The sequence below is a fragment of the Nicotiana sylvestris genome, chromosome 8 (genome assembly GCF_000393655.2).
Source record: "Nicotiana sylvestris chromosome 8, ASM39365v2, whole genome shotgun sequence".
NCBI classification, from domain to species: Eukaryota; Viridiplantae; Streptophyta; class Magnoliopsida; order Solanales; family Solanaceae; genus Nicotiana; species Nicotiana sylvestris.
The window spans coordinates 16,184,751-16,249,341 of NC_091064.1; the positions used below are offsets into that span (position 1 = coordinate 16,184,751).

The 64,591-nt window shown below is 37.4% G+C and overlaps 3 protein-coding genes and 1 long non-coding RNA gene across 4 annotated transcripts; 2 read left to right on the top strand and 2 right to left on the bottom strand.

Annotated features, from left to right (window-relative positions):
• Window positions 1–1,753: 1,753 nt before the first annotated feature.
• LOC104228438 (uncharacterized) lies at window positions 1,754–3,141 on the bottom strand. The gene is made up of 2 exons (XR_711336.2): window positions 2,726–3,141; window positions 1,754–1,919 (listed from the first exon to the last, which is right to left on the bottom strand). It is a non-coding gene; the product is annotated as an uncharacterized lncRNA (long non-coding RNA).
• Window positions 3,142–23,014: 19,873 nt separating this feature from the next.
• LOC104241862 (uncharacterized) lies at window positions 23,015–23,503 on the bottom strand. Its single transcript, XM_009796820.2, has one exon. The coding sequence runs from the start codon at window positions 23,501–23,503 to the stop codon at window positions 23,015–23,017; it is 489 nt and encodes a 162-aa protein (XP_009795122.2).
• Window positions 23,504–28,215: 4,712 nt separating this feature from the next.
• On the top strand, window positions 28,216–37,428 carry LOC104241861 (epoxide hydrolase 2-like). The gene is made up of 4 exons (XM_009796819.2): window positions 28,216–28,555; window positions 29,378–29,545; window positions 35,916–36,151; window positions 37,024–37,428. The coding sequence occupies exons 1-4, from the start codon at window positions 28,268–28,270 to the stop codon at window positions 37,280–37,282; spliced, it is 951 nt and encodes a 316-aa protein (XP_009795121.1). The 5' UTR covers window positions 28,216–28,267; the 3' UTR covers window positions 37,283–37,428.
• A 1,813-nt stretch (window positions 37,429–39,241) lies between these two features.
• Window positions 39,242–40,819, top strand: LOC138874726 (COP1-interactive protein 1-like). Its single transcript, XM_070153504.1, has 2 exons — window positions 39,242–39,919; window positions 40,040–40,819. Exons 1-2 carry the CDS (start codon window positions 39,242–39,244, stop codon window positions 40,817–40,819), a joined length of 1,458 nt encoding a protein of 485 aa, XP_070009605.1.
• The last annotated feature ends 23,772 nt before the right edge of the window (window positions 40,820–64,591 follow it).

Below are 64,591 nucleotides of genomic sequence, written 5' to 3' on the forward strand. Positions count from 1 at the left end.
GTCCACTTATATATGATATTATGGGATCGTGTGGCACGCCGTCCACTTATATATGATATTATGGGATCGTGTGGCATGCCGTCCACTTATATATGATATTATGGGATCGTGTGGCACGCCGTCCACTTATATATGATATTATGGGATCGTGTGGCACGCCGTCCACTTATATATGATATTATGGGATCGTGTGGTACGCCGTCCACTTATTAGAGTGATTATTGGTTATTGGCCTCCGTTGCCGGTGACATATTGCGCACTGTGATAAAGATAAATTGGGATCGTGTGGCACGCCGTCCACTTATATATGATATTATGGGATTGTGTGGCACGCCGTCCACTATATATATATATATATATATATATATATCATGGGGACCAGAGTTTCTTCTGTTTATTTCCGATATTTCATTTTTATCTGTTACTCCCCGATAGCATGTCCCCTCCTAGCTTTACTTTGTATTATCTTGTTATTGTTTTCTTGCACTTGTATATATATCTGTACAGGTTAATTGTGGTAGGTCATGTCTATCCTCGTCACAACTTCGCCGGGGTTAGGCCAGGCACTCACCAGCACATAGGGTCGGTTGTGCTGATGCTACACTCTGTGCATTTTTGTGCACAGACCAGGGAGTAGCTTACGGACCACAGCAGTAGGACTTCTGGGAGCTATCTTCAATCCAGGGACTCTCGAGGTAGCCTAGCTGGAATTCGCAGGCCGAAGTCCCTTTCCATGTTTTTCGTTTGTTCATCTTGTATCAGACAAACATGATGTATTTCCTTTCAGACATTGTTTGTAGTATTCTGTAGTAGTCCGTGAGCTAGTGACACAGACCTTGGGTAGTGATGTGTATTAAACTTCCGCACCTTTGGTTTGCAGTTGCTTTAGATTTAAAGTCTTCCGCTTAAATTTTGTCTCATTCATTATATTGTTTGAAAGAAAGCAGGAAAGGTGTTTTAAATATTTGGCTTGCCTAGCTCCGATAGTAGGCGCCATCACGACACCCGATGGTGGGAAATCCGGGTCGTGACACGTGGTTCTAGCACGGTCGCTTTATTGACTACATTTGGCTTGAATTAAACTTGGATAAACTGTGATTTATTTGATTTTTATGCTTTTCTTATGTCCGTTTTTATTTATTTTAAAAAAAAATAAAGAAAAGATTTGAATAATAATCTACAACTTAACTAATGAGAGAAAATATTGTTATGAGTACTAATTTAAAAGATGAGACTAATGAGAGAAAATTATTAATTGACATTGCTTAAAACTAGTAAGATGTGGGTTTGTCTTGATATTGAATGAGGTAGCTCACTATTGGGTTGATGGAGTCAAATGGGCTCATGTCCAAGACAAAATCCAAAAGCCCATATGCTTTTGGACTTTAAATCTGCAGTTATGGCCTTTTAAAGCTATGTTACAGATTTGGCCCTATCTTGCTATTTGCAATCCGTAGCCAACTATTTACAAAAATAAGTTTACAGATTGTCTTTTTAATCTACAACTTAACTACCTTACTAAATAAGTATTTTTAAGAGATAAAAAAAAGATTATTGGGACTTTAAAATATAATAATAATAATAATAATAATAATAATAATAATAATAATAATAATAATAATAACTTAGCTTGGTGACAACAAAGGGACAAACATGGCTACAAGGATTCAAATTTTAATATATATGCTCCTTTCAGACAACCAAATGCCAGTGAAATTATATCTAATACTTTGCAAAAATACAAATAATTAAAGATGCTTAACACAATTTAATTAACTAACATATCGTTATAACATTATCAAACATTCAAGAGCATATAAAAATGAATTACAATAGAAGGATGAAGCTACTAATATTTCCCAGCGTCATTATCTTTCATTCCAACTCGATTTTATGAGTTTACATGGTCCGAAAATTACCTGGACAACAGAAAGAAGAACAAATACAGCAGAGTCAGCTCTTTCCAAAATCAACAGCAATACAATTAAACGGGCAGCAGCAACAGCAAAAGGCAACGACAACCGGCAGATTCAAACCCAAGAAAATAAACTAGAAATACCCCAGCAAAATAGTACAATTATGTAACTCCAAAAAAATCTTTCAAGACTACTCTATTTTTCTTAAACAAGTTTTTCACTTAAGAATCAACTCACAAAAGCTGCTAAGGGATATTATAGCTACTGATTTTTTTCTCTTTTTTGTGTGTAGAGATCTCTTAGTAAGATGGAGTGTCCTCCTTTTTCTTTTCCTCAGAAACAACCAGCTATTTCAAGATTAAAAATCAATCTTTCTGACAGATTTTTTCACAAAATCTGCTCTTAAATTCAAAAGCAAGACTTTTTTGGTTCAATCTTGTCCAACAGAGAGTACTTCGAATAAAATCTGCCCTTCACTATTCAAACATAGGCTTTTATTCAAAAATTGTCCAAAAGTCTATATTTTCTTACCAAACAAATGACTTTTGAGTTTTGTACTCACAAAGTCTTGAAGCAGTTCAAAAAAATATATATATAAACAAACAACTATCCTATACTCTCAAGTAATTCTTCACTACCTCACTTTCATCAATACAAAATTATTTTACTACTTCAACAAGTGCAAAACAGAAAATTTAATATTTCGAACATCAAAATCTAATGCTAAAATAATTAATAAGAGACAAAATAAAATCTGAAAATTAAAAATAAAATAAAAAATCAACCATGAAAACGAATAGGATTTTTACCATTTTACAAATCAAAAGGCCGAAAAAATGGTGGTATGCCAAAAGAGGGTGTTCGGGGAGGTTGATGGAATTTAGCCGGATTTTGGTCGCCGGATTTTTTGGGTAGAATTGGAATCAATATGTAGGTCTTGGGGAGTTCTATCCATTGATGTAGGTATTGTGGGGGTGGTAGTGGCCGGAGCTTCAAGAATTTGGGCAAAAAAGTGGCGGTTAAAATTTCCTAGATCTATGATTCAAGGAGTTTGAGGGGGTTTTGTAGGATTTGATTTGGAGATATGGAAAGAGGAGGTGTTGGAGATTACATGGTGAAATTTTGAGATGGTTTGGAGGTGGTCCGCCGCCGGTGGGCGATTTCCGGCGGCGGTGAAGGGGGGCGATTAAGGAGAAAGAGAGAGAAGAGAGAGGGGGGAGAAAATAATTTGGGGAGAAAATGGGGGCAAAATTTCAGCATTTCTAAGTCTTAAATACCTAGTTGGAAGATTGATTGTGGACCATTGGATGAGGGAGGGATGAATGGATGAGATTTAATCTTGATTCACTTAATGAAACGACGTAGTTTTGAGGCAAAACTACGTAGTTTCGGACCCTTTCAATGGCAGCCACTTATCTTGCACTCTTGGCCACTTTCTCTTTCAAATTTGGCCAAATTTCTTCCTTAATCCTACTTATTAAACTAAATTTACACAAATAAATAAAATAATTAAATAACTTATTCAAATGATCAATTAACTAAATTAATTCATCTATTGAAGAGTTAGTTAATTTTTTAAAATGCACAAATGAAGAAAAAACTATTTTTGGTATTTTTATGATCGGAAATACGCAATTAAACACACAAAATTGAAAAAACTATTAAATAATAAAAAACACTAATAAATTTAGGAGGTGTTAAAATAGCGCAAAAATTAGGTATTCACAGCTGCCCCTCTTTGCTCGAGAACATGAAGAGTTTTCGTGCAAAGAAAAGTGAATGTCATGGCTAATATTTGCTCACATTTCACTCCAATGAAAACGTTTTTGAAAAGGGTGACCGAACATTGCTTCCGAGGTTGCCTACATATCCTTGGCTATAAAGGAATCAGGTCAGTGTAGTTCTGAAAATTTTGGTAGCTGGGATTACCGGACACTGGATTTAAAATTGTTGATGTTGTTGTTGTTGTTTTTGTTGTTATTACTGTTACTAGCTGCTTACATCAAAAGGAAAAGAGAAGAGAAACTACATATGTCTGCAAACTAAGAATTACAAAATTCCTATTATGTGTATTTTGGAGTCAAATCTTGATTCTTGACTTGCTCGCATGTGTCGACCTTAGATTGGATCTTGATGCTCTTTGAAGAAAAGATTATGGCTCATTCTTGATTGCTTTATTTGTTGCTCAAAATTTGGCAAAGTAAAATTTGAGAAGTTGGGTTGCTGACACCTTATCAAAGCTAACTCCAACTATCTTGTGAACAAAAGACTTCTTTCTTCTAGTAAGAAAACTGAAACTTCAATATTTAATCGTCACTTGTGCTTTACGGTGGGGCCTGCAAAGATATCAAAGACAAACAAAACGAACAAATTTTTTCTGTCCCAGTTTGCACTAGAAAATTTTCGTGAGTTATTATAGAAAGTTATAAACTAATCTAACTTATTGAAAGAAAGTCAAAGACAATAATATACCGAAAAAGGAAATGTAACCAAGGGTTGGTGCCCTGTATTATTGAAAAGGATGTAACCAGGGGTTGATGCCATGTATTACTGATAGGGAATGTAATCGGGGGTTGGTACCCAGTATTACTTAAAGAAAATGTAACCAAGAGTTGGTGCCCTATATTATTGAAAAGAATGCCATGTATTACTGATAGGGAATGTAATCGGGGGTTGGTACCCTATATTACTTAAAGAAAATATAACCAAGGGTTGGTGTCCTGTATTATTGACAAAATGCTGAAATCCCTCTAGGCAAAAAGGTTCTACCCGAGTTAAACTACGTAAAAACAACTTGAGCGAAGAGTGATTCTACCCGTAACTATAAGATGGATCCCTCTAGGCGACAAGGTTCTACCCGAGTTAAGCTACGTAAAAACAACCTGAGCGAGGAGAAATTCTACTCGGAACTATGAGCTGGATTCCCCTAGACGAAAAAAAATCTACCTGGGTTAAGCTGTAGAAATTAAGCCTGGGCAAATAGTACTTCTACCCGGAACTATGAGCTGGATCTCCCTAGGCGAAAAGGTTCTACCTAGGTTAAGGTAATGTAAAACAACCTGAGCGAAGAGTACTTCTACCCGGAAATATGAGATGGATCCCCCTAGGCAAAAAGGTTCTACCTGGGTTAAGCTACGTAAAAACAACCTGAGCGAAGAGTACTTCTACCCGGAAATATGAGTTGGATCCCACTAGGCGAAAAGGTTCTACCTGGGTTACACTACATAAAAACAACCTGAACGAAGAGTACTTCTACCCGGAACTATGAGCTGGATCCCCCTAGGCGAAAAAGTTCTACCTGGGTTAAGCTATGTAAAACAACCTGAGCGATGAGTGCTTCTACCCGGAAATATGTGCAGGATCCCCCTAGGTGAAAAAGTTCTACCTGGGTTAAGCTATGTAAAACAACCTGAGCGAAAAGTACTTCTACTCGGAACTATGAGCTGGATCCCCCTAGACGAAAAGGTTCTACCTGGGTTAAGCTGCGTAAAACAACCTGAGCGAAGAGTACTTCTACCCGGAAACTATGAGCTGGATCCCCCTAGGCGAAATGGTTCTACCTTTGTTAAGCTACGTAAAACACCCTGAGCGAAGAGTACTTCTACCCGGAAACTATAAGCTGGATCCCCCTAGGAAAAAGGTTCTACCTGGGTTAAGCTACGTAAAAACAACCTGAGCGAAGAGTACTTCTACCCGGAAACTATGAGCTGGATCGCCCTAGGCGAAAAGGTTCTACCTGGGTTAAGCTAATGTAAAACAACCTGAGCAAAGAGTACTTCTACCCGGAACTATGAGCTGGATCCCTCTAGGCGAAAAGGTTCTACCTGGGTTAAACTGCGTAGAAATAACCTGAGCAAAGAGTACTTCTACTCAAAAACTATGAGCTGGATCCCCCTAGGCGAAACGGTTTTACCTGGGTTAAGTTACAAAAACTAAGCCTGGGCGAAGAGTACTTCTTCCCGGAAATATAAGCTGGATCCCCCTAGGAGAAATTCTACCTGGGTTAAGCTATGTAAAACAACCTGAGCGATGAGTGCTTCTACCCGGAAATATGTGCAGGATCCCCCTAGGTGAAAAAGTTCTACCTGGGTTAAGCTATGTAAAACAACCTGAGCGAAAAGTACTTCTACTCGGAACTATGAGCTGGATCCCCCTAGACGAAAAGGTTCTACCTGGGTTAAGCTGTGTAAAAACAACCTGAGCGAAGAGTACTTCTACCCGGAACTATGAGCTAGATCCCCCTAGGTGAAAAGGTTCTACCTAGGCTAAGCTGCGGAAAAATAACCTGAGTGAAGAGTACTTCTACCTGGAACTATGAGCTGGATCCCCCTAAGCAAGAAGGTTCTACCTGGGTTAAGCTGCGTAAAAACAACCTGAGCGAAGAGTACTTTTACCCGGAACTATGAGCTAGATCCCCCTAGGCAAAAAGGTTCTACCTGGGTTAAGCTGCTTAAAAACAACTTGAGCGAAGAGTACTTCTACCCGAAACTATGATCTAGATCCCCCTAGGTGAAAAGGTTCTATCTAGGTTAAGCTACGTAAAACTAAGAGGTGTGAACACTAGTGATGTATACCGAAAGTAAAAAAATGGAGATTTTAAGGAGCTTACGTTTGGTGACATTCGTTCTTTTAGAATCACCATTCTGCATGCTTTGTTCCTGCTTCAAACAACGAAAAATTGGTGATTTTTCAAAAGTGGTGGTTGGTTTATGGCATTGATGCCCTAAGTAGTTCGATTCGCGGCCACTGCCATCGAAGAACCAATTCTGTCAGCATGGCACCGAGATTCTTGACTGCTCTGTATTATTTTCTTGAGACCTTGGCTTTCCAAACTTTTGCCGAGATGGTTGGCCACGTGGGACTCAACCTTTTCAACTTCATTTGCCTTTATAGGCACTTCAATTTGATTTTCTCCTTCCAAGAGTTTTGATTTCAAAGCATCGGCCGCTATGGCCAGTCGAGGCCGACTTAGGCCCCTGACGAGGCTGGGTGCCTTTTTGCATATTAGCTTGTATCAAATGAGAACCCTATAAATCAGTCTTACCATCCTTTCTTTGTCTTAGTTTCGGAACAGAGTTAAACCGAAAGGGATTCAAAGAAAACAAATAATGGAATGGCAAATGAGTTTAAAAAAAGAAGTGTCCCTTTCGAGGAAAGGTAAGAAAGACTTATCTGGAGTAAATGCGGACTTCAATGAACATGACATGTCTTTTGGACTGGTTGCCTGATCTATGAAAATCGTGTGACTCTCAGAAATTCATCACAAACTTTGCCTCAAAATCGAAAAATCTAGCCAGAACTCTGTCGATGCCGATGACTGTGAGAATTCTCTTTTCGATCAGGGACGCCCTTTGTGGGTTTTCACGAGTTGACCTCTCTTATTTCTCTACTCACCACCACATTATAGTGCTCTTTGCGAGTTTTCACTAACAAGACTCTCTTATTTTGATTTCTTTGCTTACTGTCACCTCACGATGCCTATGTGGGTTTTCACCAATAAGACTCACTCATTTTATTTCTCTCATTTGATTGCATCATATCCAAGTAGCTGTATTCTCCAATTTTGGACATCTTTACCGATTGATCGGAAGAACTTGAACATGATTTAGGGTAAAAAGAGTTTGGACTAAATTACAACTTTGGAACCTTTCAGGCGAACCATCGCCGAACTATTATAACATGTGCCCCAATTTCACTTTTGGGGGAATTTGGTTTTTTATTTTATTTTGGTGTGACTGAACCCCAAAGAGAGACTGCCTACATATCCTTTCAGAATCAAGTCAGACGTAGTTCAGGGCGACTTGAACTTGTTTTGATTTTTTTTCATTTTTTTTCAATAACACCTTTAGGTTCCAAAGAGGGTAATCAAAGAAAAGTAACCAGCTCAAAGGGTTTGCAAAGGGTTGATAGTGTTTGGATAGTGAAAAAGAAAAGCCTTCTTATCCCAACCGGAGAACATTAATGCTATATAATGGATCCAACATTGTACCTTTTGACTGCATTTGTATTGACACTTATTTCAGGGACATTTTCTTTGATGTGTCCCAAGTACAACGCACTCTTTTAGCAGTACTCTTGTTGTAATGTATGGACCTTTCCAATTCTAGAACCAATTTTCCTTCAGTTGTACCAACTCTATGTTTTATTTCCTTAAACTTTATCTTCATTGCGATCTAATCTTTGATTCATTATTTCGAGGTCTGACAGCTTTCAGGATCCGGAAATGAAACCCGCAAGCATGTCATGTTATTGAAACCTGCATTTAACAGAACTAAAAAGAGAATAAGAAAGAAAAATGACAAGATTAAGAAAAGAGACATTCTTGGAAAATGAAATATTAATGTCATTTGATTTTTTTTGATTTTTGATTTTTTTCTTTTGAGATGGAAGGGTTTACATAGGAAAGCAAGAAAATAAATTAAAACATCTGGATCACACCTTGAGATAATCCGGACGCAGAAATGATAGCAAGACTGGCTACCGAGACTCCTGTCTGATGGGGAACTTTCATGCTTGGTGACCATTTATTAGCTTTTCTTCTGTCTTGGCAATGGCTGCAATGGCCTTCAGTGTCGGATCAAATTCCTCATCTTCACAAATCATTCCGACTATTGGCCCGATGTTGTGGGCAGGCAATAGATTTTTCATCACATCAGGATCTTCTTCATCTCGAAAAACAATTCTTTCAGCTTCAATCAAATCTTCAACTGCCCTTTTGAGGGTCCAACAGTCCTCCGTACTATGTCCCACTGCTCCAGAGTGGTATTCACATATAACATCAGCTCGGTGCGAGGGGGACTCGGGGTTTGGCCGTTTCGGGGCCACTGGCTGCAATAGATCTAGCCTGATTAGCTTTTGGAACAAGCTTGAATATGATTCACCAATAGGGGTGAACTGATTCTTTCTGAAAGGCTCTCTTGGGCGAGGATTGTATTGGGGATCATTTGGTTGAGGGTTATATGGAGCTTGGTAAGGATGGACATTTCTGGGAGGTGGAGCTCGGTTTTGTGTATAATGTTATGGCTGCGCGTAAGATTGAGCGCTCATCACCGCATAGGGAGGCAGTGCCACGGCATAAGCAACATCTTGATGGGGACAATGGTGTTGTGGTGTATGATTGGTTGAATGACCTGTGGCGCCCCTTCGAGTTAGAAGCTATCATGGCTCCCTCTTCTCTCATGTTTCTGTCACTTTTTTTCAATCGTTTTTTTTCTTTTTTTAATATTTTCTTCTTCTTTTTTCTTTTTGTTTACTTTTTCACTCAATGTGTATATGGATATGATCGAATCCGATATGGATTGCCGACGTATCATGACGCCACACGAATCAGATCATTACGTAGTTCAGGAGAAATCAGGAATAAAGTACACAAACTAACTATCGTTTTTTACTCATATACAAATAACTCCACGAAAGCTCCTAATAAGGAAAATATTTTTGGATTTTTTTTAGTAGAAAGAAAGGATTCAAAAGAAGAAAGAATTTTTTTTTTTTGAAATTCGATTTTTTTCTGGATTGTTGAAAGAAAGAATTTAAAAAAAGATATTTTTTTGTTTTTAAAATTTCTTTTTTGGAATTTTTGAAATAAACACTTCTAAAGAAGAAATAAAATATTTTTGAATTTTGCAATTTTTTCTTTCCATTTTCGAAAGAAAAACTTCTGAAGCAGAAAAAAATATATTTTGGAATTCAACTTTTTTTTTTGAAATTTTCGATTTTTTTTCCTTTTTCATTTATTTATTTTTTTGTGATTTTTGAAGAAAAAAAATCTGATTTTGATTTTTTTTTGTGGAAGAAAGACTTATAAAAGAAAAAAGAAGAAAATATTTTTGAATTTTTTTGTTTTTTTTTTAAAATTGGGGTCTCTAAGAAATTATTTTCTAAAGAAGTAAAGGGAAATATTTTTGGATTTTTTTTTGAAAATTGGGGGTCGGAATCGATGAGGTTTGCCTACGTATCTCACATCCAGTGAGAATTAGACCCGCATAGTTTGGTAAAACTGGGTACTTTTCTCTTTTGATTTTTATGAAAATTAATTTTTACACCTCATGCCAGACTACTACAAAATCTTAGTGAAGAAATGTTTATTTGTGCTAAACTAAGAGAAAGTTTTTTTTTAATTCCGCTCAACTAATTTTCTAAAGCCGGTCAACAATGCAAGCAAACCTTCCAAATGATGTAATAAGTAGCACAAAAGTGAACATAATGGTCTCAAAAAGGATACCAGTGGAATTATATCTAATTCTTTGCAAAAATAAAAATAATTAAAGATGCTTAACACAATTTAATTAACTAACATATCGTTATAACATTATCAAACATTCAAGAGCATATAAAAATGAATTACAATAGAAGGATGAAGCTACTAATATTTCCGAGCGTCATTATCTTTCATTCCAACTCGATTTTATGAGTTTACATGGTCCGAAAATTACCAGGATAGCAGAAAGAAGAACAAATACAGCAGAGTCAGCTCTTTCCAAAATCAACAGCAAAATAATTAAACGGGCAGCAACAATAGCAAAAGACAGCAACAACCGGCAGATTCAAACCCAAGAAAATAAACTAGAAATACCCCAGCAAAACAGTACAATTATGTAACTCCAGAAAAAATCTTTCAAGACTACTCTATTTTCCTTAAACAAGTTTTTCACTTAAGAATCAACTCACAAAAGCGGCTAAGGGATATTATAGCTACTGATTTTTTCTCTTTTTGTGTGTAGAGCTCTCTCAGTTAGATGGAGTGTCCTCCTTCTTTTTCTTTTCCTAAGAAATAACCAGCTATTTCAAGATTAAAAATCAATCTTTCTGACAGATTTTTCCACAAAATCTTCTCTTAAATTCAAAAGAAAGACTTTTTTGGTTCAATCTTGTCCAATAGAGAGTATTTCAAACAAAATCTGCCCTTCACTATTCAAACATAGGCTTTTATTCAAAAATTGTCCAAAAGTCTATATTTTCTTACCAAACAAATAACTTTTGAGTTTTGTACTCACAAAGTCTTGAAGCAGTCCAAAAAAAAATATATAAACAAACAACTACCCTATACTCTCAAATAATTCTTCACTACCTTACCTTGAGATGGTTTGGAGGTGGTCCGCCGCCGGTGGGCAATTTCCGGCGGCGGTGGAGGGCGGGCGGTTATGGAGAAAGAGAGAGAAGAGAGAGGGGGGAGAAAATAATTATGGGAGAAAATGGGGGGAAAATTTCAGCATTTTTAAGTCTTAAATACCTAGGTGGAAGATTAATTGTGGACCATTGGATGAGGGAGGGATGAATGGATGAGATTTAATCTTGATTCACTTAATGAAACGACGTAGTTTTGAGGTAAAACTACGTAGTTTCGGACCCTTTCAATGGCAACCCCTTATCTTGCACTCTTGGCCACTTTCTCTTTCAAATTTGGCCAAATTTCTTCCTTAATCCTACTTATTAAACTAAATTTACACAAATAAATAAAATAATTAAATAACTTATTCAAATGATCAATTAACTAAATTAATTCACCTATTGAAGAGTTAGTTAATTTTTCAAAATGCGCAAATGAAGAAAAAACTATTTTTGGTATTTTTATGATCGGAAATACGCAATTAAACACACAAAATTGAAAAAACTATTAAATAATAAAAAACACTAATAAATTTAGGAGGTGTTAAAATAGCGCAAAAATTAGGTATTCACACAATGCATTATTAATAGTTAATATCGTTCCTCCAGGTATGTCACGACCCCAACCCCGGTCATGATGGCGCCCAACACACTGCTAGGCAAGCCCGACCATTCAACAACATTATCCCAAATTCTTATTCAGATTATAGATAAATATCACAGAGAATTTACTAAGTCATTTCATTCAAGTGTATAATTAATAATAAAATCTGCGGAAGTTCAATTAAAATACCACACCATAGCCCAACAGAATCCGGTGTCACGAATATGAGCCTCTAATACAGAATATCCACCTATTACAAGTCTGTCTAGGAAAAATACGGAATAAAAGATAGAGATAGAGGGGAGAGATCAAGGCTGCGAACGCCATGCAGCTACCTCGATACTCCCGGATACTGCTGCTCAGCTAAACAAATCCTCACTCAGCCTGTAATGTACCTGGATTTGCACACAAGGTGGAGGGAGTAATGTGAGTACTCCGACCCAGTGAGTAATAAACATAAATAAAGGCTGAGAATAAGAAATCATGGAAAAATACAAAGTAAACTATAACTGGCAGTTTAGAACAACAAATAGTGAAGCAACAAGTCAATTAAGTCAGAGTACCAAATACTGAGACAGGTATAACAGATAAAAACAAATGCATGAGTGCAATGCAATGCATATGATGGTACACTCTAGTACCCACTGCGGCGTGCAGCCCGAGCCATCCATTTATTTATCGTCGACGGCGCTCACTGGGGGTGTGTGCAGACTCCGGAGGGGCTCCTACAGCCCAAGCGCAATATCAAGCCATCTCGTGGCATCAAATCTAGGCCCTCGGCCTCATATCAATCTCAGTATAATCACCTAGGCTCTCGGCCTTAATATCAATGTAATCAACCAGGCTCTCGGCCTCAATATCAATGTAATCAACCAGGCTCTCGGCCTCAATATCAATATAACACTACTGCGGCGCGCAGCCCGATCCATGCTCAGTCCAGAAATCATCATAAGCCCCTTGGCCATTTGTAAAACAGTAGTTCTCAGCCCGAAATATCATTTAGAAATATCATTTAAGTTTTCAAATCTTAGAAAGATGGTTGGGTTTGCAAAACAGTATTTAAAACCTTGGACTGAGGTCAAATGATATGCAAAATATGCGAAAGCAGTGATATCAATCCCTGAAGGATTCAAATAATTGGCAAGAAGCCTACAATTGGAAACATGATTGAGGATATAAATTCTTTAACAAAATAAGTGAGGAAAACCAGTCAAAAATCCCCTAAGGGTTCTACAGGTCGGCACAAGGCCCCAAGCATGGCAACAAGCCCAATTCACAATAATAAAGTATACGTCTCAACCAAAAATGTAGTAAAATATCTCTCGGGACGGACCAAGTCACAATCCCAATGGTGCTCTAACCCACGCCCGTTATCCGGCGTGCAAGTCACCTCAATATAGCGTTAGTATGTGAAATTTCGGGGTTTCAAACCCTCAGGACATCATTTACATCAATTACTCACCTCGATCCTGACCAAAATCTAGCCCGCGATGCCTCGCCCGCACGAATCGACCTCCAGATACTCCAAATCTAGCCACAATCAGTACACAATCATTAAAATATGCTAAGGGAGCGAAGCCCACTCGAAAATATCCAATTTAACATCAAAATCCCGAAATTGCTCAAACCCGGCCCACGCTTCGGAATTCGACGAAACTCACAAAATCCGACAACCCATTCAACCACGAGTCCAACCATACCAAAATTACTAAATTCCGATAACAATTCGGCCTCCAAATCTAGAATTTTCGTTTTTGAAAAGCTTACAAATTTTTTCCAATTTCTTCCATTTGATTCACTAATTCTTGATGAAAATAACCATGAAATCATTAAATATAATCACTTTTGGATATAGAACACTTACCCCGATCTATATGGTGAAAATCGCTTCAATCCGAGCTCCATAGCTCCAAAAATGAGAAAACTCTCGGACTGCCTGAATCATACATTGTCCAGACACGGATACTGTTCATGGGTACTGTACACGGATACTGTTCATGTTTATTGTACACGGATACTGTTCACGCATGTGCAGTTACTGTTCACACGTGAGAAAAATGCAGAAATTGCCCAGAAAATTGCAGCAGCTTTTCGTTTCACTAAAAAGGCTCTAACTCCATCATACGGACTCGGAATTCGATGATTCTTTTTCTTATGAGTCACAAATAATAATACAAACATAGCTCTTCAGTCGAAACTCAATTTGGAGCTCATTTGCTCAGTTCAATACCCATTTCGCTCGTTAAACAATTAACTCATGTTTAGTGTCAAAAACCCAATCGCGACTTGATGAAATTAGACCAAACTTTTCAGATCACTCCTATAATTCATTATTTAAATTCTGGAAATCTCGAAATAAAATTTTGATCTCTAGAACTAAAAATGAACCTTTGGATCATTACATGCTTATGCTCAAACGGCAAAAATCTTCCTAAAACTCTTCCAAAACTTATCCGAGCCTCATGGGACCCCGACCAAACATGCCAACATAATTCTTAACATTATTCAAATCTCTTCCAATCATCAAAACACCTCAAACAACATCAAATTACCCAAAACTCATCGAATTCAAGCCTAATTTTCTAAAAACTTCCGAAATACACTTTCGATCAAAAACCCGACCAAACCACATCCGAATGACCTGAAATTTTGCACACATATACCAAATAACCTAACAAAGCTACAGCAACTCTCGAAATTCCATTCTGACTCTTGGATCAAAATCTCACCTATCAACCGGAATTCGCCAAAATACTAACTTCGCCAATTCAAGCCAAATCCTTCCACGGACTTCCAAAATGCATTCCGATCGCGCTCCTAAGTCATAAATCATCCCCCGAAGCTAACCGAATCATCGGGATTCAAATTCGAGTCCTCTAACACATAAGTCAACGTCTGATTGACTTTTCCAAAACAAACCTTCCTTAAAGAGACTAAGTGTCTCATTTCCTACTAAAACCAATCCAAATCAACTCGTTCACACCCAACACTGATAATAAAGCATAAAGAAATAGGAAATGGGGAAAACGGAGCGGTAACTCACGAGACGACGGGTCGGGTCGTCACATCCTCCCCAACTTAAACAAACGCTCGTCCTCGAGCGTACCCAGAGTTGTCCTAGAAGCCAACCAATAGCTGAACGACTTTACCAAGAATATACCCGTGGGTGATCCCACACTACCCTATCTCGCATAGGTCCGATAACACAACATAGCTGAAATTTCACAATCCATCTAGTCCATAAACCATAGAACCACACTGCACCTTCCGAAATCATACACAAGATTAGAACTTCACATCCATACTCAGAATAAGCCCGAACCAGCTGTAATAACCCATACCTGCAACATCAGGTGCAATTATCTGATATACCACATAACTCAAACACTCGAAACGATAATTTCTATTCACAGTAGCTACACATAATAATCGAATATCGATAGGAAACCTTTTAACAACTAAAGCCTCATTCCAACACTTTCACATACTGCCAATGATAAAGGAAACACGCAATAAATCATAACCATTTCCTATGTCAACCATTCATGAAGTCATTTCTCTCCTGGTAATTACCATAGCAAATTTTGAACCGAACCTCAATATTTACCCATCACACATACTGAAATCAAATTCGTTCGCATTCATTAATGATTTCAACGATCTCTTCTGACCAAACACACTACTCAGGTGACATGACACATCAATATATGCCTAAGCCACAACTTGCATAATACGTGCACCAATAAGAAACGGTGCGAATATACTCAAATCATGAAAATGACTCAACTGAGAGAGTTGTACCTCAAACTCACCAGTATTGCCACAACACAAGGCTGAGACCCTATCTCACATCATAGAAATAGGACACACAAATTTGACCCGCAAGGTCATGTTTCCACACAGCTTTGCTGCAACGCGCGATCCTATCCAAATACTACTCCACATGAAACACCTCAAGTCATTATGCTTGAAATCGACAACCATGCTCAATTGATATCTGGAGCTAAAGCAAATCATTACACCCATGGTGAAACAAATAACACACACCACTCAAACCTGATAGAACATAACCGGTACGTTATCCACCGAGCAACACCCAATTACTCATCCCGCTCAACTTTCACTACTACAACTCCTATCAGAGCCAGACGATCTGGTGTCCGGCACCAAATTAATACCGAAATCAACAACCTCGCTCGGCGACATGCCTAGCCATATGAAACTCATCTGAAAAGTCCCCCAACACCGGAACTGAATTAATGATAGCAACCTTTGCACTGACATCCATCACGAATGCCCAATTAAAAAAGCAATCCTTCCCAATCGTCCGCTGGTCCTTTGAAATATAAACCACTCTGCTAGAACATAATCCAATGCACTTCATCACTCAACCCGTGGCATTTTCGATATTGCCCATAGCGCAATAGTTCAGAATCACTCAACACTAAGATAACCAGTCTGAATTCCGACATCACATCCAAAAATCTAACATACCAGCAAACAAAGATCCACACGAGCCTCCAAATCCCGATTGCCGCTAAACGGTGCCGAATACACACGACCACCACCACAACCTAGCCTGTACATGAGAACTCCCAGTCTCCAACTCCATATGGCACACAAATCATCATACCTGATTCCAGTTTCCACCATGCGAATACATGCACACCTTTGATACCCAATCATTCCACGATAAATACTCTAAAATTTCCATGTGCCATACAAGCAACCCGAATATCAGCAGTCGATCCAGCCTTAAAGTGCCGCAATACTATTGAAGTGCCATCAACTTAATCACATTGGCCTTTTTTTCTGAAACATATACCCTCTACAAATCACTATGATTAGAAATACAATTTCCTTAATCATCTGAAGATCATTCACCCTAATCATCTGAAGCTCATCCCTCTAATCACCTAAAGCTGCCCGTACTGCCTAAGAATGTTATGAATTTCCATTCAGAACTAAACCATAACCTTACACACGCAAATCTCAATCCTTCACAACATATCGCATATACCATATCATCCTAAGGTAACATGAGGACTTCACCTCCCTTCCGAACCATGAATGTTTACGTACTCAACTAGTCAAGAACTTCCATTGATCCCATCTAGAAGAAAAATCATTACACATCCCATGCTCTGCATGACATACATAGGTCTTGTTCAAATTCTTACAATACCGACACAATGGATGAGATCTGTATAAATTCATAGCATCGCCGAATCAACAATTCATTGGGTCTATACTTCTGGCAAGAACTATCACCTCATTATGAACCAAACAATGGTCTTATCCCCTTAATTTACTTCATATACTCAGATTGCACTAATCTCGAATTCAATGATCTCGTCTCACCCATTACGAACTGCTCAGGCAATAAGCCACTCCAGACATAATCAAAAGCCACATATGATGCCCTAATATGCCAATAGGCTACCAATTCGAACGCGATACAAAAAAAGAAAATGAACTCTGGAAGGAATTACCAATCCCACGCACTAATACGGACTTTCCTTAGAAAACAGGAAACAAAGCATACAAAATAGCATATAGAAAACTATACTCAACATCACACTATTGCGGCGTGCAACCCGATCCAGATAACATACCCATGGCGGCGTGCCACTCGATCCACACATAGATCTCACATAAGGAGATGTACATCGAGCCAAATTTGCTCATTACAACAAAATACCGAGTATCGGTCGTAAGCATGCTAAGTGCATAATAATATCTCTGAGGGACATATAGCGTTATAAGCTACAAAACTCAAGCACAACTGAGGTGCGATGTACAGTCTGAATTTCAAGAGCCAAGATGCTTATATAACGTCATTCCTACGTAGATTCTCAACACATAGCAATTTCTCAAGCCGTCTCACAACTCACACAGCGCAATGCATTACTACGCGAAATATCTGACAACGAAATATCAACCTAACTACTCCTCCATGAGGACCGCGTTATTAAAATGCAAACATCTGGCCTGATATAGAGCCATTATTCACATTAAATCTATCCACCGACTGCAAGCTGATTCTGATCACACTGAACTAGTCTGATAACATTTTAAAGGTCCATAATAACTCCCATTTTTCTCATAACACACAAGAACAACCATCACAATCGGAGTAATCCTCCCCAGTTCACAACCCAATAAGCCAAGTGCCCTCCAGGCATGAATCTTCAATTTAACGACACCATCACAAACTTCATACTTGGTTTACATCTTTAATCAATCAAGTGATCACATGCCACACTTATATAATCTTCCCGTGGGACACACTCCCACAACCTACCACAACAATATCTGGAGTGTACCTCCAAACCACCAGTCGCACTAACGCTGAAGAGCGATCAAGAATCATTAACCAGGACGCAAAACCCTTTTTACAAAACACCGATCTTAGGTGGCACTGAAGATAATACCAACTTACCGTAAACATCGAAACTTATCTCCTACTCATACGAGCTCATGACATCTTGTCAAAATTTTCCTTCACTCGTGCCATTCTTGGCCCAATTTCCACAACCAGAACTGATTCACCAGCATGCATCAAATCAGAACTAACATAGTACATAACCGCACAATCCGCTAACCAATAGCAAGCACCCCAACTTGGCTCGAAGCCATAGATCACAACACACTATACTCATAACGCATATACTCCATTGTTGCCTCAATATCTTAGTGAGGTTAAACTCAAATCCTCTGTTAGCTTGTGTAAACACATTTCATCTAGTACTTCAACTCTTTGGCAATCTCGCAACAGTTAAACTCATTCTCCTAAGTGAGCCAAAAATTTCAAACTTTAACACTTACAATTCATTTGCACATGAGATCTTCTGTCATTCACATGAGGATCACACCGCCGCAGCACACTTCATGGGAGATAACCCACCTGCTTCGCCTCAATATAATATTTTCGTATACCTTCCACCGCCATAAGCATTACGCAATCACTTGATCTTCCTGAGTTTGTACTCATACCGCAACATGAAATTTACTTCACTCCCAACTAGGAGTCATGAAAAGATTCTCCAAACGCCCATAACTCGGGCTATACTTGAATCAAGATAGACTTCAAGCATCTACTAATTCTTCCATCATTCAACAGACCTCTTCTCGTCGCTTCCAATTCGTATGGATACGCCTCATAGTACTAACATACTCCTCACATAGCCACAGCCGTCATTTTCACTAACGGGGACACTACCGAACATATAAGTTCAAAAACACTTGTTTACACAATCAGAACCTCGGCGCTCCCGCCATAGGCAAAGATCCAACCTCAAGTCCTCCAGATTGGCCCACCATAAACTCATAGATATAAGACCTCGCCCCTCGATCGGGGAATCACAATCCATCGAGGCACATCTGATACTGAGCGCCCATGCGCGCATACGAACGCGTGGAAGGAATTTCAAAAGTTTCTTTTCAAGATGAATCAAGGACGCACGATAAGAATTCAAGAATGTGAAGTTTTCCTAAAGGTTCTGCAGCCTCTCGAGGATAAATAGAAACGTCTCCGTACCGATCCGCGAGACTCTACTAAACCGGCTCATGACTCGCGAGACCAAGTAACCTAGCCTCTGATACCAACTTGTCACGACCCCAACCCCGGTCATGATGGCACCCAACACACTGCTAGGCAAGCCCGACCATTCAACAACATTATCCCAAATTCTTATTCAGATTATAGATAAATATCACAGAGAATTTACTAAGTCATTTCATTCAAGTGTATAATTAATAATAAAATCTGCGGAAGTTCAATTAAAATACCACACCATAGCCCAACAGAATCTGGTGTCACGAATATGAGCCTCTAATACAGAATATCCACCTATTACAAGTCTGTCTAGGAAAAATACGGAATAAAATATAGAGATAGATGGGAGAGATCAAGGCTGCAAACACCATGCAGCTACCTCGATACTCCCGGATACTGCTGCTCAGCTAAACAAATCCTCACTCAGCCTGTAGTGTACCTAGATTTGCATACAAGGTGCAGGGAGTAATGTGAGTACTCCGACCCAGTGAGTAATAAACATAAATAAAGGTTGAGAATAAGAAATCATGGAAAAATACAAAGTAAACTATAACTGGCAGTTTAGAACAACAAATAGTGAAGCAACAAGTCAATTAAGTCAGAGTACCAAATACTGAGACAGGTATAACAGATAAAAACAAATGCATGAGTGCAATGCAATGCATATGATGGTACACTCTAGTACCCACTGCGGCGTGCATCCCGAGCCATCCATTTATTTATCATCGACGGCGCTCACTGGGGGTGTGTGCAGACTCCGGAGGGGCTCCTACATCCCAAGCGCAATATCAAGCCATCTCGTGGCATCAAATCTAGGCCCTCAACCTCATATCAATCTCAGTATAATCACCTAGGCTCTCGGCCTCAATATCAATGTAATCAACCAAGCTCTCGGCCTCAATATCAATGTAATCAACCAGGCTCTCGGCCTCAATATCAATATAACACTGCTGCGGCGCGCAGCCCGATCCATGCTCAGTCCAGAAATCATCATAAGCCCCTTGGGCATTTGTAAAACAGTAGTTCTCAGCCCGAAATATCATTTAGAAATATCATTTAAGTTTTCAAATCTTAGAAAGATGGTTGGGTTTGCAAAACAGTATTTAAAACCTTGGACTGAGGTCAAATGATATGCAAAATATGCGAAAGCAGTGATATCAATCCCTGAAGGATTCAAATAATTGGCAAGAAGCCTACAACTGGAAACATGACTGAGGATATAAATTCTTTAACAAAATAAGTGAGGAAAACCAGTCAAAAATCCTCTAAGGGTTCTACAGGTCGGCACAAGGCCCCAAGCATGGCAACAAGCCCAATTCACAATAATAAAGTATACGTCTCAACCAAAAATGTAGTAAAATATCTCTCGGAACGGACCAAGTCACAATCCCAACGGTGCTCTACCCCATGCCCGTTATCCGGCGTGCAAGTCACCTCAATATAGCGTTACGATGTGAAATTCCGGAGTTTCAAACCCTCAGGACATCATTTACATCAATTATTCACCTCGATCCGGTCCAAAATCTAGCCCGCGATGCCTCGCCCGCACAAATCGACCTCCAGATGCTCCAAATCTAGCCACAATCAGTACATAATCATTAAAATATGCTAAGGGAGCGAAGCCCACTCGAAAATATCCAATTTAACATCAAAATCTCGAAATTGGTCAAACCCAGCCTACGCTTCAGAATTCGACGAAACTCACAAAATCCGACAACCCATTCAACCACGAGTCCAACCATACCAAAATTACTAAATTCCGATAACAATTCGGCCTCCAAATCTAGAATTTTTGTTTTTGAAAAGTTTACAAATTTTCTCCAATTTCTTCCATTTGATTCACTAATTCTTGATGAGAAAAATGCAGAAACTGCCCAGAAAATTGCAGCAGCTTTTCGTTTCACTAAAAAGGCTCTAACTCCATCATATGAACTCGGAATTCAATGATTCTTGTTCCTATGAGTTACAAATAATAATACGAACATAGCCATTCCATTGGAATTCAATTTGGAGCTCATTTGTTCAGTTCAATACTCATTTCGCTCGTTAAATAATTAACTCATGTTTCGTGTCAAAAACCCAATCGCGACTTGATGAAATTAGACCAAACTTTCCAGATCACTCCTATAATTCATTATTTAAATTCTGGAAATCTCGAAATAAAATTTCGATCTCTAGAACTAAAAATGGACCTTTGGATCATTACATGCTTATGCTCAAACGACAAAAATCTTCCAAAAACTCTTCCAAAACTTATCCGAGCCTCATGGGACCCCGACCAAACATGCTAACATAATTCATAGCATTATTCAAACCTCTTCCAATCATCAAAACACCTCAAACAACATCAAATTACCCAAAACTCATCGAATTCAAGCCTAATTTTCTAAAAACTTCCGAAATACACTTTCGATCAAAAACCTGACTAAATCACGTCCGAATGACCTGAAATTTTGCACACATATCCCAAATCACCTAACGAAGTTACAGCAACTCTCGGAATTCTATTCTGACTCTCGGATCAAAATCTCACCTATCAACCGAAATTCGCCAAAATACTAACTTCGCCAATTCAAGCCAAATCCTTCCACGGACTTCCAAAATGCATTCTGATCGCGCTCCTAAGTCATAAATCATCCCCCGAATCTAACCGAATCATCGGGATTCAAATCCGAGCCCTCTAACACATAAGTCAATGTCCAGTTAACTTTTCCAAAACAAACCTTCCTTAAAGAGACTAAGTGTCTCATTTCCTACTAAAATCAATCCAAATCAATTCGTTCACACCCAACACTGATAATGAAGCATAAAGAAATAGGAAATGGGGAAAACGGGGCGGTAACTCACGAGACGACGGGTCGGCTCGTCACAAGGTAGTAATAAGGTCGCTCTTCCAGAGCCCTCAATTAACTTTATACTACCAGATATTGCATTAACATAAGCCTTTTTCTTAACAAAATAAGAGAAAAATTTCTTTTCTCTTAATATTGTGTGAGTTGTAGCACTATCCAAAAGGCATAAATCTTCATTACTCATCTTGGATCCAATTGAAGACTGAGGAATTTTATATTTTTCATAAAAAAAATAAAAGTAAATCATGAGAAATACGGAAAAAACTAACATCACCAACGACAACATAAGACAACTTAAGTACTACTTGAAAATAAAAAAAACAACTTTAGAACGAGACAAAAAAAACCACTGAAAATAAAAATAACATAATTGCATTCCCCTGTAAAATGATCAAACTTTAGTTTTGATCTCCAAAGAAGTCTTCAACTTCCAAATGAATAAGATCATCGAGGCCTTGAAAATCATCATCATTCAAAGCAAGATTTGTCTCGGCATTGTCATCATTTTTGTTTGAAGGCCCTGCCTCAAAATCATTTTTAAAGGTCAAGTGAGACTCCACTGGGGCATTAGCAGAAGATGCTCCAACATTATTTGTCTTTCTTTTGATGGAGTTTTGATAAAGCCGACAAAATGCTCAGGTGCACGACATTCAATTTTTTAATGACCTTATATGCCACAGCGGTGGTAGTTACCGCTTTTGCCTCTTGAAGGATTGTTCTGAGAACCCATATTGTTCTCTCATTTGCCATGACCACCATGATGACGACTATTATATCGTCTCTTATTATTGTCATGCCCACGTACATTCATATGACCATGATAATTATTCTGTCTTTTTCCAGACTTATCTCGTCTAGCTGCCATATTCGCTTCAGGAAGCGGAGCTGACCCTGTGGGACGGGCTTCATGATTTTTCAGCAAAAGGGTATTATGTTGCTCAGCCACCAGAAGGCATGAGATCAATTCAGAATACTTTTAGAAACCCCTTTCATGGTATTGCTGATGTAATACTATATTTGAGGCATGAAAAGTCGTAAGAGTCTTTTCCAGCAAATCCTCATCATTCACAACTTCCCCACATAATTTCAATTGGGAAGTTATTCGAAATACAGCAGAGTTATACTCACTTACGGTCTTAAAATCTTGCAACCGTAAGTGCATCCACTCATATCGAGCCCTTGGCAAAACCGTAGCCTTAAGGTGATCATACTTTTCCTTCAGGCCAGTCCATAATTCAAGTGGATCTTTCACTGTTAAATATTCAACCTTCAAACCTTCATCCAAATGATGACGAAGGAAAATCATGGCCTTCGTTTTGTCCTGGCTTGATGCCTCATTACCCTGAGTAATGGTGTTACCAAGGCCTTTAGCGGCTAAGTGAATCTCAGCATCGAGAACCCATAATAGGTAATTCTTTCCAGAAATGTCAAGTGCCACAAACTCAAGCTTTGACAAATTCGACATAGTAAAAACTATCAAAGAAGATAAATAATTAGAAATCATTAGGATAATAGCATAAAGAATCTTAAAAATTGACATAATATCAAATTTGTGATCTATATATACACTAAAGTGATAATTCCATAGAAAAGAATACTATTTTTTTTCTTCAAATTATTAATTTATCTTTGATGTTAACTAGAACAAAATATCTTCTCTCAATTAATTCTACTAATATAAAAATTAGCAACTTTCACATGACAATCATACAAATAACTTAAAATAAAGAAACATAGGGTTCTTATTTTTGCATATATCTAGAGATGTGAAAAATTATAAAACGGCATATTAAAGACACTAATCATGAAATCAAAATATACAACGAAAAAAAAATGAACAAATATACCTGAACAACGAAAAGAGCTTAACTTCGTGCTGATAACGTATTAAAAATGTAGCTCAAAGTAACAATATAAAACAAGAAGATAAGTAGAATAAGAGAAGAAGAGATAGCTTTCTTATTTCATCAAGTGTGTTCCATCTCACATTTCATGCCTCTATTTATACTATTACATATGAAGGTTACAAAATGATTGTCTTAAACATGGCATTAACAATTGAGATCATGGGGAGGGATTATGGAGGTGTGAGAGTTACAATCATAATGGTGATGAATAGCGGGAGGTAATTTACATCATGGGTGAAATTAGTGGGAGTAGTGGACATCCACATTTACTAAATATTTTATAACAACTATAATATTCTCCCCACTGTCTATATATCTACAAATTGATTGAATAACGACTATGGAAATTATAGCTTTCAATTCCAAGTATAGCATGTTCCTCCCTTTCAACTTACTTCTAATGACCATGTAAGGTGTTGTATTAAAATTTGAATAATGAATAATTAAGAATATTTGTTCTCAATATCTACATATATAAAATTAATTTTTATTTAAAAATTAATATTAAATATGTAATTCAAATATTAAATATGTGTGAGTGTGACAATATGTAGAGAATTTTCTTTCCAAAAAATATTCTCTTAACCTCTATAGTCCATTGATTATTCATAAGAAAAAATCGACGGCGCAAAGTCAGTAAGCCTTTCAGATTATATTGATAAGAAATTCATTTGTGATGTCTCCCTCAACCTACCACCAAAGGATGTGGTGCAGTGGATGAGACTGCTATTTCCTTAGCCAGAGGTCTCAAGTTCGAGCTCTGGGCATGAAAAAATCTTTGGTAGAGAGCGCTTCCCCCCGAATGGGGCCCTATGCGGCGTGAATCCGAATATAATCGGGCTCTAATCAGAGTACCGGACACCGGGTGGGAAACCAAAAAAAAAATGTCTCGTTCAACCTTATCCTTTTCCTTTGTAAAATCAACGCTTGAAACAGCAATCAACATAATACTATAGTTGTTTGCACAAATCAAACTACTCCAAATAATTAGTAATTAGCATCTAAGAACCAATATTCTTCGTAGGTGTGATAAATTCCCATAAAAAAGTGTAACTTGTCAAATGAGTCCAAACTTAAGTAGGTTAGGATATGAGGGCATCACCAATTGGCTTAATTCGTGTCATAACCCAAACTGATGGGTTGCGACGAGCACCCGGTACCTTACTCAATCGAGTACCAATGTAACATATCTTTCTTATTACATCATTATATACACATGACATACGGGCCTAATAGGCCAACATGATTCTTTATAAACTCGAAAGATAGGCCGACAAGGCCGTACAATCTTTTATGTACACGATATATGTCTGCAAGCCTCTAAGAATACATAAATATCATAAAGGTCGAGACAGAGTCCCGCCATACCAAACAATATACATCTAACTCATACTAATCAAACAAGCAACTCCGAAGCAAATGGAGCGCACCAACATCTTCCGCTGAGCTGATAGCCTACATAGAGGGCTCTCGACCTGTCTATCGGGATCTGCGGACATGAAACGCAGCGTCCCCAGGCAAAAGGAACGTCAGTACGAATAATGTATTGAGTATGTAAGGTACATAAATAAATACATAAGAGACATGGAAGACATATAGAGTACATGACTCAACATGTAAGTCTGAATAACTTTGTAAATCATAAATTACTTTTAGCGTCATGCGTATGCGTATGAATGTCATGTCATGTCGTGCATAGGTACATATTTCATAACATCATCAGCCTCTGAGGGCATCCCATCATATCATATTAGCCACCGCGGGCAAAATCATCATCGTATACCAGCTGATCAGGTGGTGGTGCGTATATAATGCCATAACCTTTCTCATATCCCATATACATATATACATACATATATACGCGTATATAACGCCGTTTGAATCATATTTACATATGTATATGCGTATATAACGTCGTTTGAATCATATTTCAGCCACTGTGGGCAACATCATCATCATATACCAGCTGATCAGGTGGTGGTGCGTATATAATGTCGTAACCTTTTCCCATATCCCATATACATATATTTACATATATACGCGTATATAACGCCATCTGGTCATGGGTCAATGCACATGAATGCAATACATGAAAAGTACGTTAATAAAATCTTTCAGAAGGGTCATAAGACCACTTTGCCTTTGAGTAATATCATAAAGTAATCTCTTTTCAACTTTCGTATTTTTCTGAGACCCATGAACAGATGATAAAATATTATGACACATGAAAATTCAAGAACATAGATATTTTTAATACTTCTATGAATATAGACATTCATAGAATTTGTGCATTTGCACGTTTCGTTCGTATCATATGGATCATGCCAAAAGAAAAAAGGGATAGCCTTAACATACCCGGAGTAGGAAAAAATCCGTGTGATATTCAGGAGAAAGATTGTACCGTGCTCTCCATAAGTGAAACACTATTGACCGATAAAAAGAAACATTAATTGACTCAATGATCTTCTACCCACGATAGCTGGGCACCGTGAATCATCTCATTTGATCAAAATCCAACTTATATCATGAGTGAAATGTGTGCTTCATATAAAGATGTAATCCATTTCCAAATATTCCTTGAAACTTTAGCTTGGCACCTTGGATAAACTTTTAGCATGGAACGGAGCCTTAAAAGTTCAATCTCAGTGTTTTCATATACTCCCGATTCCTCTTGTGGTAGCAAATTTTGTAATCTTGATTTAAATGACCTAACATTCTGGTTCCATGTATATTCTGAAAGGGTTGAGTCCACATATAAGAGAAACACCATTTAATCAAATGAAACCCATGCCATATGGAACAAACTACAAAGTCTTTCTTCTTACAGCCTTAAATACATAAATGGGACCACTTTCTTTCTATAGGTTAATCCTACGCAAGTTCTTAAAGCCACAGATACTCAACAGGTTATGAAGCTAATGTGCACTCCAGTTGTCTAACGTACAGTCCCTCCTAAATATGCCACCTTTCAATTAAAGGTAAGAGTCACCCCAAATGAAAGAAAGAGGGCTGCCACGTGAAAGATTTGTTTTTAATCTTATCCAATAATTAGTTAATTAGGTAATATCTCGCTACCCGGTAATTAATCAATTACTCGTATAATTTAAAAATTGTCTCAACTTAATTAAATACTACTCTCTTTTAACATACCTTATACACCTTACTAGCATGACCATGTAGTACCTTGTATGACACTAGTCCATAAATACCGGGTATTTTAGCTCGGGCCGTATTTTATCCCGAAATGCCAAACTTTGACAAAATTCGTTTTCTTAGACTTGCTCCCCCTTTCACCTTCATAAATTTACTAATCACTTGTGAAATAGCATAATCTTTATAATCCCCAAATAATCTTTTCCTTGGACTGATGTCAATTACCTTACGACAAATTAAACATAAAATATTACAGGGTGCAACATCGTCGTAACTTATTACTGTGAAACGTAATATCATTGTAATGTAATACTGTTGAGTACAATACTGTTGTAACTTAATACCGCAGGACGTAATATTGACTTAATTTTGCAGGGCGTAACAATTCGAGTGCTTAGTCAGCAATTTTTCTTTTTTGGTTGTATTTTGCTCTCTGACTGCTATATATAATAAAGTGCCTACTGCCATTATTGAGATGCAGTAGTCAGCCGAATGAATTTCTTATTTGAGACTTTCAACCTATAGCAGCCATTATTGAAACGCAGTTCTCTTGACCACGTGCTTAAGGGGCGGAGCTAGCCTTCAAAATACGGGTTAGAATCCAATAATTTTAGCTCAAACTTTGTATTATTTTAATACGTTTTGGAGCAACATAAAATTGTGTCCATGTAACCTATAAGTCACATGTTCGAACCGTAAAATTGGTCATTAATGCTTGTATTATGTGCCTACATTATACTCAATTGAGGTGCGGCCCTTCCTCGAATTCTGCATGAATGCGCGATGCTTGGTGGTGTGCTGGGCTGTCCTTTTTTTTTTTTACGTACAACATACTCCCTCGTGTCCGCAATTGGTAACCTTTAATCCTTTTTATTTTGGTCTAAAATATATGATCAAGAAAAAATTAATTTTATTTTTTAAAATTTGCCCGTATTTATATATTTTAATGTGTCAAGTTAACAAAATATAAATTTTATTTAAGGTTAATTTAGTCAAAATACTTTTTCTAAAAGTTAGTCTTTCTTAACGGACGTGAGAAAAAGCCAAAATATCACTTATTATGGGTTAGGGGATTAGCAATATAAAATTCATTAACTTCACGGGGTAAAATCTTGTACTCATATTGTATTTCAAATCCTAGTCCACAAAAAGGGCCTTACTTTGTGAAAATGGACGGAATAGAACGCAAATATATTAAAGTGAATGGTGTAAATCTCCATGTAGCTGAAATTGGACATGAATCTTCTCCAGCTGTTGTGTTTTGCCATGGATTCCCAGAAATTTGGTACTCTTGGCGGCACCAGATGATCGCTTTAGCCCGAGCTGGTTTCAGAGCCATAGCATTTGATTACAGAGGATATGGCTTGTCTGATCAGCCACTCGAACCCGAAAAGGCCACCTTTTCTGATTTTGTTAACGATCTTCTTGGACTCCTCGATGCTCTCAACATCTCTAAGGTATCTTCTGCAACTATGAGTAATTAACTAATTAAGTATACAGTCATATTTAAGGCTGATTCAACTAAACTTAGTACTTTTAACTTGAAATATGTATAGATACGAAATATTTATCTATCATTTAGATGTTAAAACAAATTATACGAACAAAACCAAGTACAAAGGGGTAATTAGGACAAGGTAAAGTTTAAGAGGACCTTAACAAAACGAGCCAAGTTTAGGGGGTCTTTAGGTATTCTGCCTAATTTATATCTAATGATGTTCCACTTTTGCCTTTCCTCTGCAGTTGCATAAAATAAGATATATTATGATCTTGTCATTGCTCAAAATATTTTGATTTTTTACCAATTTGTTGGTAAAAGAAAATTAAATAGATTCAAGTAGAGTTTTCTCGAACGTATCAATAAGCTAGACCCATACTGTGAGTTGTTTCATGCCATAAATAAACTCGGACAGGTGGATCAAGTTTTCTTTTTCCTATCACAGATAGCCGGGTTTTATGCGCCGGTCAATTGACTGTGAAGCAGAGAAGGAAGAGTTTTGATCTTTTTTTTTGTTTTTTCTTTCATCGAATATGATCTATTACTCTTATCCGCTATCTTTAATGGGTCTGAGGTCGAATTATCTTTTTAATCCGTTCTTTGAATGCAAATCAATATAACGTTTTGGTTTATGTTTACATATGTAGTCCTAATAGCTATGTGTCTCAAGATGTAACCCGTCAGCTATGGTTATAGAGACTGAATAACAAATAGAACTCAACTTTCTTATCTTGCTCGCAAGTTTTTCTCAAAAGGTTCATGTGCGGGCACATTTATGCAGGTTTTTCTAATAGGTAAAGATTTTGGAGCTGCTATTGTTTCCTCCTTTGTCTTATTCCACGAGGAGAAGGTTATCGGATTTGTAACGATGGGCGTCCCATTCGTGGCCGGAAGCCCTCTTAAGAATCATGATCAACTCCCTGAAGGCTTCTATGTTTATAGATGGAGAGTATGTTGCTGATTTCCCTGTGTGATTTCCTTAAAAAGACTCAATTCCTGTTTCCTTTTGAACTCATTGCAGTAATTTTAGATTGTTATTACTACCTACTATTTGATTGCTATTTTTCGCTTCGGTTTTCTTAATATTTTATTGTTGTTACTGCTTGTTGCCACTGCTTTTCATGTTTCCTTTGGTCGAGACCCTATTGGAAATAGCCTCTCTGCCTTCCCAGAGTAGGGTAAGGTTTAAGCACACACTACCTGATCACGTCCAACTATGCCTTATAAAAAGGACTAAGCGGTCCCTGCAAATATAATCCGGTTTACAAGTCCGGAGTCGAATCCCACAGAGAACTAAGGCTTAGCTACAACTGTTCAATATTGCTAAGAAGACATGTTCGAACAATTCCTAAGTTATAAATATTAAGATTCTTATATCTAATTAACTAAATAATTAAATTAGTAGATTAACAACTAAAGATACTACGGGTTGGAGAAAAGATTAAGGAGGTCTAGAGTTATGATTTCCCCAATTGTCGGAATCCTTCCCGCTATGTCTTCTATAATTTCACCCAAGTATTCTCTACCGATCATGAGCGCTTTGTGTGTTGTAATTCTCTCCCGAGTAATTACGACAATTTACTAGACATACTCTCCCGAGTTACGCTAGCTAGTTGTACTTATAGTTCACTTAAATCACACCTAAGGTTTCGTTATCCCTAATCCCACCTTTAAACCCTTGGTTATTGATTCCTCACATACGTTGGGAGTGATGTTGTTCAACAACTACCTAAATATGCACTCTCTTCCGAGTAATACATACTAAATAGGCACAGCTAATTGAGAGCTCTTCAACCAACCACAATATAAATGTAGTTGAACAAATAGAGAAAAGCTACGGCTCAATTATATAAAAACATAATAAGAATTTATCCTACAAAAGGTTCTATCAAAAATCTAGATAATAAATTAGCTATTCATAATAGTATGTAAAACTACAATACTAAAAGTCATAACCAACAATGAAAAATAGGAAGAGGAAGGAAAACTCGTAGAAGAATTCTCCGCCTTGCTCCTATTGTGTCTCTGCCTCCTTAGGTCGAATCTGTGTCAAAAATTGGTCTCCTCCCCTCCTTAGGTCTAAATTATATCAAAAGTGTGTCCAACCTCCCATAAATACCATTTTTCCATGTATATATACCAAGTAGGGTTAGGCCCAAACAATTATACCTTCTCCAATGTGAAAAAGGACACTTTTCCCGGGTTTGACTAGCGCGGCCGCGTTCATGACCGCGCTAGTGGCCGCGCATATTGCCCAGTATTCTGCCAGACGAGCGCGGCCTGAGCGCGACCGCGCTATTGACGCGCACTTTTCGCCCTGTTCCGCGTCGAATTTGGAAAAACGTAAAACATAAAATTTGTAGTCCTTTGAGTTAGCTTTCCAACCATATATTGTGGAGCCCAAATGGTTCTGAGCAAAAAGTTATATCCATTTTACTAGACAGTACGCAATATACCTACTCGATTCTTCGTTCGCTCTAACTATCATCCGTTGACCCCCAAACACGATCCCGGGTTAATTCCTTGAGCTTTTACTCAGACTTCAAAGCTCCAAATCACTTGAATTCTTTTCATAACATCTATATAGCTCGGAATCACTCCTACAAGGCATAAAACACACAGTTAGTGCAAGACACTAGCGATTAAAGCTCAAACTCAATCAAAGTGCAGTAAATTTGAGTGTAATAAGCGACTAAAATACGTAATTATAGCCGATCATCAACAACTCACACTTAACCCATTGCTCGTCCTCAAGCAATCAAACTACACTTTATATAGACACGACCTTTTAAAGCAATTTTCCTAACTTATCACACCAAGAATATTTAAAATAGACTAAGCACAAAAGCGTAACATCTTCACCTCAAGATTTGACTTACAAATACCACGCATTATTCACAACTCACGTACTTACTCTAACATAGAGGTCACTGACATTACCTTTCCTTCATGAATCAAGTGCCCTCACACAACAAAAGAGAGTAGTTCCACATAATAAAATTTAAGAACATTTAGGAACTCAAGATAGAAAGAATTCACTCACTCTCAGAAATAATATTCATATGCCATAAAAGATGCACCATAAGCTTGTCCGTAGTGTACTACTCCACTAATCGAGCTCATTCAATCTTGGATCAATTAAGACTTTATTTGGTTGTAATGTAGGCTACGGGACGGGTAGGATACATTTAGATATAAGAGTAACTACACCTCCCTAAGCACTTTAATACATATATTTAACATTCAAACCTCATACTTATGTCAAACCAAACTCCACCTTCACATCAATGTATATTACCTATTCTTCTTTAAGCACACTTACATTAAAAGCCACCACTTATTCAAGGAATATTTTTTTTTTTCACAACAATCGAACTATTTTTTTTCTTTTTTTTTTTCCAATTCAAGTGGCTCTTACTTTTTTCAAAACATGGCACCTTTCTCCTTATTTCATTAGTTCCATTCAAAAGGTAAACCAACCACCCCACACTTTAACTTTTACAATGTTCATAAACAATTCAAGTGCTCATGAGAGGTTACAATGGTTTAAATAGATGGTTAATTCAAACAAATGGGTAAGACTTGTAATGTGGTTGCCAAAGAAACAAGATTACAGGCTCAAAGGGGTTAACTACGATACATAACAACTAGGTGGCTAAAATATACATACTGGCTCAACAAAGAAACGCTTATATCACTTCCAAGACTGAACAAAACTACTATTTCGCTTTGCAAACACACATGGCAAGTTCTAGGCATCAAATGCAATGCACAAAATATAACAAATCCTTACACACACATGGCACATAACTCACTTAGGATTGCACTCATCAAGACACTCTAGTCAAAGCGGTTAAGCAAATTTAAGATCATACAGTTTAAGGTATTTATACAAGAGTCAAAAATTGAGCCTAAGCGTCACAACCAAAGTACTCACTATTCTCAAGGCATAACAAAGTCAAGAGATATTGCTTCAATTCAAAACACAACACAATGGCTCCTACTCCCAAAAAAAACTAACTACACCTGGTTCAAATAAAACCCTTGGAAAAGAACTGCGGCACAAAGAAAAACCAAGGGGGAATTGCTACACTACCTAACAAAAGAAAATCTTTTTATTTTATTTTTTCTTTAGACTTAAATCCCTCAAGAAAATTGTCTAATAGATCCATCTTCGGGAAAAGTCCAATCTTTTTTTTTTCGTTTTTTCTAAAAAAAAGATAAAATAATTATTCAATTAAACTAACACAACTAAAATAGCATAGAAAGTCACTCAGACAATCTCCTCACTCCACACTTAAAATTGTGCATTTTCCCCAATGCACACCATACTAATAAGAGGGTAAAAGAAACTCCCTGGTAGGCCAAAGGCCGAAGCACTAGCAGCTCATGAGGTACTCAGTCTTCTCCCAAGCTTGATCCTTTGTGCGGGTACCTCACACTTAGTTCTAACCATTTGGTTTGTTATTGCATCCTTCCAATACCTTTGCTTTTCATGCTCCTAGAAAATAAAAAATTGACACTACAAAAATAATACAATTAAAAAAATAAAAAATAAATAAAAGAAAGCAATAAAGCTGGGTTGCCTCCCAACAAACGCTTGATTTAACGTCGCGGCACGACATGAATCACTTTCTGCCTCCACTTTGAACTTATGAATCGGACCCCAAGTTTTGATTCTGCTCTATGATCATGCTCCTGGGGTGGTGTAACGAATCTGACTGGCCCAACAAAATAATGTAGTATTCTGCACTTCTTGGCCTTTAGATGAGGTGTGTAATCCCGATTTTTTGGCAAGAAGAATTCCAGAATGTAAGCACTTTGTTCCCCATTCCTTGACTCCTCAAATGGCTCGGACGACTCTATTTCCATATCATCATCTAAACACAATGTGGAAAAATGCTTGGAGTGAGGACCAATGCGCTCAACTACATGAACATTGGGACTGTCTACATTCTCAATACTAATGACAATAGAGTCAACTAAATATGTATCCTCAATATCCTTGGTTGACTCTAGTATCTCTTCTACAACATCGACATCCTCAAAATCTAGTGCGATTGATTGTTGGTGTTCTACTCTAGCTTCCTCCTCTAGCTCATCCTCAAATTCATGCTCTTCTTGGCCACTATCCCCAATATTGGCTTGCTGAGCATTAACAGCTCCAACCACTTGACTCAATTGAGCCTCTAAGTTGCGAATAGTTGCCTCTTGCCTCTCTATCTGCAGTTGTTTCTCATTATTTTGTTCCAGAAGGCACTTTAACATATCCTTGATCTCCTTCAAGTCTACATCCCCAGATTCTTTATTCCTGCTAACTTCACAAGAAAATGTAGAACCATCATAGTTAGGGGTTGGGGGAAGATAAGAAATATAAGCACAACCATAAAAGTGATCATTTTTACCACCACACACATCACACACATTCTACAAATAAGATTGAGTTGGTGCACATAACTCGCTCTCAGGAACGTTTTGAAAATTTTGCCACGGGTGGTTTCCTTCATAATATGTATGGAGATCAATAGTAGAATTATCTACACGTAAATTCTCATAATTCCAAGATGTCATGTTTCTCAAATCAACAATTATAAAAACAAAAAACAAAAAAAAACAAAACAAATTAAAAAAAAAACAAAATAAAAGTTCAAACTTGAACCCTAGCAATATATACAGCTACAACTACAGCGTTAGTTCCCCGGCAACGGCGCCAAAATTTGATCACGCCCAATTATGCCTTATAAAAAGGACTAAGCGGTCGCTACAAATATAATCCGGTTTACAAGTCTGGAGTTGAATCCCACAGAGAACTAAGGCTTAGCTACAACTGTTTAATATTGCTAAGAAGACAAGTTCGAACAATTCCTAAGTTATAAATATTAAGATTCTTATATCTAATTAACTAAATAATTAAATTAGTAGATTAACAACTAAAGATACTACGAGTTAGAAAAAAGATTAAGAAGGTATAGAGTTATGATTTTCCCAATTGTCGAAATCCTTCCCGCTATGTCTTATATAATTTCGCCCAAGTATTCTCTACCGATCATGAGCGCTTTGCGTGTTGTAATTCTCTCCCGAGTAATTACGACAATTTACTAGACATACTCTCCCGAGTTACGCTAGCTGGCTTTAATTACAGCTCACTTAGATCGCACCCAAGGTTTCGTTATCCCTAATCCTACCTTTAAACCCTTGGTTATTGATTTCTCACATACGTTGGGAGTGATGTTGTTCAACAACTACCTAAATATGCACTCTCTCCCAAGTAATACATACTAAATAGGCACAGCTAATTGAGAGCTCTTCAACCAACCACAATATAAATGTAGTTGAACAAATAGAGAAAAGCTACGGCTCAATTATATAAAAACATAACAAGAATTTATCCTACAAAAGGTTCTATCAAAACTCTAGATAACAAATTAGTTATTCATAATAGTATGTAAAACTACAATACTAAAAGTCATAACCAACAATGAAAAATAGAAAGAGGAAGGAAAAACTCGTAGAAGAATTCTCCGCCTTGCTCCTATTGTGTCTCTGCCTCCTTAGGTCGAATCTGTGTCAAAAATTGGTCTCCTCCCTTCCTTAGGTCTAAATTATATCAAAAGTGTGTCCAACCTCCCCTAAATACCATTTTTCCATGTATATATACCAAGTAGGGTTAGGCCCAAACAATTATACCTTCTCCAATGTGAAAAAGGACACTTTTCTCGGGTTTGACTAGCGCGGCCGCGCTCGTGACCGCGCTAGTGGCCGCGCATATTGCCCAGTATTTTGCCTGACGAGCGCGGCCTGAGCGCGACCGCGCTATTGACGCGCACTTTTCACCCTGTTCCGCTTCGAATTTGAAAAAAACGTAAAACATAAAATTTGTAGCCCTTTGAGTTAGCTTTCCAACCATATATTGTGTAGCCCAAATAGAGTTCCGAGCAAAAAGTTATATCCATTTTACTAGACAGTGCACAATATGCCTACTCGATTCTTCGTTCGCTCTAGCTATCATCCGTTGACCCCCAAACACGATTCCGGGTTAATTCCTTGAGCTTTTACTCAGATTTCAAAGCTCCAAATTACTTGAATTCATTCCATAACATCTATATAGCTCGAAATTACTCCTACAAGGCATAAAACACACAGTTAGTGCAAGACACTAGCGATTAAAGCTCAAACTCAATCAAAGTGCAGTAAATTTGAGTGTAATAAGCGACTAAAATACGTAATTATAGCCTATCATCACTACCTAAGACCACACTTGTAAGAATTTATTGGGTTTGTTATTGTTGTTGCCTCATTTCAGTGATTTTCTAATCCAGGAGCCTGGGCGAGCAGAAGCCGATTTTGGTAGATTTGATACTAAAACAGTTGTAAGAAACATTTACATCCTTTTCTCCAGAAGTGAAATACCAATAGCTGATGAAAAGCAGGAAATCATGGATATGGTGGAAACATCAACTCCTTTACCCCATTGGTTTACGGAAGAGGATCTTGAAACTTATGGTGCCTTATATGAGAAGTCTGGATTCAGAACTGCATTGAAAGTTCCTTATAGGTAAGAGCCAGTTTACTTATAAATTGTGGTAATAAGCTCTCAAAAATACATGGAAGCACAAACCAAACTTGCCATCCGTAAAGTAATGGGAAAATGTACTATGTTGTACAAAATATCTTAATTTCAGCCTTCGTTATTCTTTTTAGCCGGCCATATTCTTATCGTTAGCAAAATGTCTTATATTTTCCTCGACTTTAATGGTGCTCCATAGAAAGGGAGCCTTGGTGTAACTGGTAAAGTTGCTGCCATATGATAAGAAGGTCACGGGTTCGAGCCGTGGAAATAGCCTCTTGCAGAAATGCTGAGTAAAACTGCATACAATAGACCCTTATAATCTAGGCCTTCTTCGCACCCCGCGTACAGCGGGAGCTTAGTGCACTAGGCTGCCCTTTTAACGGTGCTCCATCATAAATAGGAGGGAACCTTAGAGCAATGGTAAAGTTGTCTCTGTGTGACCTATAGGTCACGGATTTGAGTCGTGGAAGCAGCTACTAATGTTTGCATCAAGGTAGGTGGTCTACATCACGCACCTTGAAATGCGGCCCTTCTCCGAACCCCGCGTGAACGCCAGATGCTTTGTGCACTGGACTGCCCTACCCATATATCAAAATACTTCGGAGAAATGTCCAAATACCCCTCTACTTTTGACTATGATTTAAAATTACCTGTAGCTCTACTTCGAGTTGGAGGTCTATTAGGACCAAGTGTAAAGACGAGACAATTTGCTAATGACAAAGTTATAATGGTCGCAAAGTGTAACATAATGTACAATTAAATTTGGTATAGTAATTAGCCACTTCATCCTCTTGAATATCTTAAATTTCCTTACATCCTTTGTTTTTCCTGTTATGTGGATTTTTTCTTTTGTTTAGGTCATATGGCGAACAAACAAACAATCTACCAGTTAATCCAAAAGTTCATGTTCCAGCACTGCTGATAATGGGTGAGAAGGACTATGTCTTAAAAGCTCCAGGAATGGAAGAGTACATAAGGTCTGAAAAGGTGAAGGATTTTGTACCAAATTTGGAGATAGTGTTTATTCCAGAAGCAACTCATTTTGTTCAAGAGCAATTTCCAGATGAAGTCAATCAACTTGTTCTTAGCTTCCTTAAAAGTCATAGTCAACCTTGAAATTTTATGAGTGTTAATTTTCAAAAGCATTATAATAGTTTTAGCAGTGATATATTTATAGCATTTGATGTTATAATCTATCTTGGAATGAAGTTCTATAATTCTGTTGATACGAGACTGAAATGAAGTGAATGTCTTCTATTTAATGCCACGACCCAAAATCCAACTAGTCGTGATAGTACCTAGTCTGACCCGTTAGGTAAGTCAATTAACAATTATCCAATTCCAATAGAATTTAATAAGACAATAAAGTGAAAGAAAATATCTGTATCTTATACATTCTACAAGGACTGGTAGTACAAATCATGAGCATCTTATATTTAGAATTTACAAAGATGGTATGGAATAAAGTAAATCATCTGTTTGAAATATACATGAACAGATCTTTCATAAGTCGAGAGTTACCATGAACAAGAGGCAGCTATAACCGGAACGCAAGTACATCTTTAAATCCAACTCTCGTCAAATGCAGGAACATCAGCATCCAACATCTGCACGCAAGGTGTAGAAGTGTAGTATGAGTACAACCGACCACATGTACTCAATAAGTAACAAAACTAACCTTAGGTTGAAAGCGTGACGAGCTGAACAGAGGTCGGAGTCCAATACCAATAATCAACAACAGTTCATAACAACATAATAATAATTGTACAAGAAACATACACATAAGATACTCATCTCGTTCACGGTTTCGAAAAAATAGTCATGCAGATGGGTTTTCAATGTCTTAGTCTTATGCGTCTTATGTTTTAATGATCTAACAAACTTGTCGTGAAGAATCAGATAGAGAACCTGGCCCACAGAATATGCATCTCATGTGAACTGGTCGAAGTCTGAAAAATAGCAAATAGATTAACGACCACAGGGAGGAACACAAAAGGGACCCGATGACCTGGTCCCTTAGAGTTCTCTGACACAAGCAGATCAGTGACTGTACGCAATCAATATAAAGAGGAACACAACAGGGACCTACTCCCTTACGGTTCTCTGACAAAAGTACAAGTCAAGTACACAGCTGGAACATAGCAGAAGAAAGTGACCATCAAGCAACTGTCACAAAAGAGGAACACAACTAGGACCTGCCCCTATGGTGTGTCCTAACAGAAGTACAAAGTCCACTATCCAGCTGGAACGCAACTGCCCAGAAGTGGCTGTGCAGACAGTACAACAGTCACTTCTCATTGGAAAGAAGCGTACACTAAGAGTTGACATCACTATCCATTGTGCTATCTTTTGTGATAAAACAACCTGGTGCAAACACGCCATTACTTGTGTATTCAGTGATATTCTCTCAAGAAGAAAAACATTCATCCGGAATTGAAGTGATTAGTGTATCAAGAACAAGAAGACAACTCCACTAAGGATCAGTTTCTAAATGATTGCATGTACATCTATAGTTGAGTTGTAATCTTGTTATTTGGTCGTCATTGTAATTCCTAGTTTGCTTTCTTAGAAGCGTTGTCTTAGGAACAAATCAAATTCGTAAACTTCTGAGTTTATGTTGTGACTAGGGATAGTCATAAGTTAAATCCTTTGTAACTAGGAGATTTATAGAGTGGCTTGTGGTGGTTCATCACACGTTAGTTTGAAGTCTTTACAATAGGGTGTTTGCAAAGTGGCTTGTAATAGGTAGATTACAAGTTAGTAGAGTTTAAATCCTACAAGAGTAGGTCGTGGTTTTTTGATCTCCTCGTGTGGGATTTTTTCACGTAGAAAATCTCTGGCCTTCTTTACATTTCAGTCTTTATTGCATTCTACGTATTATCTCATAGAGGACCAGGTACTCTATAGTTTGGTGGACTCATATAAAGTAACAATTGGTATCATAGAAGGTTTCTCGTATCAGGCTAACACCTAGGAAGGATCCTCAATGGCTACCGCACCAAACTTTGAAGAAGGACAATCAACCTATAGACCTCCAGATTCAATGGTCAATACCACGGCTGGTGGAAGACCAGGATGCATGATTTCATTATGGCAGAAGATTCAAAGTTGTGGGACATCATTTGTGATGGTCCACATGTTCCCGTGAAAAAACTTGAAGAAACAGGACCATTGGTGCCCAAAGGGAGAAAAGAGTACATTGACAGAAAAGTTGTAGAAAAGAACTATCGTGCCAAGAAAATTTTGATGTGTGGCATAGGACCTGATGAGTATAACAGAGTATCAGCTTGTGATACTGCCAAAGAAATATTGGAAGCTTTACAAACCGCACACGAAGGAACTACTCAGGTCAAACAATCCAAGATCGACATGCTCACCACTGCATATGAGCTCTTCAGGATGAAGGATGATGAGTCCATACAAGATATGCACACCAGATTCACCTCTATCATAAACGAGCTTCACTCACTTGGAGATGTCATTCCCAGAAACAAGCTTGTAAGGAAAATTCTCAGTGTTCTACCTGGGTCTTGGAAAAGTAAGGTAAATGTCATCACTGATGCTAAAGATCTACAGACTCTGACCATGGATGAGTTGATTGGTAATCTGAAAATATACGAGATGAAAATAAAGAAAGACAATAAAAGAAGAGATCCTAAGAAGCAAAAAAACCTGGTGCTTAAGGCTGAAAGTAGTGATTCAAGTGATGAAGATAGTGACATGGCCTATCTTACTAAGAGATTTCAAAAAATGGTTTGAAGAAATGGTGGCATACCAAAGTGGGGAAGTTCAAGTAAAACAAGGAACAACGATCTCTGTCACAGATGTAGAAAGTCAGGGCATTTCATCAAAGACTGCCCACTCGCGAAACAGGAGCAGTACAAGCAAAATCTTGACAAAGCAGGAAAAAGGAACCTGGTTCCAGAGAAAAGATTCAATGGAAAAAGTGTTGCAGACAATATCTTTAAGCAGGCTCTTGCTGCTTGGGGAGGCTCCTTGAGTGAAACCGAAAGGGAATCAGATGCAGAAAACAGTTCCATGATGGCAGTGGAAACCGAAGAAATGAAGTACGATTCAATGTTCGCTCTGATGGCTCAGTCAGATGATGATGATGAAGAAGATGAAGACAATGAGATAAACTTCAGGGATGTTCAGAGAAATCTGAAATCCTATTCTTCTAAGAAGCTAAGGTCTTTATCAAATGTCCTAATTGATGCCTATTATAGTCTTGAAAATGATAAGGAGATCCTTACCATAGAACTAGGAGAGGCCGAACAACCTAGAGATGATCTAGTGGTCTGTGTAGTGGACTTAAATGAGACCATAGATAATCTTGAACAAGAGAAGGAAGCCTTGAATGAGAGAATAACTAGTGTGGAAAATGAGAGAGACGATTTGATGGTAGTAGTTGTTGATCTAAAAGAAACAATAAAAGGGTTTAACAATGAGAAATACACGTTAGAAGAAAGAGTCGCATCTACTGAAGAGGAAAGGGATGACCTGTTAGTAATATGCATTGATCTAGAGGAAACCGTTGAGGGACTCAATAGAGAACATAAGAATGTAAGTCTTGGGAAAGGGAAGGAAGCATATAGTCAGTCACACATCTTGCTTGAAAATGTTAACTGTTGTAAAAACCAGTCTCTACAGTGAACTCGAGAGGAATCAGCAACTCCAAGCTGTGTTGGAAAAAGTAAGAAATGATCTTGAGAAATCCCTAAAATAGACCTGGTCCTCGAATGTCGTCACTACCATATATCTCAACAATAGTGGAAGCAAGCAGGGCATCGGGTTCCAAAGGGAGAAAACTCCCTACAACCTGCACAACAAGTATGTCATTATACCTGATAATTGGCTTTATACCCACTGTGGGAACAATTGGCATTTTAAAGAAAATTGTCAGGCCACGGTCAGTATGCTAAGAAGAACAAAGTGTTTTCTGATAGAGTGAATACTAGCAAAGGACCAGGTACCACTCACAAAAAGCGAATGTTGCCTGCGTGGACTAGAAAATTCCTCATTCATCCTTTTTATAGTAACAAGGGACCCAAACTAGTTTGGGTTCCTAAATCTAACCCTTGATGTGCATGAGCAAGGAGCAGTGAGAGGAAGCAGACTGTGATGGACTATTGACAGTGGATGCTTAAAGCACGCAGCTGAAAACATCATGAACTTCTTCTCACTGAAAGCCCGGTAGGAAGGGAATGTATCCTTGAGAAGGAAGTAAAAGGGTACATTCTCAGTGAATGAAAAGGCAGAAAGGTTCCTTTGGCACTCGAGTGGGAACGAGCACTATGTGAATGGCCTAAAAAGTACTGTCACCAATCGGATAACTAGCCAAGTAGTCTTAGTAGACAAATGAAACAAGAATAGTCACTCCTGCTAATCATTAATCTCCACAAGCTGGCGGTATGAGATGAGTGAAGTCGGAACCATGGCATGAAGTATTGGTATATGCAAACTTCTCACCTCTGAATAAATTAACTCAGTCGGACCTGGTTCATGGTCTGCCAAACTCAAGTGTCACCTGGACATGAGTTCACAAAAATGCTAAAGGAGGGGGAGAAGGGATCATGCACAATTTCTCAACACCAAGGACTCCACAGCAACATGGCGTAGCTAAAAGAAAGAACGGAACTGGAAAATGCTACATGGATGGTGCTCATCGCCTATGGAATCACCAAGAAACTCTGCGCAAAAGGAATGAACACTACTCTCTACCTTGAGAACAGGTATCAGACCAGGTCCCTCTTAAATCAAAACTCACTAGGAGCTGCAAATTGGAAGAAAGTGTCTTGTTCTTGACAACATGAAGGATCAGCTTGGGAAGCTCAATGCAAAAATACGAGCAAAGGAATCCTTCTGGTAAACAATCCACAAAATAAGGCCACAAGGTCTCCAACAAAGGGAGCACTAAACTGGCAGGAGATGATCATGGGATATTCAACAAGACACTCTCCCTTGCCAAGAAAGAAACGGTGAGGATCAATATGATGAACCAATCCTATCTCTGGGAAATATCTGAGGCTTCAAATAGGGAGGATGATAAAGTGACCAAGATGAAGGAGACTGGCGAAAGACAATGCAACATCATCCTCCACGTCTCACAAACCTGAGTGCACCTGTCATGATTCATGCCTCATCTTCTGGGAAACAAGGAAGCAAAACGAAATGACCTCATCAATAACTGGAGAGAAATTGCAAACACATTGAAGGGTTAGATTCTCTTCTGAGGGTCGATATGAATAAGGGATTGATCGGTGGAAAGCATCGCAGAACAGAAGACCAAGCTCCAGATATCTGCATCAAAGCCTCAAGTAGAGAATATTCTGGATAAATCAAGGTGAAGATGGGGTCACAAGAATCTAATGAAGATCCTGGTCCTCCATTTGTTGGCTGAGTAAGACACCATCAGGTAAAGGTAGCTAAAGTATTTTCTGACCAAGCTTAACTCACATCAGTACCATTGTAGGTAAACACACATGACGATCATAGAAGCTAAAGGTACAACTATGAACTGGGAAACGGGAGCTACTAAAACTTTGTTTAAAAGATTGCTCTGGCATCAGGTTCTTATATCTTAGGTTAGTAGTAATGTGCTTATTTTGCATGCCCTCCCAAAAACAAAAAAAATGTGTATTTAGCAAAATTAATTCAAATACCACATCATCCGACTTTTCAACGTCTGTATGTCATGTCTTGTCTTTCAAATCCTTTTGTCCCCTCTGTACGGTAACGCTTTCCCACAAACCTACCGTTGTTTTTAGGACTATTCAGAACCTGTTTCTTTCTCCACTCATCATTAGCCCCTCTTCCAATTAAACTTCTTTTCCCTCTCACGACAAGTCATGAACCTTCATCTCCATTGTATAGCTAGGATCTTCTCTTCATCTCTCTCTTTCTCTATCTACTCGTCTACCAAGTGCTCATCTAATGGCGATCGAACAATCGTCTCATTCTACCACTTTTAGCATCGCTCCCACTTCGTCACTTTCCTTGAAATTAACCCCAGAGCGTCACTAATTCACGCCTTCTACCACCTTACCCACTCCCGGTTTCTCCTCCACTCTTACTGTCTTCCTCTTTTTGTTAAACTCTGTTTACCATTATTTTGAGAACCCTATGTCTAGTCAATCGTATGATCTCATCAAAGAACATACATAAGGTTTTACTCCTCAAGCATCAGAAGCCCCTGAGGATGATCCTGACTAGTATATAAACTCCTCCATATTGGACTTAGTGACTCTCAAGGAGTCACCTGAAAAGGAAGCAGCTCATAACATCATGGCTATAACTGCTGAAAGTCTGATGAATGAAGGAGCTTATCTCTCGTCTGAGTATCAGGGGAAAGAAATTTCACTTCTAGGAAATGCAAGAACTACAGAATTCCTCGAGTCCTTGGCTCATGAGATATTCCCATAAAAGCCTTATGATGAACCCATTTCTCTTCCATGCAAGCTCACTCCTGCACCTCACATTCACTCCAAGTTCTTAGAGTCTTCCTCCAAATCACTCACTATCAGGTCAATACAGCAAGAGAACTTTGAGTCCTCGTTTCAAAAAAGTAAGAGGAGTGTCAAGACAAGGAAAAAGAGGAAAATGAATCCAAAAGATTTCATCAAGAGTGGGTCGGTAAACCAAATAGACAAAGATGCCTCGAAGGAACCTAGTTCCTTAGTACAACAATCTATGGCAACTCAATAGTCTATAAAAAAGGCCATTGATAAAACTATCGAGAAACAGAAAGGTCATATGTGAAGTACAGTAGCAAGTCTAAACGGAGTTCAACCGATCTAGTCGTGTCTGAGGACAATATTGTGGGGATGGCAATCTGGAAAGGAAAGTCTGCATAAGGATCTAGCAAACGAAAGAAGGAAACTGTTAAGGAACCTGGTTCAATAAGGTCCATGACCTGTGATGGTGGTCTGTGGCAGCAGAGATTAAGAACTCAGAAGGTGTTTTGGGGACGTACATTTGATCCAGCAATTTCAGAGATGGCAGGCATGAGACAAATTCTAGAGATTATGGAATTTCAATAATGGGAACACCTGTTTGAAGGAAGCATGCCTCTGGTGTATGAGGATGCAGTACAATCCTTCTATGCATCTCTTTTCATTGTTGAGGGGGATCACATCTGTGCGGTCATAAATGGGGTAGACATTGTATTCGATGCTTCAACATTAGGAAAGGTTCTCAGAATTCCATGTGAATGTATGTCCTCAGTTAAGGGTATCTGTGGAGTAAACTTTCGGAGAGCGATCATGAAAGAGCAAGCTATTCAACAGGGGGAACATGTGCATAAGAAGGTTTGCTTCCTGAGTATCAACTTCTCTTTGAACTAGTTAACAAAGTGCTTTTACCCCGCTCTGAGAGGCGATCCATTGCTACAAAATCAGATATGGTCCTAATGAAAGCACTTGATGAGTAGAAATTATGGGTTAACTTATGGCTTTCTTCTCACTCAGGTGTTCAGATTCTATAAGGTCTCCTTGGGGAATCCCAGAGTGGGCACACACAAGCAGTCCTTTTCTAAGACCACTCTAGAAGAATGTGAATGTATATAAAGAGTTGGTGGAAGCATCTCGACCATTTCTCAGCTGATTAACACTCAAAATATAGCTTCTGAGGAAATAAGAAGGCTGAGGGCTCGAAATGCCATTCTGGAAACTTAGCTCAGTCAATCAACCAAAGGACCTGATTCTGTAAGTGAGGAGGTTACACGACTATCACAAGAAAATGAGAGACTTCGAACTCAATTACTTGAAGAACAACTATCTGCAAATGCTAGACTGGACCTGGTTCTCAAAACCATTGCTGTTTCTTCCTCCAAGCCTCCTTCCTTAGTGTCCCCCTAGGATCCTCTTTGTGTCCAGCTATTTTTGCACCAACATCCTATGGCTGCTGTTTTACTTTTGTTTGCCTTTTTGTGTGATGGCATGTTGAACTTAACCATTACTGCTCCTGAATTGCTCGGTCCAATGTAAACATTAATGAAACAGCTTCCCTTTCATTGCTTGTACAATAATGTGTTCCTCTAGCTTCTTTGTTCTATCATGTTGTGTGTACATATGTGGCATGAGCTAGTTGTATTAGACTTCTTTATGATTATTACCTGCTTGAGCTCTTCTTAATACATGTTCTTTTTAATGATGCTAAAAGGGGGAAAAGAAAGAAGGTCTGAAATAAGGGTAATATACATGCTGAGAGAGGTGAGGGGTAATATGTTGTGTGTCTATAGGTAAGGGAAAATCTAGTCTGAGATTAAGGTGGAACTATCAACTCTGCGATTATGGGAAAATCATAAATAGGGAGATCTGCGATTAAGGGGGAACTTCGTGTAGTTCTGGCATCTCATCTGGTTATTTCTGCTCTAAACAAATACTGTCCATGCCTAAGTTTATCATTATCAAAAAGGGGAAATTGATGGGTTTTCAATGTCTTAGTCTTATGCGTCTTATGTTTTGATGATCAAGAAAACTTGTCATGAAGAACCATATAGAGAACCTGTCCCACAGAATATACATCTTATGTGAACTGGTCGAAGTCTGAAAAATAGCAAACAGTTGAACGACCACAGGGAGGAACACAACAGGGACCTGCTGACCTGGTCCCTTAGAGTTCTCCGACACAAGCAGATCAGTGACTGTACGCAATCAATATAAAGAGGAACACAACAGGGACATGCTCCCTTAGGGTTCTCTGACAAAAGTACAAGTCAAGTACACAGCTGGAACGTAGCTGAAGAAAGTGACCATCAAGCAACTGTCACAAAAGAGGAACACAACTAGGACCTGGTCCTATGGTGTGTCCTGACAGAAGTACAAAGTCCACTATCCAGCTAGAACGCAACTGCCCAGAAGTGGTTGTGCAGACAGTACAACAATCACTTCTCATAGGGAAGAAGCGTACACCAAGAGTTGATATCACAATCCATTATGCTATCTTTTGTGATAAAACAACTTGGTGCAAGACACACTATTACTTGTGCATTCAGTGTTATTCTCTCAAGAAGAAAAAGCATTCATCCGGCATTGAAGTCACTGGTGTGTCAAGAACAAGAAGACAACTCCACTAAGGATCAGTTTCTAAATAATTATATGTACATCCATAGTTGAGTTGTAATCTTGTTATTTGTTCGTCATTGTAATTCCTAGTTTGCTTTCTTAGAAGTGTTGTCTTAGGAACAAATCAAATTCGTAAACTTCTGAGTTTATGTTGTGACTAGGGATAGTCATAAGTTAAATCTTTTATAAGTAGGAGATTTATAGAGTGGCTTGTGGTGGTGCATCACAATTTAGTTTGAAGTCTTTGCAATAGGGTATTTGCAAAGTGGCTTGTAATAGGTATATTACAAGTTAGTAGAGTTTAAAGCCTACAAGAGTAGGTTGTGGTTTTTTTATCCCCTTGTGTGAAATTTTTCCACGTAGAAAATCTCTGGCCTTCTTTACATTTCAGTTTTTCCTGCATTCTACGTATTATCTCATAGAGGACCAGGTACTCTATAGTTTGGTGGACTCATATAAACTAACATATGCTTTTCAAGTATATCAGTGAAAACCCAATTCTTTTACCGAAATCACCGAAATATGAGTAGGTTTGTAAAACTGTGATTTTTCTCCAAAACTTTTCAACAATAAATAAGATGTTTCATTTTTCAGATAACATGAGGAAATTACATCTCTATGCCTACATGTCACTATGCAGGTGAAATCATGAATGTCACCAAAACAGGGTAGCAGAAAGAAATGCATCTCTATGCATGTATCTTAAGTACGCATGTCAAATGCAATGTATATCACTGATGAACTCATAAACTCACTTTCAGAGTACTCAATCTCACATTCTTACACTTTCCACTTAATATAGTCAATCACTCGGCATGCTCAAACACTCGGTACTATATATGGCCAATCCATATGACTATATATATCAAGTGCGCTCACTAGGGGGTGTACACACTCCCGAGGGACTCCTTCAGTCCAAGCGCTATAATAAGCTAGATTCAGGCATAAATCAATATAACATGCTACGGCGTGCAGTCCGTTCCCATAATATATAGCCATAAGGCTCCTTGCGGTGTGTAACCCAATCCACATATGTATAGCCATAAGGATTATTGCGGTGTGCAACCCGATCCACATATATATATCGTGATAAGGCTCGTTGCGGTGTACAATCTGATCCATATAAATGTATGATATCACTCACAGTACGACACTGAGGCTCCAACTTAGTGACAAATTTCTCCAGTCTCACGGGCTCACAACGCTCATACTAAGCAGTCCTGATCAATTATGCGAAATGTGATAATGTGCAATAACAGATACTGAGATATGATATGAAATGAGGAATGCGACTGAGTACATAACTTCAATTAAGCAAATAACGCAATAGCAAAGAACGATCACTGTGGGCCCCAATAGATTCAGCATATAGGCTAAACATGAGTTTTAGCATAATTTACGACCCAACTGTCCTAACACAGAGTGTACAACAAAAATATTTAGATAAGATAGCGATATTATTTCATGTAATCAGCTAAATCATAATTTACACGGTGCACGCCCACACGCCCGTCACCTAGCATGCGCGTCACCTCAACTTCAATCACATAACATGTAATTCGAGGTTTCATACTCTCGCACCAAGTTTAGAAGTGTTACTTTCCTCTAACAAGCCAATTCAAATACCGAGCAAGACAAACGATGCTCCAAGAATGACATCCCACGCGTACCGAACTCTGAACGGCACGAAACTAACCAAAAGCAACTCAAATACATCAAATAAAGTCCAAGGAAATAATTCCAAATGAATAAAAGTCGAATCCTTAATCAAAAATATAAAATCGGCCAAAATGTAAAACCAGAGTCTGCGTCTCGTAACCCAATGAAACTTACAAAATTCGACAACTCATTTCGACTCCGAATAGGTGTTCAAAACTCAAAAATTCACTCAATGAAACTTTGGACCAAAATCCCTAATTTTCTCTTTAAAATTCACAATCCAATTACCAAAAACGAAAATAGATTCAAGAAATATAACTAAAAACCGAGTAGAGAACATTTACCCCAATTCATATGGTGAAAATCGCCTAAACAATTGCCCAAATCCGAGCTCCTCAACTCAAAATATGACCAAATGAACAAACCCTCGATATTAAATATTTTTTGCCCAGTTGTTCTGCCTCGTTTCGTGTACCAAATAATCCCAAAACTCACTTTTGATGCTTCTAATGGTTTTCTTGTGAAATTTCATTCAAGATAGGCTTTTGAACACCCAATTTGGCCTTAAAATGAGGAAGATATGATGTTTTGTAGTTTTAAATGTAGTTTGGAAATTTGAGGGATAAAAAAATGACATTTTAATTATTTTACACCAGAAAAGCATCAACGAAAGAATTTTCGTTTTAGCGCCCAAAACTCATTCAGAACTTCCTGACACAAACCATATATGCGTTTCAATAATATAACACACCACGAACCTGCTCGCGCACTCAAAATACCGAAAAGATGTCATCTTGACCCGAAACTCTAAATCCTTAACCTAACTAGTTTCTCAACAATAATCCAAAACACATTCGATCCCCTCGGACCCCATTCAATCATACCAATAAGTATTAAAACACGATACAAACTTCTTCGAAGCTTCAAATTATATCAAACAACATAAAAGTCACGAATCACGCCTCAAATCAAACCTAAATAAACTTTGAACTTTCAACTTCTAAAACTCACGCTGAATCACATCAAATCAACTCGGAATGAACTCAAATTTTGTACACAAGTCTCAAATGACATAACACAACTATTTAAGTTCTCGAAACCACAATCCAAACCTGATATCATCAAATTCAACTCTCGGTCAAACTTATGAACTTTCCAAACCTTCAAACTTCCAACTTTCGCCAATTAGTACTAAATCCTTCTAGAAACATCCAAATGTAAATTCGGGCATTTGCCCAAGTATAAATTTCCATCAGGACCTAGTGGAATTATCAAAACTCCGTTCCGAGGTCAAATTCACAAAAGTCAAACTTGGTCAAGTCTTCCAACTTAAAGCTTCAATAATGAAATTCATCCTTCCCAAATCGATTCCGAATAACCTGAAAACCAAAATTGATGATTCACAGAATTCATAATACATTATACGGAGCTACTAATACCCTCAAATGGTCGAACAAAGTGCAAATGCTTAAAAAGGCCGATCGGATCATTACATTTAAATTCTCTCAATATTTTATTTTGCCCTCTCTATTCGGTGATGAGTTTAGCTAAAATTCCTATATAACTTCTCAAAGGTGTATTACTTTTTTGGGAGCAATTGAAGTCTTGGATTGAGATATTTGGATTTAGGCATTCTGGGATCCTCTTGATTCTGCAAAATGGGATATTAAGCTAGCGTTTGCACATAAATTTAGTTGAAACTTAAAAAAAAGATTTGTTTAAGTTGTGTTGATAAATAATTTTTGGAAGTTGAAGTGTTTGGACATACATTTTATTTGAAGAAAAATTAAAGCTTGTGAGTGGAAGAAAAACTCACCCAAAAACTGCTCTAAACCAGTTTTTGGGAACTTGATTTTTTTTTTTCAAAATTTTTCCCAAAACACGACCATATTCCATAAACAAACAATATTTTCAAAAAATATTTGAAAAAATATAGCCAAAATATATGGCCAAACAGGTGCTTTTTTTCTAATTTAGGATGCAAAAGCACTGAATAAAATTTGTTCCTTCTATACTTGGACTAGGTGAGGGTAGGCCCGTGATGACACGGGCCCAACATTTGGAAGCATTTTAAGTCAATACTCCTTTAGAGATAATTCTAATAGTATTATATTTTAATGGGAAATTACCAGCTATGTCCATTTATAAGTAGCTTATTATAAAAATTGGCCAATTGATAAAATATTACTAATATTAGCCAAATTAGCCAATTAGCTATTTGTAGCAAAAAATATCAAATTTTTGTTTTGTTTTGAGTGGGTGTTATTAGAATAGATTGGGCACAACTTAAGGAGCTTGAATCTCGGTTTTGGGATGATTTGGTGAAGTTTTGAGGTGGTTTGAATTGAAAATTCGAAGTAAAAGCTGAACATAAAAAAAATGATATATGTATCACATATGTATCATATTTATATCAATTGTGTATCACATGTATATCCATGTATAACTATGTGTGAGATACTTGCGTGATACATGTTTTATACATGTGTCGCAGAAGACTTTTTTGAACTCGATTTAATTACGAATTTTGATACAAAACCAGTCCAAATCACCTCCAATCTTCCTCAAATTTTGTATATTGACTTATCTATATATTTTCAATGAATTTCAACTATACCCATTGAAAAAGTTCCTTTTTTGTTTAGATTTTTGGAATATTGTATAGATTTTTGTATTTCATCACCTTATTTGCTACCCCGTCCATGAAATTTCCTTTCCGTCTTGTATCTAATGTTGCTAATCACGCTTAAAAATATGGAAGGTGGTTTTTTCATGTGATTCGTTGAGAGAAAGAACCCTATTATTTGGTTTTTCAATTTTTGTTGGCTAGTTTTTGTAAGTCTATGACTAATGGTTAGAGGTTGATAAGTTGAGATTTACTTGGGACATTTGTGTAAGTTTCCCTATTTTAATTCTTCGTCAAACATAAAGTCCTAATTTTTTTGTCTTAATTCAATAAGTGGAAGATTTATGTTGTAAAAATCAAACGACCTCCAATTTACAAAACCATCATAGTGAAATTAATGATCCTCTCGTACAATATGAAAAGCTTTTAAAGCTACTTAATAAAATATGGTAAGAGAAATTCTTTTTATATTAAATATTTATTCCTATTGATTTATCGAATTAACAAAAATAAATTTAAAGCACAATTATCGAAATACACTTAATAAATGGACTGAGTAATGCAATTCACAAATTAATGGACAACCTAATTAGATGCTAAGATAGGTCTTCATAAATCAAACCAACATATCAACACAAAAATGGCATCATATGCTAAAATTGTCAGAAAATGAGTTAGATTGTGACTTTCTCGGAAACTTCTCCTTTTACAATGCTATTTTCCATTCATAAAATATTTATGCTTATTTGATTTTACATTTTGCTAGGGAAATATTTAATTTCTAAATTTTTGTATAAAGACAATTGTGACACTTTAAACTAATATTTTTAGAATGTGTTCCTCCACCATATGATTTTTTTTTTTTTGGAAGTTTAAGGAAATTAATTAGTACTTTTTTATAACTATGAGAAAAGTCTAGGAATGTGAACACTTTGAATATATATTTAATTGTGCCATATCATAACTATGCATCTCTCATTCTATAACTCAACAGTGATGCCAAGCTGTTCAAATACTTTCTTGCACTTAGTTTGACTGTTCTTAGTTAACCCAACTAATCAATATGCAGAAAACTTTAGTTCCTTTAAAGATATCCATTATATAAATATTACATGTTAGCTATTTTATAATGTTAACTTTTGTTCTTCCTTTGTGTCAATTGAAAAATTATGAAATGCTTTACTTGATTGAGGATCAACTTGACCTTGAGTTTTGCACTTTATCATAATGATAAAGATAGATAATATATGTAGAGAGGAAGAGAGAACTTTCTTATTTCATCAAGTGTTGTCCAAACGAATACAATGTGTGCCCAAACCCTTTATTTATAGTATGACATTAAGGTAATACAAAGGAATGTCATCAATATGGTATTAACTATTGAGATCATGTGGGAAGACCATGGGAGGTTATGGAGGTGTGCTAGTTACAACTATAATGGTGAGAAGTAGTGGAGGTTATCTATATAATGGAGAAGAGTAATGGGAGATATACTCGATTAATGGACATTCATATGATATGTATTTCATAATATTAAAATAATAAGATATTTTTTTATAAGGAGGATTTACCTTTTCAGTTCCAAAGTAATGAAAATGCTTGAAGCATTAACGAAGCGGGTGGAATCGGGTGAAAAGAAAATTGAGGCCAATGACAAGAAAGTGGAAACATACAATTCCAGGGTCAACCAAATCCCGGGAGCACCCCCGATATTGAAGGGGCCGGATTCCAAGGAGTTAATCCAAAAGCCTTTTCCTCCGAGCATGGCACCGAGACCGATCCCAAAGAGATTTTGTATACCCAACATTTCAAAATATAACAGAACCACGGACCCGATGAGGTAGGGTATGATTCTGAGGAATTACAATCAATTGCATGTCAAAAAATAGAGAAATTGATGTTGGACTGCAAAATTACAAGGAATTGTATAAGGGTATGAGCTTCAAGGACATACCTGAAGCAAGAAAACGTATTAACTTCTATGCCCCGGCAAACAAAAAGGATTTAAAGCAAGAAAAAAGTGATAAAGAAAGATTAAGGTACAAATGTGTTCTTGATTGCCTTTTTGTTGTTCTAGAAATCTTCCATGGGTTAGGATAAAGACATTAAAATCAAAGCATACTTGTGATGAAGCATTTGATAATAGTAGGATTGATTATCATACAATTGCACATTACAATGAAAAAGCTGCAAGATAATCATATGTATAAGATTAAAGAGATGAAAGCAGATATCAAAAATGCATGTAATATAAATGTCAGTTATGGAAGTGTAAGAGGGCTAAAAGACTGATTTTAGAGAAACTAGAAGGCAGTTTTACAGATGGCTACAATAAAATTGAGGCATATGCCAATGAACTTAGAGAAAGTAATCCATAGAGTGATGTGATGATTAACTTGTTAAAAGATGCACTTGTTCAAGGTGTTAGAAGATTCTTGAGAATGTATATTTGCTTCCATGATCTTAAGATGAGTTTTAAGGAAGGTTTGAGACCTTTCATTGGCTTGGATGTGACCTTTCTTAAAGGGAAAGCTAAAGGTCAATTGTTAATTGCTGTTGGTTTGGACTGTAATAACCAAACCTATCCTCTAGCTTGGGCAATTGTATATAAGGAAACTAAGAGAACATGAAATTGGTTCTTGGAATTGCTTCAAAGGTAATTAGATCTCAAAGTGGGTGAAGGAATTACCTTCATGTCAAACATGCAGAAGCTAGTCTTTCTATTCTAGTTATTTATTTCCTCACTGTTAAGTCTATCTTATTTATGTCCTTTAACTATTCTTATTTCAATTTACTTTTATTTTATGTATGGATTGATTCATGCACTCCATAATGTGCTTCCATAGTCAAATCATAAATATTGTGTTAAACACATTGAGGCAAACTGGTGCAAAAAATGGAGAACATATGAGTTCAAGAAGTTGTTTTGGTAGTGTTCATGGTGCTCATATGAGGAAGACTTCAAGGACCAGTTGAAGAGCATTGGTAAAATGGATAAGGAAGCTACAGAAGCCTTACTCAAATATCCTCCTATAGCTTGGTGTAGAGCCTATTTTGACACAGTGTGTAAGAACCAAAGAGTAGACAATAATTTTACAGAATCCGTAAATGTATGGATTTTAGAAGCTAGGCAGAAGCCAATCATTAACATGCTTGAGGATATAAGGATTAAGCTAATGAACCAGTTGAGGGAGAGAGGAGAATCTGCTAGATTATGGGCTATATCTTTCAGTCCACATAGCATGAAGTTATACAATGAGTACCTCAAGATAGCTAATAGATGTGTTGTTAACTCCAATGGTGAATTTGGATATGAAGACAGAGAAGAGGGAGATAGGCACACTGTCAATATGGCTATGAAGAGATGCACATGTAGGGTATGAGATCTCACTGGAATTGCATGCCCACATGCCATTAAAGCCATTGAGTACAAGAAGATGGATCCTTTGAAGGAAATAAATTGGTGGTATAGCAAAGAAGCATACATGCTTACTTATAAACACAAATTGCAACCAGTCAGAGGTGAAATTTTTTGAAAAGTTGAAGAATCTCAAGTAATAAAACCACCTGAGTTAGTCAAGTTGGCTGGGAGGCCTAAAATCAATAGATCAAGGCAAAAAGATGAAGCAATCAAGAGTCAAGGTGAGTGGGGAGTTTCTAGGAAGGGAAGAGTTATGACATGCAGCAATTGTGGAGAGACAAAGCATAATGCTAGGGGATGTGACAAGGTAAGAATTAATTTAGTAATTTCATTCACTCATTAATGGATTTGTCTAACATCTCTAACTTGTTTAATAGCCACCCAACAAGGAGAAAAGGCAAAGAATGCTTGATGAAGATGAAGAAGTTGGGCAACATCCAGAAGAATAAATCAACCTTACTGCACTCCAGTGTATTCAAACAAGTCAAGGCCTAGAGTTTGTTTTCATGCCTACACCAAGTGTCTATAGTGAGACTTCAAGAAGTTCATTTCCTACTTTTGAGCATCCAGAACATGAAATAAAACCAGCTATAAGGCCTATGGTTGTGTTAGAAGAAACAACAAGGCTTCAACAGAGACAACAACCATCACAACCTTGATCAAAGGTGATCATAATGGTTTAAGTGTTCCATCAAATCTTCCTTACTTACCAGACAGCCTCACATGGAAGAGAAAAGTTGCTATTGCTGGAAGACAATTGGAAATGCAAAGTAGGCAAAGAATTGAGAAGTTGGTGCCAAGGAAGAGAAACAAATGATGTGTGGTAGTTGAAGTCTTTTGGGCTTGTAGTTATTACATTCTGACGATATAATCAACTGCTATTTTTTTGTTTAATTTGATGGTAAATTGGAGGTCATATTATGACCAAGGGTCTGTAAGTTTTTGGGGGCAAAATTTTGCATCCAACGGTCCATCAAACTGAAATTTGCTAAGTTAAGCATTATGCAGTTGATTTTAGTATTTGTTTAGTATCAGTAAGTAATATGCAGATTTTAGTTCTGCTGGTAAGCAATATGCAGGCAGATTTGTTTAGTTACTGACTTACTGTTAAGCAAAATGCAGATTTGTTTTGTTTTGTTTTAGTAAGCAATATGCAGATTTTAGTTCTGCTGGTAAGCAATATGCAGGCAGATTTATTTAGTTATTGCTAAGCGAAATGCAAATTTTAGTGTTGCTGGTAAGCAATATACATTCATGTAATTACTATTAAGCAAAATGCAAATTTTCTCATTTCAGTGTCTCATTTTAGTGTATCAATATGCAGTCCGATTTGCTGCTACTCTTATGAGTAAGGATGAAATAGATAGTGTCTCATTTCAATAAGCACATAACAATTCTAGACTAAAGAACCTGAAAACAACAACAACAACAAACCCAGTTTAATCCCAACATGTGGGGTCTGGAACCTGGAAACACCAAGTTTATATTTACCATGTACATATTTACCAAGCAGAACTAAGTTCACAATTACCAAGTGCAAAAGAAGTTAATACACCAAGTTCACTATTTGAAAACAGAACTAAAGAACCTGGAAACACTTCCTAATATCCCAGAAATAAGGCACTAAGTTAAGACTTTATATTTAGGACTTGGTACCAATACCAAGTTAAAACATCACTAAAACACTTCATTGTTTACAACTTAAGTACCAATACAAAAACTTGAATGTTGCACTTCATATATCAACTTCAGTTCATTAGCATTGCAGCAACAAATCCTATAAATATTGCCCATAAAATCATAATGACGATTTTCATATTTAGGACTTTCTCTTTCAATTTACGGGCTTTGTTCGCTTCCAAATTCTTTAAAGCCTTCAAGCCATCCACTCTTTCCTTTAATCTGTCCCTTTCAAATCGTATCCAAGTCGACTTCATATTGTTGAGTTTAACATTAGCGGTGTTGACATCCAATTTTGTCTCTCCTTTCTTCCAAATTATTTCTGTAAGCTTCTATTATCACTAATAATATAAGGTAGTTATTCTACTATATTATTTACACAAACTATGCCTATTTATTATTATTATTAAAACTATTATAGCTATTATTATTATTATTATCATTATTATTATTAATAATAATAATTCTATAGCTATCGTCTTTATCATTCATACCTTAATCGTATTTATTGTTACATTTCACGAAAAGCATTTTTATTTCATTTATATCACTAGTGAAAATATTTTTTGCAATTAACTTTTAAATATTATGAAATTATATTTAATAAATATTGTAGTATCTTACGATTAATATTTTATTTAAATATTAGTAATTGTGAATAGGTATAATAAATAAGTTAGTTATTTTTTTAATATTATTATTGACTATTAGAAGCCCAAAGAATTTGGAAGGAAGAAAGGAAATTTGGCCTAGTTAATAGCCCAATATTTTCTACTAATTCTACAGGCCCAAATTACTCCAAATGACACACCAATTCTATCCGATCTGCTAATGATCAAATGACCAACTCTTTGTTTCTAGATTATTTTTTTAGCGCAATTACTTTTGTACCCCTAATTAGATATAGCCAAAAGAATAGCCCCTCTCTCTTTTCACATGTAAAGCAATCTCTTTCCTCAAAAAAACTTTTTGACTTTCCAAATCACATTGTCGTCTTTTCAATTAACATAATATATTGCCTACTTTAAATTTCTATGACAGATATTATGTCACACCATTTAGTGAAGCTTCGGTAGAACGGTAGCACTACCGTTTCAAATTTTTTTTGAAATTCAAAATCACTAAAGTATCTCTCTTTTGGATTTCAAATTTTTATTTAATTACAATGAATTCTCGCCTCAAATCCAATGCCAAGAAGTCTAAATTGGGATCTTTTCTCTCTCTTTGCTCACATGGAGTTTCTCCATTTTTTCTTTTTTCTTGCTGCACAACATCCCAACCATTTTGGGTATTAATTTGAAACAAATCTGCTCAAAGTCTCAAGCAAATCTGAAACAAATCTTCTCATTAAATGATGAACGACTATTTTACTGTTCGAAACCCCACGCTCTTAATTTCAAACGTTAGAGGTAAAAATCCCGCCCATGAACCCTACTTCTTCACCTATAAATACTTGCATTTGAAATATATTGGAAAAAAGAGCTTTCGGAGCCGTTGCACCTCTCTTTAAACCCACAAGCTTCGGCCCCCTTCTTTAACCTTAAGCCCTTAGCCGCCCCTTTTACCCAAAAACTAGAGCCATGCCAAAGCTTTCAATTTATTTATGTCGGCATTTGACGATCTTCAAACGAAGTTGATCAAAAGCCGGTGATAGTAGATTTTCTTGACGCCGCCCTCAGTTCACTGCCCCCAAGCAGGTCTGTAGCCTTAAAATTTCCTTCTCCCTTTTTTTTTAATTTTTATTTTTGAGTTCCAGAATAAATGCTTGCTTAAGAATATGACTTGCTTTCTATGTAGAAATCATGCTTTAGGAATTATTTTATTGAAAAACCATGATTTGTGGTTCATTGCGTATTCTGGCAATAGAAAGTTTGAATAAGAATGACATGTGTTTAACTACATTCTCATATGAACTTGCGTATGGAATTTGCTCATAGTACATCCTATTATTAAACCTTTAGGTAATATGTCGTTTTCAGCTATTTAAGAACCATGTTTGTAGGCCATGAATTTTTATGGATTAGCCACTATTTACTTATTTAAATGTCATAAGGAAGAAGTACTCTGCTAAAATATTGTTTAAGAAAATGATTCACTGTTTTAAATAGTATGTGAACATGGATCTTGTTAAGAGAACTTGTTACTTTTAAATTAATCAATTAAATATTATATGGAGTAGCAGTAGCTTGACTCAACTGATCGGAAGCATGTTAAAGTGACATATATATATATATATAGTATGCCCATAGTATTTCTTAGAGTGGTAGCTAAAGATCATTCTTAGATCCTTACAAGTATATTTGCTAGGTAAATATTACGTTCTTAAGTTTTATAAAAACATCATTTACTTGCAACATGTATCCTATTTGAATTTTTTTTTTTTAAATTTGTTCCTTATCTCTATAATAATTAGGATACATACTCAATGCAATTTTGTCTTCGCCTAGCTTCATTGTCTCATTCTCTTTATGCTTGTTGAAGATTTAAGTCCTCTGCTAATTTGTTCTTTTTACTTTCTTTTTCTTTGCATACCATATACGCCGGAGCAACAAAGAGTCTCAAGCGAGACTCTACCGCTGTCAAAGCCGAACCAAGCATTACTCTCTCGTGGCTTCCTCCAATAGCATAACCGCAGGATTCTTCTTCCTAATTAAATTGAATAGAAGATTATTTATTATTCTATCTATTTTTGCTTAAGATACACTTTCTGATGACCTACATTTTATATGTATGTCTTGATTATTTGTTTTATCACAGTCAAGTCTTAATCTGGGTAGTAGGCCTTAATTTGAGTAGTAATAAAATCCCAATCTATTAATATAAAACATGGTGTTAGGTATGGAATGATAGATTTAACATTTAGTTACATTTAGTCATATTAAATCTATTAAAGTCCTTTAAAATCAGCTTAATATTTCACATGGAAAATATTTCTACTTTACTTCATGCTTACTTTCCTTTTTTTTATAAAAGTGCTAATCAATGCAAGTTTGTTTTCTAAGTCACCTACAATATTTGAAATTCATTCTTTTGTTCGGTTGATTTTTTTATATCCTTGACTTTCAAATTACTTCTAGTAAAAAATTAGTTTTCTTTAAACAATACAAATAATAGACATAATTCGCCCACCTGACATGCTTATGATTTCTATTTTCTTTATACTTTTGGAACTAATTCATTGTGTGTCTTTTGATTTAATCACTGTTAAATTTTAACGAGTACCAGCGTGCTTACTAAAATTGAGTATTTCATTATTTACTAATCCTTTTATTACTTATATTTAGCCTTAGCCTTAATTATCCTAAGTTTGACCGGTTAACCATATTTAATGGATCATATAGAGTGTTTAATACCTTCTCTATAAGATTAATTAGAACCATTACCCATAGCCTTAAAGGTTAAGTAGACCATAGAACAGAGTTAATTTTAAGCACTATTTAGCTAAAATTGGTGTCCTAATTCACCGTTAAAATAATTAGGTGACGGCTCTCTTTAACTAATTAAACCCGCAAAATTACCAATATGTTATACTCTAATTTGACTCGTGTTAAAATGGGGTATAACAGCATGGCGACTCTGCTGGGGATTCTAGGTTCTAAACCATAACAAACTTAGGTTAATTAATTTGTGTGTTTTTAATTGTTTATTATGCTTATTTGAATTGCCTTTGTGTGATAAACTGCTTTATATGAGTTGTTCATATATTCCTATTACTTTATATAATTTGTTATTCTGTTTCACTTCCTCCACTTCTGAAAAATTCACACAAAGCACACACATAGTGGTTATGTGGTTTGCGGCCGTGCACTTTTCAAAAAATACCTTTTAGGGGAAAGTTCGTGGGTAAGTCGATCAGCGGTGCAGCCGACAGTCACGGGTTTTCCACTCTCAAGTTGTCCGCTTGGGAGATGACCAGTCTAGCAAAACCCTTTCTTAGTCAGCCTAAGATAGAACCAAACCAAAACCCTTTTAAGACCATGCATCATTTTAACCTTAGGTGATTTAATACCCGAGGTGTATTAAATACATCAATTAACCTTACCAAAATGTCCGAGTGGGTTTTCAACCCCAAGTGACACCTTATCACGTATATGTGCATCATTTGAAAGGTGAATATGCCAATTATGTGGACCATTTGTGATCGCGCCCAACTATGCCTTATAAAAGGACAATGCGGACGTTGCAAATATAACCTGAGTATTTATGCCCAGAGTCGAATCCACAGAGAATTAACCTATCAATTACTTTCGTTGGACTTACTAAATTCTTTAGAATCAGCTTCCCCAGACGTTGTGAATAACAGTTGATGATATATTTAATAACTAAGATTGAAAGTCAATAAACAGTTGTAAACTAAATATGCTTAAGTTGTGAACAATAATGAGAAGGTTCTAAGGTAGTGATTTCCCCTATTGATGGAATCCCTTCTGTTTATGTTTCATATAGATTTACCAACACATCTCTATCAATCATGAACACTCTTTTTACCGTGAATCTCTCCCGAGTAATCACGATAATTTACTAGACGCACTCTCCCGAGATACGCTAGCTGGCTTTGTTTATTACAGTTCACTTTAGATTGCACCCAAGACTTCGTTATCCCTAATCCCGCCTTTAAACCCGCAGTTATAGATCCCTCTTATACTTTGGGAGTGATGTTGTTCAACAATTACCTAAATATGCACTCTCTCCCGAGTTATGCATACTAAATAGGCACAGCTAATTGAGGATCTTGTCAATTAACTACAACAAACACGTAGTTGAACAATTAGAGATTAAACTGGCAAACTATATTAACATAATCAAGAAGTTCATCCTTCAATAGGTTCCATCAAAACCCCAGACAAAGAATTTAGCTACTCATGACAATGGGTAAATAAACTATGAAAATATTCATGATCAAAATTGCCAGAAAAATAAAGAGAAGAAGAAAATATGATGTTTTGGGTGATCTCTCACACTTGTTTTTCTTGCCAAAATACTCTCTAAAACATTACATGCCTCTCTTGGGCGAGTTCTATTGTTTAATATAGGGTTTTGGGCTAAAAATCCCGTGTTTTGCGCTTCAGTCCCTCAATTTTCCGCGTCCTATCGCGGTCCTACCGCGGTTACGCTAGGACCGCGGCCAACTAGCCTCTCAGAATCCGCAACAGCCTTCTGCCGCGGTCCGACCGCGGTTACGCCGGGACCGCGGCAGTCCATCTCCAGTTCTGGTTTTGCTGCCTTCACGTGGTGTACTTAGCGGATATTGTAAGATTGACCTCTTTTCTCCGTAATTGATCCCAAAAGTACTCCATAGACTTCTTTTATTGTATATAGCCTGCAAAGCATGAAAAGCACTAATTAGAGCATTTTGTTATCACTTTTTACCATAAAAACTATACAAGAAGGTGGATCTTTAGGGCCTAATTATAGTCCAATTCACCTATTATCAACACCCCACACTTAAATCTTTGCTCGTCCTCGAGCAAGTTGAACCACAATTCTAGGCCTAATCGTTTGATGCATTACCCAGTTTATGTCACACCCGCCATTATGAAAGAACAATCTAAGTAGTGCAACAGCCACACCTCAGATGAAGACTCTAATGCCATGCCACACTCGTGCTTACTCTAGTTACTCTAAACAGAGGTGAAACTTGCTTTTTCTTCCTGAGTCACATGACCTCACATCACATTTCTGAGAGAAGTTCCACACACATAAAATCAAGCAGCAAGGAACTATAGATAGAACGAATCCACTCACTCTCAGCAAAGAATATTCACATGCCACACAGATACACCATAAGCTTGCCCTTAGTGTAATACTCTACTAATCGAGTTGTTCAGTCCAAGATCAAGAGGTCTTTATTTGGTTATAATGTAGGCTAAGGGACGGGTAGGATATATTTGGATATAGTGACTAACCTCCCTAAGCACTTTTAATACAATCGTTCCCTTTATTCCAATTTCCATGTTCAACCCAATCATTCTTCCACACTTGTTTCATAGGCTACCCCCACTTTTCTTTAGGTGCAACTAGCCTCTTTTTTTTCTTTTTTTTAAAATTTTTTTTTTAACAGTCATTGCACCATTCAAGTATTTTCCTGATTTTCCTTTTCTCACTCCATTACTACCCCACACTTTGACTTTTATATATTTTTTAATGATTCAAGTGCTTCTAGGAGGTACAGGTTCAAACAGTCAAACTATTCAAACACAGGGATGTAGGTTATTGTAAGGTTATCAAAGAACAGGCTTCAGGCTCGAAGGGGTTAACTATGGCAATATGTACTGGTGGATTCATAATTATACAGGCTACACAAGGAACTACCTCAATCATCTCTAAGGTCAAACAATTTCTATTTCGCTTTGCAAACACACAGGGCAAGTTCTAGGTATCGCATGCAAGCACAGAATACAAGTATTATCTCACACACACTTGGCATGTAACTCATTCCGAATTAGTTTGTCAACACACTCACGTGAGCGTTCAAGAAAGACAAGGTGTGCAGAATTAAGGCATAAAATTACGAGTCTACAAACGAGCCTAGACGTCGCACCCTCAAGTTCGTTTTAGTTATTTGCAGGTGTGTACATTACGGGTTGCATTCTTGCCTTCACCCATCTTGGTCCAATAGAGTCCTAAGGGTCCTAAAAATATTAAAGAAAAATCTACCTAACCCGGTTCAAGAAAAGCCCTTGGAAAAGAACCGTGGTTAAAAGAAAAACCAAGGAGGAATTACTACACTACCTAAAAAGAAAAATAAAATAAAAAAATCTAAATGGACTACTTCCCTCAAGAGTACTGTCCAAGTGGTCCGTCCTCAGGAAGAGTCTCCTACATTTATTTATTTTACAACCAATGTATATGTACACTAACAATACACCACTAAAACAAGTCTCCCACCCCACACAAAAAGAATATGGCATGTCCCCATGTCATAACACAAATAAAGTGCACAAGGGTAAGAAGACTTCCCTGAGAATCACTCGGAGTCGGAGACGGTGCTGGGATCACTCAGACCTGGCCTGCCGCTAAGACATGGCATCCATACGCACATGCAGGCCATCCACCGATGAGCGAAGATCTGCCACCTCTTCCTCCAAAGAATGCAACATGGGTCGGCTGGACTGTGATCTAGAGAACCCTGCCCCAGTATGCGGTCACCGAGAGGATCCGGCTCCATCATAGGATCTCCTGGATGGTGCCATGGGTGTTGGGGCATCATCCTCATTATCAAGCTCAATAGTTGTGGGTGCATCTCTGCCCACTGTGATCTTTGAAGCTCTGAATGCCGCTTTTGCGGGCAAAGCTCCATCTGTAGGATTGGTGGGGACACCATCCAACAGACACAACCTCGTCACAAGTGAGGGGAAGTAAAACCCCTTAGATAGCAGAGGTTACCGAAGGATCATTTCATCTCCAATAAGTCTCTCTGTGAGCACGTGATTTTTGTTTTACGCGACAATTACTCCAAAAGAAACAAAATAATAGCAATTGGTCTTGCTGTACATTTTCTGGATTTTTACGTGGCATTTTTGCTAGTTATTTGTGATTTTGCCCGTAGTTATTTTATTCAAACAAAAATAAAAAAATATATGTATATATGTCGTGTGAACCGTAATCCGTTTATTAAAAGAAAAATAAAATGTGTGCATCCTTCATTGTATTTTGTCATTAAGTGTTTAGTATAATTAAATGTTAATTGTGTGATAATTGTTGTTCAATGTTTTATAGGGTATTATTTGGCAAATTAATTTAAGAAATTAAAAAGAAAAAAAAAGGAAGAAAGAGTTTCGGACTTGGGCCAGTCCAATTTTTAAACAAACAAGCCCAAACAACCCAACCCAAAACCCCATATCTACCCGGTCCAGACCAGCTGACCTCAGGGGGGTCCAAACGACGCCGTATTGATCTGGTCTGATCTGGGCCGTTGATCTCAGATCGATCAACGGCCAGAATCACATTCCCCATACCCACGAACAAACCCGACCCGTTCAACCCCGGACCGACCCCAACCCTTTGCACTTGAAACGACACCGTTTCCCATTAGCTGAAGGATCCTGGCCCTTCATCTTGTCTCATCTGACGGCCAAGATCTATTCACCCACTAACTATATAAGCCTACCATCATACCCCATGCCCCATCCGAACACCCCCTACCTTCCATCGTCCTCACCACAGACCCCTTGAAACCCTAGCCGCCCCCTTTCCCTTCACCATTAATCCCAACGGCATGAACGCCGGTGGCCTTCACCTTAACACCCTAGGACCACCTTGACACCCTGAACATGAATCCACCAACCGTTCAGCTCGAATCCCATCCCACCTTCTCGAATCTTCATTTGAAGATTCGAGTCAAAACTCGATCTACACCGATCTGCCCTAGATTCATACCAGACAGTCCCCGGACCTCCCTCGTGACCAAACCATGCTTGGTTTGGTCCGAATCTAACCGAGGAGGCTCAAAACCCAAATCTGTCATCTAGGAACCATAGGAAACCCCAGGGCCTGGTCCGTGTCTGTTTGAGCAAAGTGATTAGGGTCTAATGGACCTTAATCGAAGTGTTTCTTATTTGAGAAACGCTTCGATTAAAGTCCGTTCAACCCCAAGAAGGGTCTAATCAAATCCGAGCTAAGACTTCCTGATTTTTAAGGTTTTAAGGTAAGTTTGTTTTATTATTATTCAATTCATGTGTGTTAAAAGTTTGTTCGCATGATTTGCTTTAAGTTTTGTTGATTGTGTCCTGCCCACCTTGCCCGAGCCCCTGTACATGGTCAAGTTTGTATTTTTTATTCACTGATGATGTGTGTGTTTTGTAAACTGCATATTCGGTTTGAATTTGTAATTGGTCATTCAATTAGTTCCCAATGTTATTTCTGTATTGACATTGCAATCTGAACCCTTGTTGATATTGTTTGGATTTCTGATTTTTGGCTACGATTGTACATGTTATGATTAGTATAGTCGAGTCGACATATGGCGTCAATTA

Excerpts from the sequence above, each read along its gene's own strand:
- LOC104241862 (XM_009796820.2), bottom strand. The coding sequence starts at position 23,503 with ATGTCGAATTTGTCAAAGCTTGAGTTTGTGGCACTTGACATTTCTGGA.
- LOC104241861 (XM_009796819.2), top strand. The coding sequence starts at position 28,268 with ATGGACGGAATAGAACGCAAATATATTAAAGTGAATGGTGTAAATCTC. Across the intron at positions 29,546-35,915 it reads TCTATGTTTATAGATGGAGA|GAGCCTGGGCGAGCAGAAGC; the intron begins GTATGTTGCTGA and ends TTTCTAATCCAG. Across the intron at positions 36,152-37,023 it reads GCATTGAAAGTTCCTTATAG|GTCATATGGCGAACAAACAA; the intron begins GTAAGAGCCAGT and ends TCTTTTGTTTAG.
- LOC138874726 (XM_070153504.1), top strand. The coding sequence starts at position 39,242 with ATGCATGATTTCATTATGGCAGAAGATTCAAAGTTGTGGGACATCATT. Across the intron at positions 39,920-40,039 it reads CTAAGAGATTTCAAAAAATG|GAGCAGTACAAGCAAAATCT; the intron begins GTTTGAAGAAAT and ends CTCGCGAAACAG.